General features: G+C 41.8%; 6 protein-coding genes and 2 pseudogenes across 7 annotated transcripts in view; 6 read left to right on the top strand and 2 right to left on the bottom strand.

The window, feature by feature from the left end:
• Positions 1–381, top strand: part of LOC100682085 (olfactory receptor 4C12-like) — a 942-nt gene extending 561 nt beyond the window's left edge. The window contains exon 1 of the mRNA XM_029059238.1: positions 1–381. This exon is cut by the window's left edge and continues 561 nt beyond it. Coding sequence (XP_028915071.1) covers positions 1–381 — 381 coding nt within the window.
• Positions 382–7,120: 6,739 nt separating this feature from the next.
• On the bottom strand, positions 7,121–8,046 carry LOC103170090 (annotated as a pseudogene).
• Positions 8,047–14,697: 6,651 nt separating this feature from the next.
• LOC100083006 (olfactory receptor 4C46-like) lies at positions 14,698–15,656 on the bottom strand. Its single transcript, XM_003430536.3, has one exon. It carries the CDS (start codon positions 15,625–15,627, stop codon positions 14,698–14,700), a length of 930 nt encoding a protein of 309 aa, XP_003430584.1. The 5' UTR covers positions 15,628–15,656.
• A 14,525-nt stretch (positions 15,657–30,181) lies between these two features.
• LOC100083024 (olfactory receptor 4A15-like) lies at positions 30,182–31,123 on the top strand. The gene has a single exon (XM_007666565.3). The coding sequence runs from the start codon at positions 30,194–30,196 to the stop codon at positions 31,121–31,123; it is 930 nt and encodes a 309-aa protein (XP_007664755.1). The 5' UTR covers positions 30,182–30,193.
• A 4,573-nt stretch (positions 31,124–35,696) lies between these two features.
• On the top strand, positions 35,697–38,222 carry LOC100083043 (olfactory receptor 4A15-like). Of its 2 annotated transcripts, XM_029059333.1 has the most exons (2): positions 35,697–35,732; positions 37,317–38,222. In XM_029059333.1, exon 2 carries the CDS (start codon positions 37,398–37,400, stop codon positions 38,220–38,222), a length of 825 nt encoding a protein of 274 aa, XP_028915166.1. In that variant the 5' UTR covers positions 35,697–35,732; positions 37,317–37,397. The 2 variants fall into 2 exon arrangements, with proteins under 2 accessions (XP_028915166.1, XP_001513642.3); XM_001513592.2 differs by lacking the exon at positions 35,697–35,732 and having other exon boundaries at positions 37,287–38,222.
• Positions 38,223–46,378: 8,156 nt separating this feature from the next.
• LOC100083064 (olfactory receptor 140-like) lies at positions 46,379–47,314 on the top strand. Its single transcript, XM_016227209.1, has one exon. The coding sequence runs from the start codon at positions 46,379–46,381 to the stop codon at positions 47,312–47,314; it is 936 nt and encodes a 311-aa protein (XP_016082695.1).
• A 6,635-nt stretch (positions 47,315–53,949) lies between these two features.
• On the top strand, positions 53,950–54,879 carry LOC100083090 (olfactory receptor 4C12-like). The gene has a single exon (XM_001513638.3). It carries the CDS (start codon positions 53,950–53,952, stop codon positions 54,877–54,879), a length of 930 nt encoding a protein of 309 aa, XP_001513688.2.
• Positions 54,880–61,425: 6,546 nt separating this feature from the next.
• LOC100681372 lies at positions 61,426–62,321 on the top strand (annotated as a pseudogene).
• The last annotated feature ends 845 nt before the right edge of the window (positions 62,322–63,166 follow it).

Raw genomic sequence — 63,166 nt, 5'->3', positions numbered from 1 at the left:
AGCGACACCCGAAACCTCGGTCTCTTTGTAGCGGCCAATAGCGGGTTGATCTGCTTGTTCAATTTCTTCCTGTTGACGCTTTCCTATGTCATCATCTTACGCTCCCTGAAAACTCACAGCTTGGAAGGGAGACGCAGAGCCCTCTCCACCTGCATCTCCCACATCACTGTTGTTGTCTTATCCTTTATTCCCTGCATATTTGTGTATATGCGACCCATGACCACTTTGCCTGTGGATAAAACCGTGGCTGTGTTTTATACCGTGGTAGCCCCCATGCTAAACCCCCTAATCTATACGCTGAGAAATGCAGAGGTGAAAAATGCCATGAGGAAACTATGCAGAAGAAAAGTGTCAAGCCACAAGATAAATGGTCCAAAATGAAACTCATGGTCACACAAATGAGAGAAGCAGCTGACTTTCTAAGAGAAAATTGATCAGGAGAGATGTGGTCATTGGTGTTCGTGGGCAGAAACTTTAATCGTGTATTCCCTTTCCTTATTTAGAAACTGCTCCAGATTTTAGGTGCTTCTTTCCAATCTTCTTCCAGGAGTGGGTAGTGTGTGTTCTTAGCTTTCTGGTATGGTATTTGTTAAGTGCTTACTTTGTGCCAGACACTATACTAAAGGCTGGGGGGGGGGGATACAAGGAAATTGGGTTGGGTGCAGTCTCTGTCCCACGTGGCGCTCACAGTCTTAATCCTCATTTTGCAGATGAAGAAACTAAGGCACAGAGAAGTGGAGTGACTTGCCCAAGGTCACACAGCAGACAAATGGCAGAGCTGGGATTAGAACCCTTTACCTTCTGACTCCCGGGCCATGCTCTATCCACTACACCATGCTGCTTCTCAATCCACCTGCTGCTAGAGTTTGGGGTCTGTTTCCTGGATGAACACTACTATCTACTCTAATTTACCAAAAAAACCCCAAACAAAAAAAAGCCACCCAAACAGTAGCATTATTCATGGTGTCTTTGTCTTAATGTTCTATTAGACCAGTTATGTCTGGCTATAATCAGTGGAGGGTATCTCTGTCCAGAGGGATAATATAATAATTAATTGCCTGAGATGGGCACAGAGAGGTTGTTCATGCCTGTTTTTAAGGTGTTTGTTAAGCACTTACTATGTGCCAAACACTGTTCTAAGCGCTGGGGTAGATACAAGGCAATCAGGTTGTCCCACATGGGGCTCACAGTCTTAATCCCCGTTTTACAGATGAGGTCACTAAGGCACAGAGAAGTTAAGTGACTTGCCTAAGGTCACACAGAGACAAGTGGCAGAGCTGGCAGTAGAACCCACATCCTCTGACTCTCCCAAGCCCCTGCTCTTTCCATTAAGCCACCTTACTTGAGGATAATTTCAAATGGAATCTTCTGCTGTTCACCAAGTCCAGGTGGGACTTGCAGTGGGTGGGATGGGTTGGAGAGGTCTAAAAAAGAGCAGTTCAGGCTGTTAGCATTTTGAGGGTCAATCACTCCATTTGCAAAATGGCACCCAGTTTCCCAGAGGCACAACTGCTGAGAGCATTGCTGAATTCTTCAGTTTCTCTGCACACTCTCTCCCACTGAGGGAAGCTTTGAGATGACAAATCAAAGTACTCTAACTGCAAGGAGAGGAAAAACATACAAACAAGAATGGTAGAAAACTATTTGCTTCCTATGTGCCAAGCATTGTTCTAAGCACTGGGGTAGATACAAGGTAATCAGGTTGTCCCACGTAGGGCTCACAGTCTTCATCCCCATTTTACAGATGAGGTAACTGAGGCACAGAGAAGTTAAGTGACTTGCCCAAGGTCACATAGCTGTTGAGTGGCGGAGCCGGTATTGGAACCCAGGACCACTAACTCCCAAGCCCGGCTCTTTCCACTAAGCCACGCTGCTTAGCGCTTACTGTGTGAGAGCACTGAACTAAACACTTGGGAGAGTACAGATAGGAACAGTGCTTGGCACATAGTAAGCGCTTAACAAATACCATCATTATTATATAACAGATCCCTTCCCAATGTGAGCTTACACCTAGAGGGACCGGTCCCCTTGTTATCATTTAAGGTGCTGAATAAATGTTCTTGAATAATCACTCCTTTCTCAGCTAGACTCAGTCCTTACTCACTTCTAACTAAGTGGCATCCCGTGATAATATGATAACAGAAAGTGGCGTGGCCTAGTGGAAAGAGCACAGGTCTGGGAGTCAGAGGACTTGGGTTCTACTCCCAGATTGCCACTTGTCTGCTGTGTGATCTTGGAAAAGTCACTTCACTTCTCTGCAGGTAGCTCAGTTGTAAAATGGGGATTCAATACCTGTTCTTCCTCCTGCTTAGACTGTGGGCCTCATGTGAGACAGGAACTGACCTGATTGATATCAGCACTTGGCACAGAGTAAGTGCTTAGCAAATACCATCGCAAATTAATCCTATTTTGTCCCTTCCTTTTTCTTGTTGACTCCTGAATGAAGCGACTCCTTTATCCTTAAAGTCCCTAGAGAATGGATGGAAAGAGATAAGGCAAATAATCAATAAATCATATTTAATGAGCACTTACTGTGTGTAGAGCCCTGTACAAATAACTTAGGAGAGTACAGTATAACAGAGTTGGGAGACACAATTTCTGCTCACAACAAGCTTACACTCTAGATGTGGAGAGAGTAGAATCATGTAGAACTATTATGGAATGAAGAAATTGCTATGAATTTTCTCCTCAAAATTATGGCCTAGAAGATAATGGTCACTGTTCTGGAGTTCAGTCATTCAATCATATTCCTATTGTGGTATTCTTGGTGTTCATGACTGAAATTCAACCTTCAGCTAGATGTTCCAAGTCTGAGCCTCAGAAGACCTGTACCTGTCATAGAGGATGACCGATTCAAGAAAACATCCAGAACCTTCCCTCTCATCTCCGGAGAAACAGACATTCATATAAAGCATATTCTGCAGTGAGTGATAAACCCCCTAAAGGACTAGCTCTGTCTGTTTTTCAAATATTGCTTGTCAGGAGATTTTTTGAAATAACTCGGCTTCCTCAGCAGAGAGAGATATTTAGTACTGTTGATGTAACAGTTGGGGATTTATTGAAAAATGAGTCACTTGGCAGGATTACTTAAGGACAATGTCAAAAGATTGTTTTTCATGTTGATCTAAATGCTTTATGTTTCTGAAGAGAACTCCATGTCCCCAGAATTGAATTACTGAGCAACAGTGATTAAAATTCATAATATAGATGCAAAACTGAATAAAGATAAATGTAATGTAGCTCAAAGGGAATTTCAGTTTGCTGAGTGATGGGGTTAAAATTAATCAAAATGGAATACAGGTGAGCAAGTCTCTCAAAAGAGAAATAAGAGTAACATGTAACAATGAAATATTTGGCTTTTCTGGCAAGTACATTTCATATCTGGCACAAGAAACAAGACATTTAAGACCTTTCAAAGAGGATAAAGAGGATAAATAAATAAATTTGACAAGAATCAAAAGGTATTGAGTAAAAACCACTGCCACTACAGTATTCCAAGAGAGAAACCAAAATATTAATGGGAGTCTGAAAGCCAAGACCCAGTACAACAATATCCATGTAATAATGTGGAGCCAAAAGATATCAGGAGCATAAGAACCTAAATCAGTCAGTGGTATTTATTGAGCACTTGCTATTTGCAGGGTACTGTACTAAGCACTTGGGGAGAGCACAATACAACAGATCCTAAGACTGTGACTAAGCTCAAAAGAAAACAGAGCTCCTCTTGTTTACAATTGGTCAAAAACCAGTCATAATAATTGTCTGAAACTGTAACATCACTCCACAATTACAAATGTTAAAATTTCAGTTATAGGTATAGGATATATTCTAGCAGCCTGGCCTAGTGGATAGAGCAATGACCCGGGAGTCAGAAGGTCATGGGTTCTCATCCCTGCTCTGCCACTTGTTTGCTGTGTGGCCTTGGGCAAGTCAATTAACTTCTCTGTGCCTCTGCTACCTCATCTGTAAAATGGGGATTGAGACTGTGAGTCTTATGTGGGACAAGGGACTGCATCCAACCTGGTTTGCTTGTACCTACCCTAGTGCTTAGTGCAGTGCCTGGCACATAGGAAGTGCTTAACTAATATGATTATTGTTATTATTATTATTATTTGAGAAATGTGTCAAAAATGTCAACAATGACTTTGGACTAGGAAATACTGAGAATTTGGTTAAAAGTGGTAATTGATATCTTTTAATATAAGGGAAATGTTTGCTTTAGTTATTAAAATTCCAATTTCCTAAATGGGAAATGCTGATTAGGATTATGGAGAGTGTAGTAGCTAGAATTAAGACTATTTAACAAGTCTTCATCATTGTTGTAGCACTGCATTCAAAAAAATTGAACTGGATTTCAGTTTCCTATGTATCACTGCCTGTCTGGATAATTCCTGGGTATAAATTTAGCAGAAAAAGGGGCAAAATAATTAAAAAAAGACTATTTGTCAAAGCTAAACATTAGGAGAGAGCTCCATTTGGCTTTAGGAAATTAACACCATGTTTGACAATAAGACCAATCACCACCAGAGTTTTCTTTCTGGAAACAAGTCACAGCTACATTTACAGTTAATTTGGAGGCAAAATAGGTGAAGAAGGGGACATTAAGTAGAGATAGGATTTCAAGAAAACTAAACAAGAAGCTCAAGGATGTGCTGCAGAATGGGTGAAGACATAAGGAATTTATATCTCATCTTTTGGGTTTAAGGATGCCACCATTGAGATTTTTACTGGGCTACGTAAGTGTGACTAACAATTACTTCCACACTGTGGGCATATAAAGATGCTCCCTTTCCCCCATTTTGGATATTTGTTAAGTGCTTACTGTGTCAGGCAATATTCTAAGCACTGGGGTAAATACAAAATGGTCAGGTTGGAGACAGTCCGTGTTCTACATGGGGCCCACAGCTTTAACCCCCATTTTATAGGAGAGATAACTGAGGCACAGAGAAGTCAAGTGATTTGTCCAAGGTCACACAGCAGACAAGTGGCAGATCTGGGATTAGAACCCAGATCCTCTGACTCCCAGCCCCGTGGTTTTTCCAGTAGACTATGAGGTTTCTCTCTTTTGTGTAATATAATTGCTCCACCCTCCTTCAGATTCATTTGGATCTGGATGCCATATAGGCTCCCACTCTCTAAAAGGAAGCATTAATGGTCTTGATTCTATTTTCTACTTCTTTTTCTATTTTTGCATCATTTAAGGATGTGAAGAATTGAGGGTCAGTATTTAGGTCTGGGTCATTGTTGGAGATTCTTGTTTGTATATAGGGTGGGAAAAAAAATCTTCGATTTTCAAATTAATTGCTAGTCCATAGCAATTTGCTGACAAGTGGTTCCTAGAGAAGTGGTTCCTAGAAAGAGCTCAAGCTTGAGAATCAGAGAACCTGGGTTATAATCTTGGATCTGCCATATGTCTGCTGTGTGACCTTGGGCAAGTCACTTAACTTCTCTATGCCTCAGTGACCTCATCTACAAATGTAATGTATGTCTCCCCTTATAGACTGTAAGGTCCTTGTGGGCAGGAATCATGTATACCTATTCTGTTGTACTGTCCTTTTCTAGGTTCTTAATTCAGTATTCTGCACACAGTAAGCATGCGGTAAATACTATTGATTTATCTTGAAACCTTCTCTGACCCATTATTCAGTAAAGTTATAGGGTAAAGCACCCTCTCAGGATCGCATCTGGAGAATTTCCAGTACTCTCCCAATCTTGGCTGTGGGAAGGAGAGTCAAGCAGAGGCCTGTCCATTCCATTCCTAGCTTGGCCAGTGGCTAGCGAGTGGAAGGCCACCTGCTATGAGTCAAAACTCACCTGTGCTGGGCAGCAGCAACATGGGAGAGAGTCGAGGATGGAGACTCATTTAGTGTGAGGAAGAATGCAATGGTAGACCACTTCCATATTTTACCAAGAAAACTCCATGGATACGTTACCAGAACGATTGCAGATGGAACTGGGGTGATCTGCTTGAGAGATGTCCTTGGGGTTGGTGTGGGTTGGAGATGACTCAACAACATAAGACAGTACAATAGGGTAAAGCCACCCCCAAATTAATGCGCATCTCTCATTGAATTAAAATGTATGCTACTAGTGGGCAGGGAAGGCTTCTTTACATTTTCCCATCCCAAGCAAGCAGTATGGCTTAGTGGAAAGAGCCCTGGCTTGGGAGTCAGGGGTCATGGGTTCTAATCCTGGCTCTGCCACTTGTCTGCTGTGTGACCTTGGGCAAGTCACTTAACTTCTCTGTGCCTCAGTTACCTCATCTGTAAAAATGGGGATTAAAAAACATGAGCCCCACGTGGGACAATCTGATTACCCTGTAACTACCCCAGTGCTTAGAACAGTGCTCAGCACATAGTAAATGCTTAACAAATGCCATAATTATTATTATTATTTATTACAGTGACCTGAATTTAGTAGAGTTCATAGTGGGTTTCAATAAATACTTTGTCAGAGTAGTTCTCACAGTGTCCATTATTATTATTTTTTTTTAAATGCTTACTATGAGTGAACTATTGTACTAAGTGCTGGAGTAGACACAAGCTAATCAGATAGGACTCGGTCCCTGTATCATGTGGGGTTCGCAGCCTAAGTAGGAGGGAGAACAGATATTTCATCCCCAATTTACAGAAGAGGCAACAGAGATGTTAAGCAACTTGCCCAAAGTCACACAACAGGCCACTGGCAGAGCTGGGATTAGAATCCACTTCCTCCAACTCCCAGGCTTATGATCTTTCTATTAGACCATGCTCCTCCTCATCCTTTAATTCATTCAATAGTATTTATTGAGCGCTTACTATGTGCAGAGCACTGTACTAAGCACTTAATGTACTAAGTGCTTTAATGACACTCCTTTCCTTTATTCTCTATGCTTGCGTTAGAAAAGGCTATAAATGAATGACAAGTAGCTGCAGGATGGTGGTAAAACAGCAACTGAAACTGGAAGATTTCCAAATTATCAAAGAAATGATGTTCATTTAACCTCTGATCTAAAATCGATGAAAACCATCGACCAAGTTTCCCTTGATCAATACAGTATGTGTTCTCCAAAAAAGAGGGGACGAGTACTCTGCAGCTCATTTCCTCATTTGTATTAATAACTCTTTTCCTAAGTTGCCATTTATTCGAAGCCAAGAGTCATTGTTTTGCTCACTGCCTTTCTAATGGCATTTCTCATCTCTGCATTTCTCAACGTGTAGATGAAGGGATTTAGCATGGGGGTTATCATAGTATAAAATACTGCAAGAGCCTTGTCAATGATGAGGTAGTTGAGTGCTGCACATATTTAAAAATACATGGGATAAAGAAGAAGATGACAACGGACGGTAAAGTGGGAGGCACAGGTGGAGAGAGCTCTGAGCCTACCCATGGCACTGTGGGTCTTCAGGGAGTGCAAGATGAAGACAGAGGAGCTCATCAACAGGACAAAGATTAACACACATGCCGCCACTGTTAACAGCAACCAGCAGGCGCAAGGTGTGAGTATCGGAGCAGACCAGTTTCAGCAAGGGGTGTAAATCGCACATGAAATGGTCAGTGACATTGGGGTCACAGAACGGTAAGTGCACCATGAAGAGAACTTGAACTGTGGCTTGAAGGAAGCTTCCGGCCCAGGTCACGGCCACCAGTGAGCTACAGGGACATCTGCTCACGATGGTCGTGTAATGCAACGGCTGACATATCACCACGTAACGATCATAGGCCATCACTGTGAGGAGAATGATCTCAGTCCCACCAAAAAAATGCTCTCCAAAGACCTGGGTCATACAGCCTTTGAAGTCGATGATTTTGTTCTCAGAGAGGGATTCGCCGATCAGTTTAGATTTGTTGACTGAGGAATAGCAGGCATCGATGAAGGACAAGTGAGCCAGAAAGAAATACACGGGGGAATCCAGAGTCTGACTGGAAGCTACGGTTAACACGATGATCAGGTTTCCCACCACAGTGATGATAAATTAAAAACACAACAGAGATAATTTTCTGCATCTTTGGATCCCGTGTGAGTCCCAGCAGAATGAATTTTGTCACATTGTTTTCATTCCCCATCAACTCGAGGTAGGTAATAAGTTCACAAGTGAGAGCAGCAGATTCGGTAAAGAGAACGATGATCCTTGCTAGGTTTGTCTTGAGATGATTAAATGATACTTCATAAAGGAGCTCAAAACACTTTCATTCATTCATTCATTCATTCGTATTTATTGAGCACTTACTGTGTGCAGAGTACTGTAATAATCGCTTGGTTTACAAGGGGGGAGACAGACATCAAAACAAGTAAGCAGGCATCAATATAAATAAATAGAATTATATCCACATCAAAATAAGTAAGCAGGCATCAATATAAATATAATTATAGATGTACACATATATACATATAAATGCTGTGGGGCGGGGAGTGGGAAGGGCAAAAAGAGCGACTCAGAGTGAGGTAGAAGGGAGGGGGACCTGAGGAAAAGGAAGGCTTAGCTTGGGAAGGCCTCTTGGAGGAGGTGAGCCTTCAGTAGGACTTTGAAGGGGGGAAGAGTTATTGGTGGATTTGAGGAGGGAGGGCATTCCCTGATCAGTTACCTCATCTGTAAAATGGGGATTAAGACTGTGAGGCTCTGGTGGAACAAGGACTGTGTCCTACCTGAGTAGCTTGCAAATACTCCAGCACTCATTACAGTGCCTGGCACAGAGTAAGCGTTTAATAAATACAATAAAAAAGCATGGCAAAGTCAGAACTAGAACACAGATCTCCTGACTCCCAGTGTCTTTCCATTAGGTCACATTGCTTCTCACCGCTCTTCTCCTTGGGGTTCACTAAATCCCCAACCCCAGGATGTGGGGAGAACCATCAAAGCACGAAGGTGCTAGTTTCAAGACAACTCAAAGGAAATGCTTCTTCATGCAGCAGTTGGTGAGCACCTGGTGAGCAAAGGAAGTTGTGCAGACACAGAGGGATGGGAGCTATAAGAAGGGTTTGAACCAATTTGTGGACAAATTCAGAATTGATTACACTAGAGGGAAAGTTATGGTTATATGAGGAAAAGAAAGGAATGTTACAAAGTCCCTAAACATTAGGATCAGATGAGGTAACTGAGGCATAGAGAAGCTAAGTGGCTTGCCCAAAGTCATAAAGCAGACAAGTGGTGGAGCCAGGCCCATGTTCTGTCCACTTCACCATGACAGCAGTGGGCAGAGATAAGGGGTTGGTGAATCGGGGGTTTCTAAGGAAGTGAGAGGAAACCTCCCAAAAGCCTCACACAGTCACTGAAAACACACACAAACAGGGAAGCAAAGGGAAAGAGAGTCACAAATGGAGTCACAGAGGGATTCAGAAAGGTAAAACCAGAATCCCAGATGGGGAGAGACAGGGTCAGAACCACAGAGCCATAAAGTACCAGAATTCAAAGACACGGAGAGAAGTTCAGAAAGAACAGAGAAAACAATATAATTAAATACAATATATTTTGTGGAGCTTTTGAAGCTTTTAAGACCAATAAAGCTAAGAGCTCAGCAAAATTTCTTGTGCGGTCAATAATTTAGCTTTAGCTTCAGGTTCAGAGTCGATCCAATTGCTGGTATTCTATGTCAGACTCTTTCATAAAGCTCTGTTATGAATTCCCCCTGCTTCTACACCCATTCTCTCTTGGTGGTTACCCATTTTCATAGTTTCAGCTACCAGCTCCTGTGGCTCGGGTGAAAGAGCCCGGGCTTGGGAGTCAGAGGTCATGGGTTCTAATCCCGGCTCTGCCACTTGTCAGCTGTGTGAATTTGGGCTAGTCACTTCACTGGACCTCAGTTACCTCATCTGTAAAATGGGAATTAAGACTGTGAGCCTCACGTAGGACAATCTGATTACCCTGTATTTACCCCAGTGCTTAGAACAGTGTTCTGCACACAGTAAGCACTTAACAAATACTAACATTACTATTATTAAATAAATAATTTATAATATATAATTTAAAGGTATGTACAGAAGTGTCATGTCTTTATTTTCTGTTTTCCAGGTGATAAGTACAGTCCTTTACTCCCAGTGGGTACTCAATAAATATTACTTCTCATTCAATAGTTTTTATTGAGTGCTTACTATGTGCAGAGCACTGTACTAAGCACTTCTTCTTCTCCCCTTTATTCTCCTCCCCTCTTCTTCCCCTCCTCCTCCTCCTCCTCCTCCTAATATTATTACTACTATTAATAGGGAGTCTGAGAAGACAGTGACCAGAACAGGTAGAATGATTTTATTTTCTTAAAGAATTGCATCCAACAGGAGGATTCTGGTGCTCATACCAGTGATGAGCACAAAGGAAATGGGAACTGGAAACGGTGTAGCAAACCTTTCTGAATATGTGCCAGACATCCTGCTAACCAATCAATCAACCAATCAATCAAGTGTATTGAACATTTACTGTGGGCATAACGTTGTACAAAGTGATTGGGAGAGTTTAATAAAACAGAATTGGTAGATATGTTTCCTGCCCATAATAAGCTTACAGTTGAGACGAGGAGAAAGACATTATCAGAAATAAATTAAGGATATGTACATAAATGCTGTGGGGCTGAGGGAGGAGAGAATAAAGGGTACAAATCCAAGTGCAGAAGGGATGCAAAAGGGAATGGGAGAAGAGGAAATGAGAGTTTAGTTGGGCAAGGCCTCTTGCAGATGTGCCTTCAAAAAGACTTTATCTGGGGGAAGGGGAGTTTGTGTAACTAGTCTGCAGCCAGCCCATCACTGAAAAATAACTCAAGTAGGAAAGTAATGTGATGTAAGTGAATGTCAGTTCTTGATAGTCTAACATGACTAACTCTCATAATCAGAGTTCGGTTGGAGCACGATTTCAACAAGTAAAATGAATTCTATCTCTTTGTTTTCACTTATATACTTTCACCCAACTTTCTATATCACCTCTTGGTTAGTGGATGATTTTAGGATACTGGATTGATCAATACATCACTTCAATCCTGTGTTCAAATGTTGGTTTCCAAACATTCTCTCCTCATCAGTGTGTAACAGTGAACGCCAATGTACATCTCTCACCTACAGGAATTCCTTCCAAACTATTATTCTCACAGTTCAGGGAGATGCCACAAGACTTCTTTAAAATTTTTGATCAAAGATGAATTCCTAGACAATAATATTGCTTAATAATATTGAGAAACTGTGTTTCCTAGTGGGTAAAGCACAGGCCTGGGAGTCAGAAGGACTTGAGTTTTAATCTGAGCTCCACCACTCTCTGCTGTTGTGACCTTGGGCAAGTCATGTAACCTCTCTGGGCCTCATTTACCTCATCTGTAAAGTGGGGATTAAGATTCTGACCTCCATGAGGGACATGGAATGTGTCCATCCTGATTAGCTTGTATCTGCCCCAGCCTTTAGAACAATGAACGGTGCATAATAAGTGCTTAACAAATACCATAAAAACAATAAAAACAAAATTTAGGTGAACTACTGACTATCTCTCCACAATCAGTTGTTTTGTGATGCCCCACATTTATATGACCTTTACAATAAGGTTATAAAAATCTGTGCAGAGTCATGGCATTATCATTAGAATTGACAAACATATTTTTGAGAATCGGGGACATTGCCAAAATATCACAGAAAATAGTAAAAAAGTTTTTTTTTAGTTAAATGACTTCAGATGAGATAAAGAAACTTAGGAATAAACTGTGAAAGCCAATGAGGCGGGAATCCTTACCTTGAGTTAGGATTAGAACTCAGATCCTCTGACTCCAACGCCTGTGTTCTTTCCGTTAGGGCACACAGCTTCCCTAATTTTTCTGATCAACTCTATGGGCAATAGGTAAGTTTGAAACTGTCAGTGAGGCCAGAAAGAGCCCACGCGCAAGACAGATTGCAGGGGAAACTGTGGGAGGGTCTGGGAAAGCGGAAACTGTTCTTGTCACAGCCTCAGTAGAAGCAATTAGTGCATTATTTGTGTTGACTGGGGATGGGCCTTTCTAACCACTACCCATCATTTTGAAATCCCTGGGGATGGTCAGTTCCTAACTTGGATAGGGCCTAGAAAGAGGGATAGAGTGCCTTATGATCCCAGGCCTACCATGCCTGTAAGGAATTCAACAGAGACACATTAGACAAAGGAGCCCTCTCTGCCTAGGGGGAATCCTTTCATTGTCAATGGTATTTACTGAGTGCTTACTAAGTGTAGAGCACTGTACTAAACACTTTAGAGAATGTAACAGTAATAGGTACGTTCCCTGCCCATAATGAGCTGACAGTTTGGAAGTCTCTTCTCCAATAGCTGACTCCTCCAAAGGGAAGGGCCATTTTGATGGCAGCCCAACAACCCATCTACACACCCGGGATCACCTAGCAGGACTCAGAGTTCCAGTGCAACTCCATCTTGCCAGTGACCCAGAACTGTCTTCCCATTGGCATGGTTTCCCCTGGAATTAAGGCAAAGACTCTGCCTCTTGCACCCTCCTGGCTTTTTCTTTTAAATGGTATTTGCTAAGTGCTATGTGCCAGACACTGTACTAAGCACTGAGGAAGATACAAGCTAGCAGTCTATGTCCCATAAAGAACTCACGGTCTTAATCCCCATTTAACCAAATGAGGTAATTGAGGCACAGAGCAGTGACTTGCCCAGGGTCACACAGCGGAGAAATGGCAGAACTGAGATTAGAACCCAGATCCTCTGATGCCCAAGACTGTGCTTAATCCACTAGGTCATGCTGTTTCTGAGCCGTTCCAAGTCTGCAAAACGATTGGCTGATGATACCAGCTTGGAGCATTCGTCCTAGTTTCATGGTGTCGGTTGGGGTAACTCATTCTTACTGACTCTCAATTATGTAGAATACTCTGTCATTGAGGATGAGACTTTGCACCAGGAGAGGCATTTTGTATTTTTGAGCAAGGCTGTGAAGCATGATGGAAAGTCTCAATGCCTTGGGCACCTCCTCCGGATAGAGCCACATCTTCCCTCTGAAGTACATCTAGGCCTGATTAATCAAATGCTTAATAACTTCTTGGGTCTTCTTCTGTGATGGCACTTGGAACCAATACATTCGCTATCAGGTAATAGCTTGTGTCCCTGAGAGTAAGGTAAAAACCAGCTGACAGATTTGTCCCTTTCCCTGCTCTTCCTTCCTCACCACAAGCACCTCTGTCTTTTCCTTTTCTCTTTTTTTGTAAATGGTATTTGTTAAGTGCTTACTATGTGCCAGGCACTGTCCCGCTTGTCAGCTGTATGACTTTGGGCAAGTCACTTAACTTCTCTGAGCCCCAGTTACCTCATCTGTAAAATGGGGATAAAGGCTGTGAGCCCCACGTGGGACAACCTGATCACCATGTATTCTCCCCAGCACTTAGAACAGTGCTTTGCACATAGTAAGTGCTTAAATACTAACATTATTATTAGTAGTAGTAGTAAGGCCTGAGGTTGATATGACATAATCAAGGTGGACACAGTCCCTACCCCTCATGGGGCTCAAAGCCTTAAACCCCATTTTACAAGTGGGGGAACTGAGGTACAGAGAAGTGAAGTGACTTGCCCAAGGTCACACAGCAGATAAGTGGAGGAGCCAGAATTAGAACCTTGATCCTCTGATTCCCAGGCCTGTGTTCTTTCCAGAGGGACATGCTGCTTCTCACAGTGGATCCAGAATGGTTCCTAACAGCTCTCATTTTCAGTAGCAGTTGCAGGCTTATGCAAACAATGATCCCTCAGATTGGACATGGACCTATTTTAGCAGTTTTTTTTGGGGGTGGAATAGTTTGACACCCAGTTCCAATGCTTCTGATTTGATCTTGGGCTCCTTCAAGTTGTTTTTGTTTTCTGATTTTATTAATCTAGTGCAGAATCAATGAATGAAACACACTTTGACTGCCTTCATAGCTAAGCATCATAATATGCATGTGGAATGTTATCAGGGATCATTCTTCCTAATAATGTCTCTCTCCAATTGTTGACTGGCAAAAGAGTTAGCATTGGTTTGTTTTGAAATTCTATGGAGTTCCCATCTTCTATGACCTGCTTTGCAGGAATCAAATTGGGAAACACTCCATTCTACTGTTAATATCTGGTATAATGTGATATTCAATGGAGCCATAGGAAAAAGACAACACTCTGTTGCTAAAGAAACATTTATTTTATTCTTTAAACTAGAACAGGTCTGACAGAGTGCTACTGAGCGGGCTCCTCTCATTTCTCCTCATTCAAGATGAGAGAAGGATAAAACGATAAATGAAAACCGCTTGTAGCAGGACCAAAATCAACCTCTTAACATGTAAAGGTTGCTAAGTAAGCTGAAATGAGAAGGAATACCTCCACAGCTAAGAAACTCTCTAGTAATTCATATAGTGGTATTTCTTGAGCACCTACTGAATGCAATATTCATTCATTTAATAGCATCTATTGAGCGCTTACTGTGTGCAGAGCAGTGTACTAAGCACTTGGAATGTACAATCCGGCAACAGATAGAGACAATCCTTACCCAACAATGGGCCCGCGGTCTAGAAGGGGGAGATAGACAACAAAACAAAACAAAACAAGTAGACAGGCATCAATACCATCAAAATAGCAATCAAATTAGCAATACACTGTAGCAAACTCTTGGGAAATACAACAGACATATAAGACATGTGCTCCACTGAGCTTTGAACACCCTATACATTTTTCCTAAAAAGGTTACCTGAAATCCATGCTTGTCACTTCCTACAATTGTGTAAATATCACTATTTTCCCAGGGTGATACCTATTTATCTTCAGAAGCCACTTTCCTGCTCCATAGTTTCCTGATGGCGTTTTTCATCTGGACGTTTCTCAGGGTGTAGATGAGGGGGTTTAGCATAGGGGTTATAATCGTGTAAAATACTGCAATAGCTTTATCCAAGGGGAAGGTGGAGGCAGGCCGCATATACACAAATATGCATGGAACGAAGAACAGGACGACAACGGTGATGTGGGAGACGCAGGTGGAGAGAGCCTTACGCCTACCCTCTTTACTGTGTGCTTTCAGGGAGCGCAGGATCACGATGTAGGAGATCATCAACATGACGAAGTTTAATAGACAGATCAACCCACTGTTGGCGGCTACGAAGAGGCCGAGGGTGTGCGTGTCCGTGCAGGCTAGGTTCAACAAAGGGTTCAGATCACACATGAAGTGATCGATGACGTTGGGGCCGCAGAAAGGTAAGTCGACCATGAAGAGAATCTGGATGGTTGCGTGCACCAGGCCTCCCATCCAGACCACCCCCACCAGCACACCACACACACGCCGGTTCATGATGGTCGAGTAATGCAGCGGCTTACATATCGCCACGTAACGGTCATAGGCCATTACCGTGAGGAGGATGCCTTCGGCCCCGCCAAAAAAATGCTCTCCAAAGACCTGAGTCATACAGCCTTTGAAATAGATGATTTTCTTCTCACGGAGAGAGTCAACGATCAGTTTAGGTGTGTTGACAGAAGAATAGCAGGCATCGATAAATGACAGATAGGCCAGAAAGAAATACATGGGGGAGTCCAGAGTCTGACTGGCGGTTATGGTTACCACAATGATCAGATTTCCAACCACGGTGATGATGTAGATGAATAAAAAGACAACAAAGATGACTTTCTGCATCTTTGGATTCGGTGTAAGTCCCAGTAGAATGAATTCTGTCACATTGTTTTCATTACCCATCAACTCAGGGTAGGCGATGAGGGCACGAGTGAGGGCTGCAGATTCTGTATCGAAAATGATGATCCTCGTTGGTTTTGCTTTGAAATGATCAAGTAACAGAACTCAAAGTACCACATCTCTATATCATCTTGTCAATTTTCTCCAAACCCCAGGGCGGGATGGGAAAGTATTTACTGTACTCAATTCACACATCCAGAAATTGAAGGAGATCAGGTTAACTTAACTCCTCATACCTGACAGACAATTACTCTCCCCCACTTTGAAGTCTTATTGAAGGTACATCTCCTCTAAGGGGTCTTCCCTAACCCCCCTTTTCTCTTCTCCCGCTCCCTTCTGCATCACCCTGACTTGCGCCCTTTATTTTAGCCCCCACAGCCCACAGGACTTACATACGTTTCTGAAATGTATTTCTTTATATTAATATCTGTCTCCCCATGTAGACTGTAAGCTCACTGTGGGCAGGGAATGTCTACTTATTGTTATATTGTACTCTCCCAAGTGATTAGAAGCAGTGTGGCTCAGTGGAAAGAGCATGGGCTTGGGAGTCAGAGGTCATGGGTTCGAATCCCAGCTCTGCCATTTGTCAGCTGTGTGACTGTGGGCAAGTCACTTAACTTCTCTGTGCCTCAGTTACCTCATCTGTAAAATGGGGATTAACTGTGAGCCTCACGTGGGACAACCTGATTACCCTGTATCTACCCCAGCACTTAGAACAGTGCTCTGCACATAGTAAGCGCTTAACAAGTACCAACATTATTATTATTAGTAAGTGCTAGGTACACAGTGAGTGTTCAATAAGTATGATCGAATGAATGAATGAACTTACCCAGAGGTAACCTAAATGGTCAGTGATGGAGTTGGGAACACAGTCAATATCTTCCCAGCCTTTTGGATGCAGTCATCCCTCGAGTACACTCTTTGATTTCCATGCCCTTTTCAATAGACAAGAAAGCTCAGTAATTCTGACTATTCCAGTCTCATAAATGCCAACTGATAAGCACATTCACATTCCCCTAAGAGAAAAGTGCATTAGGCTGCTGGATCAGGATCTTCTAAAATCCTACTGGGCAGAGGATGATAAACCAGATGTTTAGCAAGCAAGAAGCCCATAACCTTTTGTATTCCCCTGATGCTCTTCTGTGATTATTTCTCCTCTTATGGCAGCTTTAGGTTTCTTCCTCCTTCTTGTGGGATTGGTGCACATTTATTTTCCGGAGAAAGAAGAAAAGACAGTTCTGCTAAGGAAACAGATTGTAGATAACCCAGGAATCTCACATAGAAACATAAAACACAAAATAAACTCAGAATTTGGTATTCAACAATAGAAGATTCTCTTCCCGTTGATAGGAGTAGTAACTGCTATCTCTCCAACTTCTACTGGTGGTAGGGCCAAGCTTGAAGTCTTTGTTATAATTTCTAATGAGTGGATATTGGTACAAACAAAATATTGGAAGGTTGGTATCCAAACTTTCAAAAACAATCAAGCTCTGGGAAACGACTTGAACAGTGGTTGTGGGCAGGAAATGTGTCTGCCTTTTGTTATACTGTACTCTCCCAAGTGGTTAGTGCTCAATAAATATGATTGGTTAATAGTCCTTTTTATAAGGTATTTTTAAGTACTTACGATGTCCCTCACACAGTACTAAGTGCTGGGGTAGATACAAGTTGCGCAGGCTGGACTCAGTCCCTCTCCCTCATGGGGCTCAGTCTTAATACCCATTTTACAGGTGAGGTAACTGAGGCACGGAGAAGTTAAATGCCTTGCCCAAGGTCCCACAGCAGACAAGTGGCACAGCTAAGATTAGAACCCCGGTCCTTCTGATGTCCAGCCCGTGCTCTATCCACGAGGCTACGTTGCTTCTTAGGTACTTGGTGGCAAATCCACAGTAGCCCTATTAGAACAAAGAAACTCAGATAGGTCTCATTGTGGACAGTGAGTAGATGAGAATGGATTCTCGGTTGTGTGCTCAGCAAAGAAAGACCACCAAGATTAATAATAATAATAATAATAATAATAATAATAACGGTATTTGTTAAGCACTTACTCTGTGCTAAGCACTACACTAACGCTGGGGTGGATAGAAGCAAATTAGGTTGGACACAGTCCCTGTCCCACGTGAGGCTCACAGTCCGCTAAATGAGGCCCAAAGAAATGAAATGACTTGCCCAAGGTCACAAAACAGACTAGTGGCAGAGCTGGGATTAGAACCCAAAACCCATGACCTTGGTTGATGACAATAGCAGAGGTTTAAAGACTACGTATCACAAAACAGGAAATGCATCAACACCTCTGAGCTCCTGATGATCAAAACAAAACAACTGTCTACAAAATCCTGCCATGGGATTTATAGTTTAGGCTTGGTTATGCAGATAAGCAATGGCGGGATACCAGGGTAGAAGAGATCAAGATCATGCTGAATGCCATAGTCCAAGGGGAAGGGAGAACAACGAGGGAATTGCCATTTTACAGATGAAGAAACTGAGGTACAGAGTAGCGAAGTGACTTGTCCAAGGTCACACAGAAGACAAGTGGCAGAGTTAGGTTAGAACTCAGGTCCTTTGACTCTCAATCCCATACTCTTTTCACTAGGCCACACTGCTCCCAATTGCAATGTTTATAAAAGAATCATTTCAAAATGATATCAAGTGAATGTAAGTATAGACCTAGAAAGATACCTAGAAGTTTTCGTGAGCTATAGGAAGAGAATCTATTCGTAGACATCACCAAAAATATTAACGAGTAATGATGAAAACATATATTTTTGAATGTGAATGGAAAGTAAAAATCAGGAGGGATGGAAAACTTACATTAGTCAGATTTGTTGATGCTGAAAGGGTCTGAAGAATTGGAGCTTTATCCAATCTCTCCGCTTAACTCTTCACATGATAAAGTCCTTTACAGATGAAGACAAAATGGGCCCTTAAAGCAGAAAATTCAGATTGTCTAGCCACGAAGTCAGCGGTCAGAAATTCATTTTAGTAAATCTTCTCAGGGAAATGCATTTAGTGGTAGAAATTCACATCCTGTTCACAGAACCTCTTTGCTCATTAAGGAGACAGGACAATGAATAGACCAGGGAGAACATTCTGAACTTCCCCTTTTCAAATCTATAACCACAAAAAAGGAAAGAATTGTAGTTAATAGCTCTCCCTCCAGCCCTGCTCTCAAATTGCTCTTACTCAGATTTTTCTGTGGGTTACAGAATGACATTTAAAGTCGCCTCTAAAGGAGTGTGGGGACCTATTGTTATATCTAGGGCTCTGAGTCTCTGTAGAATTTCTTACCTCCCTTTCTGGTAGGGTCTTTATGCCAAAAAACAGCAGCTGAGCCTTACGTGACTTTGGCTAGTTATTTGGGAAAATACCTGTGTCCTTGACTAATTGATTCTTTTCATTACAAGCCTCATCTTGTAACAGGTTCTTGACTACATCCTTGAAAGCAGCACTGGTTATTATGTAGACACTGACATTAGCTCCCATCGTGGGGGGCGGTGAGTGGGCTCAACACCCTGTGGATATGTTTTGAACAATAACAGTCTACAGGTTGCATCATTTGAGTGGAATGTCCCTGTTGCTAAATCTATTCTGTGAATTCAGAGAGGATTTCTGCAGTCCCCCAGTGAATTACCACCTTCCATGTGAGCCTAACTGGGGTTCTGACTCTGAAGAGACTCTTGGGGATGAAAATATCAGCAAGGTGAATTCCTACTGTGGGCAAAACACCTGCCAGCAGTTCATCCAACACTAAAGTTCACAAAAGGGGTTCATTGACAGGAGCACTTCCCTTGAGAGCTTTTGATAGAATAGAGAGTCTCCCCATCTCCACCATTTGGAATGGCAAGGCCACTCCCGGTGATTGACAGCTGCTTCTGGGAAGTAGCTGTCACAAGGGAGTAGGGGAAAAAACCTCCCCTACCCTTAAACCTGGACTCAGAGATGCTGAGATGCTTTTAAGTCTCTCTACCTCCTTTTGGGGAGTGATTTGGGCTGGGAAATAGATAGGGAGGGTTAGAGCTGTGGTGATTACTAAAAGGAATTGCCGACTTTGTGGCTAGACAATCTGAATTTTCTGCTTTAAGGGCCCATTTTGTATTTCATCTGTAAAGGACTTTATCATGTGAAGAGGTAAGCGGGGAGATAGGATAAAGCCCCAGTTCTTCAGACCTTCTCAGCATCAACAAATCTGACTAATGTAAATTTTCCAGCCCTCCTGATTTTTACTTTGCATTCACATTCAAAAATACATATTTTCATCATTACTCTTTAGTATTTTTGGTGATGTCCTTAGCTCCCTAAAAATATCCCAGGCTTAGCCTTTCACCTCACTGATTTTTCGATATTTTGAGAGGCCTTACTTTGTCCATCAAGCAATCAGGACTCCTGGTTGTGAAGTGGCCAATCAATTCTCTGAAGTAACCAAATGCAAACCTCCTATAGAGATGGAAAGGATTAGAAGAAAGAGTTGAGATGTTCTTTCAAGCGAGAGGTGAAGAATCAAACTTTGCTTGTAAACTTTGATTTCAAAATTGGCTTACAAATGGGTTTTCCAAATTTTAGATCCTGCTGGACATGCCCCCTCTAGTTATTTGTAGCATGTTTCCTTATGTTGCCATAACCATCTCAAGAGCCCATTTCTTCCTTCCCGCTGATCCTGGTGCCAGGTCATACTTGTCGTTCCTGTACTCACTACCAAGTCCCGAAAAAGGGTGTGGCCTCCACAGTATCCTCCTCAGGATACATATGAAGTGGTAATAATAATGATAATTGTGATATTTGTTAAGTGCTTACTATGTGCCAAGTACTGTACTAAGTGCTTGGGTGGATATAAGCAAATCGGGTTGGACACTGTCCCTGTCCCATATGGGGCTCACAGTCTCAATCCCCATTTTACAGATAAGTTAACTGAGGCTCAGAGAAGTGAAGTGACTTGCCCAAAGTGCCACAGCAGAGAAGTGGTAGAATGTGATGAATTGTTGTTAGCTCTTTGACCAGCAGCAGGTACAGGATGGACAGAGGAGGGGGTCAGGGGTGGTGCTATTTGCCTAAGAGGTATTTGCTTGGAGTATGAATGTGCCTGGGCTCCCCTATCTGATTGACCTCCATCTTGTTAAAGGGGATGATTTACAACTTGCTAATGAGTTGGCGATTCCTTGGAAGATTTCCCAGGTCCAAAATGCAATCTGAAGCAACCTAGGAGGGGTTGGATTCTAAACCTGGCCCTACCACTTGTCTGCTTTGGGACCTTGGGTAAGTCACTTCTCTATGTCTCAGTTACCTCATTTATAAAATGGGGATTAAGTCTGTGAGCCCCATGTGGGACGTGGACTGTATCCAACCTGATTAGCTTGTACTTACCCTAGCACCTACTACAGTGCCTGTATATACTGATTTATTTATTTATTTATTTATTTATTTATTTATTTATTTATTTATTTATTTATTTATTTATTTATTTATTTATTTATATTAATGTCTGTCTCCTCCTCTGGACTGTGAGCTCGTTCTTGGCCAGGAATGTGTTCGTTGTTATATTTTACTCTCCCATGCACTTAGTTTAGTAACACAGTAAGCACTCAATAAATTCAATTGAATGAATGAATGAATTCCTGACATGCAGTAAGCACCTAATAAATACCATTAAAAAATAAAAATATTACAAATCAAAAGGAAAAACAAACTCTGCAGCCTCTTCCCTCTTTTGACCAAGACAGAGGGGAGCATATGGGATGTGGTGTCAGCTCTCAGTAAATTGTATTTATTGAGTGCTTACTGTGTGCAGAGCTCATACTAAGTGCTAGGGAGAGTACAGTATAACATTATAACAGACACATTTTCTGCCCACAGTGAGTTTACAGACTAGAGGGGGAGACAGACATTAATGTAAATCAAATTACAGATGTGCATGTAAGTTCTGTGGGGCTAGGAGGGAGGATGAATAAGGGGAGCAAGTCAAGGAGACACAAAATGGAGTGCAAGAGGAAAGGAGGATTTAGACAGGGAAGGCCTTTTGGAAGAGATGTAATTTCAATGAGACTTCAAAGAGGGGGAGAGTAATTGCCTGTTGGATATGAAGCGGAAGGGAATTCTAGGCCAGAGGCAAGATGTGGGCGAGAGGTTGATGGCGAGATACACGAGCTGGAGGTACAGTGAGAAACTTGGCATTAATAATAGGATAATGAAGTCTTCAGGAAGATCCCAAGTGAGCTGGAGCCTTGTGTGTTTTGAAAGGCCACTTTAATGCACACCATCTCTACTGCTGACTGATTCCCATTCTTAAGTGAATGTTATCTACATAGACTTTCAGTGTAGATGAGCTGGCATTTGTGGATAATATTTTCTTCCATGCATTCTGTCAGAATTAATGCATTAATTTTGGCTAAATCCTTGAAATACCTTTGAAGGAAGGTTCTATGTGGGTGTGAAGTATTCCTTCGCCACAAAATGTGGTCACTGGGGGCCAAGGCTTGGGTAGGTTTGGGAATGGAACAGGGAAAATCCAGGAAGAGGACTTGTGAATCTGGACAAATGTGTCCATCAAAAAGACTCTTGCCAATCAGGCAATCAGGAAGGCAAGGTTGGAACGCAAGCCCAGCTATTACCTGAATTTAAAGAGAAATCAGTTAAACTGAGAACAAAATAGAACATTCAGTAAAACGAAGCGAACTTACCATACATAATAAGACCAAATGTTAAATAAACCTGGAATGTATTAGTTTTAGTAGGACCTGTGCTCTCTTCATCTTTGTTTTTGTTTTCTGAACTGATAATTTTGCTTCCTGTTGCCAAGATGTAGCACTGGCTATTTCCTAAGGGAGCATTCTATTTGTCAGATTCAACTCTTTTGCTGTCTAGATTGTAAGCTTGTTGTGGGCAGTGAATTATTATTAATTGTGTTGGTATTTGTTAAGCACTTACTACGTGCCAAGCACTGTTCTAAGCCCTGGGGTAGATACAAGATAATCAGGTTGTCCCACGTGGGGCTCACAGTCTTCATCCCCATTTGACAGATGAGGTAACCGAGGCCCAGAGAAGGTAAGTGAGTTGCCCAAGGTCACACAGCTGAAAAGTGGTGGACTTCTGACTCCCAAACTTATGCTCTTTCCACTGAGCCGTGTCTACCATCTCTGTTATATTTTAATCTACCGAGCACTTAGTACAGTGCTCTGCTCTGAGGAAGTGCTCAATAAATACCATTGACTGATTTTGTCTATTAGCAACATTATCAACCTAAAGTGACCACTGATGCTCTCTCCACTTGACAAATGTGTGAAATCAGAGTTGCAAAAATCAGGCAAGCAAGGGAGCAATCTCTTCTGCTTGAAATACACAGACAAATGAGCTGGAAAATTTCCCTCCAAAATTATCTGAAAAATTTTCTCAGCTATCTTCTCCAAATCACCAGTGGACATTTGGTTGTATGGTTCTGGTGACTGGCAATTTGACAACAGTCATAAAAGAAAAAGAAATGATTTTTCTTTTGGGCTCAAAATCCAGTGAAAATGTGATTTTCCTTCTCAGAAGCAGCGTGGCTCAGTGGAAAGAGCCCAGGCTTGGGAGTCAGAGGTCATGAGTTCAAATCCCGGCTCTGCCGCTTGTCAGCTGTGTGACTGTGGGCAAGTCACTTAACTTCTGTGTGCCTCAGTTACCTCATCTGTAAGATGAGATTAACTGTGAGCCTCACGTGGAACAACCTGATTACCCTGTATCTCCCCCAGTGCTTGGAACAGTGCTCGGCACATAGTAAGCACTTAACAAATACCAACATTATTATTATTATTATTACCCGTTTTTCTAAAGCAAAATTCAGTTTGGCATCATCTTGAGCAAACCTTCCGCAAGGGGAAGACTGGTCATATTCCCATGAGGTTGATTGGACAGAATGTTTTGAGGTTCCTGAATATCTATAGAATTCAGTTTAAATGTGAGAGGAGAAGCAGTGTACCTAATGAATCTGCTTCAGGGCAGACCTAGAGCAAGGATGGACGGAGCGAGTCAGGTAGAGATGTTTGTCACAGTCTGGGCTAAATATATTCTTTCTGAGTGACCTGGAGAAGTCACTAAGTTTTTAGTGCACTTAAAAACTTAACTGCACTAAAGTTATGCAGTTTACATTAATTTCATGTTTGTAGTTATGCAGTTTATGCTGTTATGAGGCACAAAGAAGTAGAGTGACTTGCCCAGGGTCACACAGCAAGCTAAGGGCAGGGCAGGGATTATAAAGGATCATAAAGGATCTACATGTTCTGAGTGGAGGATCTTAAGCTAGTATTTCAGAGAAAGGCAACCAAAGGAAATTGAACTGAAATTCATTGCTGCTTTAAATCCGGACTTTACTCCAAGAAAAGAGACTTCAGGTCAAGTTTGGGTTTGTCCAGAAGCCATCGGGATCTTATGGAATCTCAGACCTGGTGCTTTTCTAATTTCTAGGATTTTGTATCTTTGGAGGGGGTGAGGAAACGAAGTTGGGAAACATGGTTGTGGCTGGAATGGAGTGGTCACCGATTCCTTTCACTTAACCATGTTAGGCTTGTGTCTGTTCTACCTCAAGGAGACTGTACCTGGAGTAAGCCATTGCTGGAGTTGGGTGAACAGGAAACAAAGGAAGAAATCCACATCTGCGAAGGCACAGAAAGTGAGTGTTTGGATGGGTCTTTAATCACTCCTCCAAAGCAAAAAAAGTCACACTTTGTTTTCGTTTTGGAGAAATCAGGATACTGTATAAATTGATCAATTTACTGAGCACCTACTGTGTGCAGAGTAGTGTACTAAGCAGTTGGGATAGTACAATCGAATTAGTAGACATGGTCCTTGCCCTTAAGAAGCTTGCAGTTTAGTAGGGGAAACAGATACTGAAATAGTGTAGAGAGAGGAGGAAAGAGTAAAAGGGGATATGTACATGAATTAATGCTTGAGTAATTGATTATATAAGGCATAGAATGGAATAGAATAGAATGGAATATTATGGAAGCTTGAGTTTTGTAAGTACTCAGATGGCACGGAAATGCTGAGATGACAATTGAAAAAATATAGCCCAAGTAGAGGAAATAATTAATCAGAGTAGATCTCTTTCTCGGAGATATGATTTCAGTAACACTTTGAAATTGGAGAGTTTGAGGAAGTGGGGGAGGGGGTTCTGTAGGATTTGCAGAGGGATGGAGTACCAGGCAGAGAGAAAAACGTGAGAAGGCAATCCTTAGCAGAAGAGACAATAATGAAGCACTGTCTGGGCGGAGCGAAGAGTGCTAGTTGGGTGTAGTGGGAAAAGAGAATGGCTAAGTAGGAAGAACAGAGGTTATTGAGTGTTTTAAAGTCAGTGATTAGGAGTTCCTACTTGATGTGGTGAGGTTTGGAAAACCACTGGAGGTTTTTGAGGAGTGTAGAGATGTGGCAGAATGACATATTAGAAATATCAACATTATGGCCTAATGGATAGATTATCCAGTATGGCCTAATGGATAGATCATGGGTCTGGGAGTCAGAAGGACCTGGATTCTAATCCCTGCCCTGTCCTTAGCTTGCTGTGTGACCTTGGGCAAGTCACTCCACTTCTTTGTACCTCAGTTACCTCATCTGTAAAAACGGGATTAAGACTGTGAGCCCACTGTGGGGCAAGAATTGTGTTCAACCTGATTAGCAAGTATCTACCCCCCACTTAGTATAGTAAGCACTTAACAAATGCAATAAAAAAAAATGCTGGGCTCAGAGTGGAATATACATAGGATGGGAGAGAGACTGATGCAGCTGTCAATTTATGAGTGTGTCTCTGAGAGGGAATATCTTATTAATAATAATAATAATAATAATGGTATTTGTTAAGTGCTTACTATGTGCCAAGCACTGTTCTAAACTCTGGTGTGGGGGAGTAGAAGGTAATCAGATTTTCCCACGTGGAGTCTTCATCCCCATTTTACAGATGAGGTAACTGAGGCCCAGAGATGTTAAGTGACTTACCCAAAGTCACACAGCTGACAAGTGGCAGAGTCGGGATTAGAACCCATGACTTCTGATTCCCAAGCCTGTGCTCTTTCTACTGAGCCATGCTGCTTCTCATTCTCATATCTTCGGAGATATTAGCTAAAGTAATATATCAAATGAGCTATTGAGGCTGGGAGACAATACTATAAATGTCACAGGTAATTATCCACATTAATATTACACATTTAACAAATATATCTTTTCTGGCTGATCATTACTTCAATGACTTTTTTTCATCTTATTGAAAGGAATTTTATTCTAACTCTTATTGGCCAGTGCGTGGCTCTGTGGAAAGAGCCCAGGCTTGGGAGTCAGAGGTCATGGGTTTGAATCCTGGCTCTGCTACTTGTCAGCTGTGTGACTATGGGCAAGTCACTTCACTTCTCTGGATCTCAGTTACCTCATCTGTAAAATGGGGATTAAGACTGTGAGCCTCACGTGGTGCAACCAGATGACCCTGTATCTACCCCAGCGGTTAGAACAGTGCTCTGCACCTAGTAAGCGCTTAACAAATACCAATGTTATTATTATGCCTGGAGACTGTAAAGTCCCATATTAATGTTTCTCTTTCATGTGCTCATATCAAAGCAGCTAATTGGAAAAGCACATATTTAGGGCACCAGTCAGCCCCATAAAACTGTGAATAAAATTAGTAATTGACCTAATTTGTCCCAAATCCAAAACCAGTTTTGTAACGACTCCAGGGAACAGTTATGTGTTTCTATTGGAAATCTCAGATATATACAGGTGCTCAGAAATGTCTTTTTCCCTGCATTTATATTGGGTACTTCAGAAATATTGCCCATATTTGTATTCTCCCAAGCACTCTGCGCAATGCTCTGCACACAGTAACCAATCAACCACATTTATTAAGTGTTTGCTATGTGTAGAATATTATACTAAGCACTTAGGGGAGTTCGATGTAACAGAGTTAATAGATATGTTCCCTACCCACAATGAGCTTACAGGCTAAAGGGAGAGACAGACAGTATAAATTAATAAATTACGGATATGTACATAAATTACGGATATGTACATAAGTGCTGTGAGGCTGAGGGAGTGATGCGAATCCAAATGCAAAGGAGATGCAGAAGGGTGTGGTAGAGTAGGAGATGAGGGCTTATTCAGGAAAATCCTCTTGGTGATGTGCCTTCGACGTGGCTTTGAAGATGGGGAGAGTGACTGTCTGTTGGATATGAAGAGGGAGGGCATCCAGGACAGAGGCAGAATATGGGCAAGAGGTCAGCAATGACATAGACTAGATCGAGGTAGAATGAGTAGGTTGGCATTAGGGGAGTGAAGTGTCTGGGCTGGGTTATAGTAGGGAGTAACTAGGTAAGGTAGGGGGGAGCAAGGTGATTAAGTGCTTTAAAGCTGATTGTAAGGAGTTTCTGTTTGATCTGGAGGTTCTTGAAGAGTGGCGAATCATGGGCTGAATATTTCTGTAGAAAAATAATTTGGGCAGCAGAATGAAGTGTGGATAATAATAATAATAATAATGTTGGTATTTGTTAAGCACTTACTATGTGACGAGCACTGTTCTAAGCGCTGGGGTAGACACATGGGGAATCAGGTTGTCCCACGTGGGGCTCACAGTCTTAATCCACATTTTACAGATGAGGTAACTGAGGCACCGAGAAGTTAAGTGACTTGCCCAAAGTCACACAGCTGACAAGTGGCCGAGCCAGGATTCGAACCCATGACCTCTGACTCCAAAGCCCGTGCTCTTTCCACTGAGGAGTGGGGAGAGATGGGAGGCAGGGAGGTTAGCAAGGAGGCGAATATAGTGATCAGGGTAGAATAGGATTGTGCTTGGATTCACGTGACAGCAGTTTGGATGGAGAGGAAAAGGCAGATTTTAGCGATCTTGTAAAGGTTGGACTGACAGGATTTAGTGACAGATTTAATATGTGAGTTGAATGAGAGAGTTGAGTTGAGGATAACACCAGGGTTATGAGCTTGTGAGGAAGGCTCATGAGTATGTCTCGTGAGTGTTGTGTGCAGCGATGGGAAAGTCACGGGGAGGACAAGGTTTGGGTGTGAAGATAAGAGAGAGCTGTTTAGGACATGTTACGTTTGAAGTGTCGGTGGTACATCTAAATAGAGATGTCTTGAAGTGGGGAGGAAATATGAGACTGCAGAGAAGAGAGATCTGGGTTGGAGATGTAGAATTTGGGAATCATTCCCATAGAGATGGTAGGTAGTTGGAGTCATGGGAGGGAATGAGTAGGAGTGGGTGTAGATGGAGAATAAAAGGGGACCCAGAACTGAACCTTGAGGGACCCCCATAGTTAGGGGATGTGAGGCAGAGGAGGAACCTGCGTTAGAGACTGAGGCTGAGTGGCCAGAGAGATAGGAGGAAAACCAGGACAACCAGGATAGTAGGCATTCAATATATTGATTGATTTATTGATGTAAAGAGTGGGTGGGCATTGAAAGTTTGAGAGAAAGGATGCAGGATATAGGATATAAGGAATCTAAGGAGTTGAGAGTTATTTGTTAAAGAGGGAGAGTAGGAAGTGGGGAGGGGCAAGGCCAGTGCCTTAAAGGAAGAGTCCTACACATTGCCATATATTTTCTTCTGGGAAGCAGAAGCCCAAGAGGGAATTTAGTAGAAATTTAGGCCTGGAAGGAAAGGAGTAAACTCCCAGGTATGTTTCTTGTTGTGACTGTCCTTGTTTCTGAGAGCACTACTCTCTTCATCTTCAAAGCCCTTCTAAAATCAGGTCTCCTCCACAAGGCTTTTCCTGACTATGCCCTCACTTCTCCTATTTTTCCTCTCTTCTGAATTACCTGCACTTGGTTCTCTACCCTTTAAACACTTTGAAATTCATCCCAGCCCTACAGCACTTATGTGCATATCCATCTATCATTTATTTTAATGTCTGCCTTCCCCTCCAGTCTGTAAGCTCCTTGTGGGCAGGGATCAGGTCTACTTACTCTAGTCAGGTAATCATATTTATTGAGCATTTACTATGTGCGGACACATTCCCTGCTCACAAAGAGTTTACAATCTCTATTGTATTGTATTCTCCCAGGAATTGAATACAGCACTCCAGGCATTCAATAAATACCATTGATTGAATGACTAATTGATAATAGGACAAGAAAGAAGATCCAATATCCTTAATTCAATAACTAAGCCCCTTATTTCGAGAATAAAAAAGCAGAGAGATTGTAGTTTTATGGATTATGAAGATTTTCAGGAATCTCTGTGGCCATTTGCTTCCTCTCACCAATAGAACCCATTACCTATAAGGGAGTCTCTCTGGAGTGGAATCACAGAAGCAGGACCATCTGAAAGAGGAACGTTTAGTCATCCTAACTGACGTCACTGGACGCATTCACACTGAAAGGAGGGAGTAAACCTAAGTCCACCTTGTCTACTAAAAAGAGGGAACAGTTTCTAAAGCAAACAATTCAGCAAACTGATTCGTGGCTTAGTGGAAAGAGCATGGGCTTGGGAGTCAAAAGTCATGGGTTCTAATCCCTGCTCCACCACTTGTCAGCTGTGTGACTTTGGGCAAGTCATTTAACTTCTCTGTGCTCACTTACCTAATCTGTAAAATGGGGATTAAGACTGTGAGCCTCACGTGGGACAACCTGATTACTTTGTATCTACGTCAGTGCTTAGAAAAGTACTTGGCATATAGTAAGCACTTAACAAATACCATTATTATTATTATTCTGATCATCCCTCAGTAAAGCAAATTGGCTTCTGTTGGGAGCTCCATTGTGCTGTGAAATCCATCAGTCAATCAATCACATTTACTGACCATTTACTGTGTGCAGAGCACTGATGATGATGATAATGGTATTTGTAACTATATGCCACGCACTGTTCTAAACATTGGGGTAGATACTAGGTAATCAGGTTGTCCCACATGGGGCTAACAGCCTTCATCCCCATTTTACAGATGGGGAAACTGAGGCACAGAGGACTTAAGTGACTTGCCCAAGGTCACACAGCTGACAAGTGGCGGAGCCGGGATGAGAACCCACGACCTCTAACTCCCAAGCCCATGCTCTTTCCACTAGGCCATGTTGCTCCTAAAACATTCTAGTAAGTGCTTAGGAAAATACAATACAACAGAGTTGGTAGACAGGTTCCCTGCTCACAGTGAGCTTACAGTCAAGAGGGGGAGACAAATATTAATTAAATAAATTATAGGTAGGTACATAAGTTTTGGGGGGCTGAGGGAGGGGTGAATAAAAGGTGAAAATCCAAGTGAAATCCTCCCAATGGTCCTAGCCACGCTGGTTGACAAGCTCTGAACTAAGTGGAAGAATACTGGATTCAGCATGTCTAAGCACTTAGTACAACACTCTGCACAGAGTACGCACTCAGTAAATACCACTGATTGATTGATGACCTTGGGCTGAAGGTGGGGTATAATGCAAGTCACTTGGCTTGATTTTTCTTTCTGTCAAATGGGACCAAAGTGTTTAAAGAATGAGTGAAATGTTTAGTAGAAATACAGTATCCATGGAAAAAAACGGTGCTAAAGAAATTCAATTATCCTTATCTTTTAGGTAAACCCGTTCTCTGTTGTGCATGTTCACCGGTATGTTCATCACCAGCACCGAAGTGATGGAAAAGAGGAGCAATGTGACCGAATTCATTCTCTTGGGACTTGCCCAGAATCCAGAGTCACAGAAACTTTTATTTGTTTTGTTCCTGATCATCTACCTGGTAACTCTTTTGGGAAACCTGCTTGTGGCCATAACCATCGAGGCCAGCCAGAACCTCAGCTCCCCTATGTACTACTTCCTCTCATACTTATCTTTCATAGATGCCTTCTACTCCTCTTCCACTACTCCCAAAATGATTGTAGACAGCCTGTCGGCCAGGAAAGTCATCTCCTATGATGGTTGTATGGTCCAGCTCTTTGTATCACACTTCTTTGGAGGGACAGAGGTCATCCTTCTCATTGTGATGGCCTATGACCGTTACGTGGCCATCTGCAAACCCCTGCACTATTTGATCATCATGAACCGGAAGGTGTGTGCCCTACTGGTGGGGGTGGCCTGGGTAGTGGGCTTCTTTCATTCAGTAATTCAGGTTCTCTTCCTCTTCCGGCTGCCCTTCTGTGGTCCCAATGTCATTAATCATTTTCTCTGTGACATGTACCCTTTGTTGGAACTCGCCTGCACAGACACCTACATTGTGGGCCTGTCGGTGGCCGCCAATGGCGGCCTGATCTGCACAATCTGTTTCCTCATGTTGGTCGTCTCTTACATGGTCATCTTGAACTCCCTAAAAAGTTATACTTTGAAGATAAGGCAAAAAGCCCTCTCCACATGTGGCTCTCACGTCACGGTCGTCTTGCTGTTCTTCATTCCCTGTATCTTCATCTACATGAGACCTGCCTCCACCTTCTCCATAGATAAAGCAGTGGCCGTATTCTATGTTTTCATTACTCCCATGTTAAACCCCTTGATCTACACCGTGAGAAATGCGGAGGTGAAAAATGCCATGAGGAAGTTATGGAGCCAAATAATGACTTCAGGAGAGAAGTGAATCACTTTCTGAGAATTATGTTGGTGTGTTTTTCAGTGGGAGAAGGAAGGAACCAGCGGGTTCTTTAGGTGCTTTAAGGAAAATCACTGTGGTGTAATCTCCTCTGAAAGAACCGTACTTGAAGGTTTTAATGTATTCTGAACTGTTGGAGCAATGAATGCCATTTCCTGTACGTGTTTAAGTCTTCCTTCTCATTATGCATATTGATTAAAAGACTGCCTTCAGTATATTCTAGTGGTAATTGGAATCCTCTTAAGGGAAAAATAGAAGGGAAAACAGATAATTTTGGTAAATGGGAGAACTCTCAGGACTATATACTCAATAAGAGAAATCAAGGTGTCCAGGGTGACATAGTAATGACTATCCATGAAGGATAAGAGAGATTTTTTTATTGGGATTTGGATGGACTGGACTTGCAGCGAAGCCAGCATTCTGTGATGAAGAGAGAGGAAAACCATAGAAACCACCTGGACTTGGGAAAATCAGTAAGAATGGCCCAAGCCTGCTCATGAGGGCTCTGAATCAGCATTTTAATCACCAAAATAGCCACCCACTTTCAGATGAAACAAAACCTCTCCTGGATATACTCCAACACAAACATAGCTCCTGATGGACAGTATTACTCTGACAGTGAAACCTGAAAACTATTCAGATTATTTTTGTTATACATGATGTAGAATGCTTAACTGACCATAACTAAGCACAATAATAATAATTAGAAGAATAATGAAAATAATGAAAATTGTGGTATTTGTTAAGCACTTACTATGCACCGATTGCTGTACTGAGCCCTGGAGTAGACACAAGATAATTTGATTGGACAGTTTCTGTCCCATATAGGGCTCACAGTCCAAGTAGGAGAGAGAGCACGTATTTAACCCCCACTTTACAGTTGAGGAAACTGAGACACCATGAAGTTAAGCAACTTGCCCAAGGACACACAGCAAACAAGCAACAGAGCAGGATTAGAATTCATGTCTTCCGACTCCCAGGCCTGTGGTCTTTCTCCTACACTATGTTACTTCTCCAAATCCAATCCAAATTTAGTTAAGCAATATCATAAGGTACCAAAAATGTTAGTTAAATTGTCCAGATAGTTTGATGTCCATCTTCTGGAGAATTAAAATACCTGCAAGAGCCTTAATGATGACCTTGGGTAACCCTATCAGAGCAAGGGATACCGTGTGTCACTGACAACGTTGGTATCACTTATTTTTCCATGTGAGATATTACCTAGGGAAGCATCTCAAATCTTACATACTCTATTACTTGGTCTCATCTGTAATTTAAACTGTGAACTCCTTTGTGGGCAGGGATCATGTATTTTCATTTTATATGAGAAGGAGCATGCATGACCTACGAGGAAAGAGTACTGGTCTGGGAGTCAAGCGACCAGAGGTTAAAACCCCTCTTCCACTTACTGTGTTACCTTGGGCAAATCACTATTTCTGTGGTACTTATTAAGCACTTACTGTGTGCCAAGTGCTGTACTAAGCACTGGGGTGGGTACAGGATTTTTAATAATTATGGTATTTGTTAAGTGCTTACTATGTGCCAGGCACTGTACTAAGTGCTGAGCACTGTACAAAGCTCTGGGCACTATATTGAACAGTAGACTCAGTCCATATCCCATATAAGGCTCATAGTCTAAGTAGGAGGGGGTAGTGTTTGATCCCATTTTCAGATGGGGTAACTGAGGTACAGAGAAGTTCAATGACTTATCCAAGGTTATACAGCAGACAAGTGGCAAAGCCAGGATTAAACCCCAGTTCATCTGCCTCTCAGGCCCATTCTCTTTCCTCTAGGCCATGTCGCTTTCCACTTAACTTCTCTGTGCTTCAATTTCCTCATCTGTAAAAATGGGAATAAGATCCCTGTCCTCCTTCTTTCTTGGACTGGGAGCCTCATGGGGGACTGGAATTGTGTCCGATCTGCTTACACTGTGGTAATGTAAAGCAGAAGCTCCTTACCATTGGCTTTAAAGCACACAGTCCCCTTGACCCTTCCTACCTCATCTTGCCACTCTTCTACTACAACCCAGCCCACACACTTCACTCCTCTATTGTCAACCTTCTCTTTCTACCTCTATCTCATCTATCTCGCTGCCAACCCCTCACCCATGTCCTCGCCATGGCAAGCCACTTAACTTCTCTGTGTCTCAGTTACCTCCTCTGTCAAATGGGGATTAAGACTGTGAGCCCCATGTGGGACAACCTGGTTACCTTGTATCTACCCCAGCACTTAGAACAGTGCTTGGCACATAGTAAATGCCTAAAAAAAAACATTATCCTCATCGTCATGTCCTGCCTCTGGCCTGGAATGCCCTCCCGATTCCTATAGTAATAATGTTGGTATTTGTTAAGCGCTTACTATGTGCAGAGCACTGTTCTAAGCGCTGGGGTAGACACAGGGGAATCAGGTTGTCCCACATGGGGCTCACAGTCAATCCCCATTTTACAGATGAGGTAACTGAGGCACAGAGAAGTTAAGTGACTTGCCCACAGTCACACAGATGACAAGTGGCAGATCCTGGATTCGAACTCATGACCTCTGACTCCAAAGCCCGTGCTCTTTCCACTGAGCCACGTTGCTCCTCCAACAGACATTTACTCTCCCCACTTTCAAAGCCTTATTGAAGGTACATCTCCTCCAAGAGGCCTTCCCTGATTAAGTTCTCATTTCCCTCTTGACTTGCTCCCCTCCTTCATCCCCTGACCCAGCCCCACAGCACTTACGTACACATCCGTAATTTATTTAAATATTTATTTATATTAATGTCTGTCTCCCCCTTTAGACATTAAACTCAGTGTTCACAGGGAATGTGTCTGTTATATTGTTGTGTTGTACTCTCCCAATCACTTAGTACAGTGTCCTGTACACAGTTAGCGCTCAATAAATACTTCTGATTGGTTGATTGCATCCACTCCAGTTTTTAGTACAATGCTTGGCACCCTAGTAAGTATCATTTTTATAATTATTTTTACGAGCCCAAGTGCTTAGTACAGTGCTTTGTACTTACACATCCGTGCCACATGTATATAGATCCTTATACTCAGTTGCTTCCCTTACCTGTCACTTGTTTTAACATTTGTCTCCCCCACTCTATTGCAAATTCCTTGAGGTCAGGATCATCTCAACCAACTGTATTGTACTGTCCTAGGGCTTAGCACAGTGTGCTGTCCAAAGTACATGCTCAATAAATATGATTGATTGATTGCTCTGTAGACAGCAGGCACTCAAGAAATGCTATTAATGAATTGATTGAAGAAACACTGGGCTTCACTGCTGTGGAGATATCAAAGCTAATCCATTGGTTCCCTCTAGACTGTGAACTTGCTATGGGCAGGGAATGTGGCTGTTGTTGTATTGTACTCTCCTAAATGCTTAATACAGTGCTTTGCACACAGTAAGTGCTGAATAAATACCATTGAATGAAGTAGTGAAAGTTCAGCTGCTGTTGCTTTATCAGGGCAAGTTTAGGAAATGCCTAAATGCCTAGTTAGGAAATACGAAATATTTTGACCAATCAGAACTCCTGCAAGGAAATCGGGCTTGTGTCCACTAGGCAATTAACTTGTTGCATATTTCACATCTGCTTGGCCTATGGATGCATTCATCCTTGAGGAAGCTCTGCAGATGTTACACAGCATAGCAGGATGACAGAGAAGGTAGCAAATTCCCTGGACACTGAAAAACTCCTCAGTGAATTCAGCCAGTGGAGAAATAGCACTTAGAGAATGATGAAACTCTGTTGTTGTTATTGTTCAGAATGGATTAAGGTCATTCATATCATGGCGTTTACCTCCTGGTGAACATTTTCTATAAAGTGCTCTTCAAGGAAACAGAAGTGAAACTTCCCAAGGTCAGTTCAAATTCCCCAAATGGGGACATGCATGTTTGTTCCAAGTAAAATCCAATTTAGTCATTTTTTTTTTGGCAAACCTTCTTCAGAAAGTAGATTTGGTGCCTTTAGAGATCCGGTCTTCATCAGACCCTTGGATGTGTTTGGAGTTCGTCCTAGAGGTGATAAGAATTTTCTGAAAGCTTCTCAGGAATGGAAGACAGGATTTCTAACACTAGAGATTGAAAATGTGCTTTTCTGCTGTTTATGGTTTCCTAGAGCTATGGTTGAGAGGTGTTCCCTAAATCATCACCATTGCACAAAAAGGTATTAGGTAAAATGTAAAAGTTTTTCCTGTATTAGGTCTGGTAGCGTGGTATCCAAGACAGAACCAAAAATTGAGGTCACAGGGAAAGATATGTACCTTAAGAAGGAATTATTAAAATAGTTCTCTTTAAACAGGGTGTAGCTTGACTTTCCATTTGCAAGAAATTTTTTGCTTATCTATCAAAAGTAATTTGCCACCTAAGCTACTCAAAGCTAGAGAAATAACATCCTCATCTTTGGAAGTAGCAAGGATACGTTTTCCTAGTTTGACTTTCTTTTTGAGTTTTCGTCTTCCAAATAATTTGTCACATGTTTCTCTTCTCAGTGAAACTAATTGAACAAAAACTCTTGAATCTGTTTAGTGGTGTATGGCTATTTAAAATATGTTGATATGAATTCTTTTTTTTCAGCCTCTCTGTGAAGTCACAACTACAAAACTTCATGGTTGTCATGGCAGGTCCCAAGGAAATTAAAAATTGAGCTCAAGTATTCTGATGGAGTTTCATAGTAATAGACTTCAAGTTATGCTGTATGAGAAAATTTTTCAGTTACATTATGGACAATTCATATGTTTGTTGAATCTAACAGAGACATTCTTCACTTTTCGGTAAGGTCACTGTGCGCAGGGTAATAATAATAATAATAGTGTTGGTATTTGTTAAGCGCTTACTATGTGCCGAGCACTTTCTAAGCACTGGGGTAGATACAGGGTAATCAGATTGTCCCACGTGAGGCTCACAGTTAATCCCCATTTTACAGATGAGGTAACTGAGGCACCGAGAAGTCAAGTGACTTGCCCACAGTCACACAGCTAAGTGGCAGAGCTGGGATTCAAACTCATGACCTCTGACTCCCAAGCCCATGCGCTTTCCACTGAGCCACGCTGCTTCTCTATGCATCACCTGGTTGTTATATACTTCCTAAGTTTTTGAACAGGAAAGCTGTGTGTTCTAGTGGAAAGAGCCTGGGCTCGAGAATCAGAAGGTCTGGGTTCTAATCCCAACTTCACAATTTACCTTCTGTGTGACTGGACAAGTCACCTAACTTCTCTGTGCATCAGTTATCTCATCTGTAAAATGGGACTTGAGACGGTGAGCCCTGTGTGGGACAGGGACTGTGTCCAATCCAATTATCTTGTATCTATCCCAGCACTTAGTACACAGCCTGACACATAGTAAGTGCTTAACAAATTACATAAAAAACATAAAGCCCAAAACAGGGCATTACACCCACGCTATTCTACTTTCTTATCACTATTTAATTCACTTGCAAAATGAAGAAATGAACAAAAATATTTTAAAAGCTTAAAAATTAAGTTTGGCAAGGAGTGTATATTCTAAAACATTTGGACAATATCAGCATTCAGGAATTGTTTGATGACAATACTAGAGCAACATAACAAGGAATATTTTTACCTCAGGTACAAATATCTCATTTTCCATATTTATAATTCAATCAATCGTATTTATTGAGTGCTTTCTGAATCCTGTCACTGTACTAAGCATATGGGAGACTACAACATAACAGAATCAGTAGACAACTTCCCTGTCCACAAGGTGTAGACATTCAAATAGCATTGTAGATAATCTGTCAAAATTTCATGGATTATCTTTTGGAAATTTTTTCTTGCTCTTAATCAGAGACAGGAAACTTATTGTTTTGACTGAGCTAGCTATCTGAATGTGAATTCAATGATTATGCAAGGAGATTAAACTAGGTCCTGGCTTTAATCTGGTTTTTATTTGCCCTCTAATTCCAATTCAACCAATGAGTTGCTATTGTGCCTCACTAAAGCTCATTTTCCCCTTTGTAAAATGAAGATGCTAAATTGAGTTCCAACTAATTTACAAGAGTTTGCAGGGAAGAAACGAGATAATAGAAATGGAAGCTTTGAAGTCCTACAAAGAGCGGCTCTGCTTGTATCCAAGACTTCCTCATTTGTAATTTACATTACATTTGCAGGTAAACAGGCTCTCATTTAGGAGCTGAACTCCTCTCCAGGAAGAGATGGACTATAAAAACAACGTGACTGAATTCATTCTCCTGGGACTTTCCCAGAATCCTGAGGTGCAGAAAGTGTTATTTGTGGTTTTTTTCATCATCTACATGGTGACTATAGTGGGGAACCTGCTCATTGTGGTAACAGTAATCGCTAGCCAGAATCTACGCTCCCCCATGTACTTCTTTCTTGCCTATTTGTCCTTGATGGATGCCTTCTACTCTACCGCTACAGCCCCCAAGATGATTGTAGATTTACTCTATGAGAAGAAAACCATCTCCTTCAAAGGTTGCATGACCCAGCTCTTTGTGGAACACTTATTTGGAGGTGCCGAGGTGTTCGTCCTGGTGGTCATGGCCTATGACCGCTACGTGGCCATTTGTAAACCTCTGTATTATATGACCACCATGAATCGGCGGGCTTGTGGACTGATGGTGGGGTTGGCCTGGGTGGGAGGCTTTCTGCACTCCATGGCACAACTTCTCTTTATGTTCCGGTTGCCTTTCTGCGGCCCCAATGTCATCGACCACTTTATCTGTGACACGTATCCTCTGTTGGAACTCGCCTGCACCGATACCTACCTCCTTGGCCTATCAGTGGCTGCCAATGGCGGGGCCATCTGTGTGATCATCTTTCTCTTGCTACTTCTCTCCTATGTAGTTATCCTGCGCTCCCTGAAATCCCTCAGTTTGGAAAAGAGGCACAAAGCCCTCTCCACCTGCAGCTCCCACCTCACTGTGGTTGTCTTATTCTTTGTTCCCTGCATTTTCATGTACATGAGGCCTGTGTGCACCTTCCCCATAGACAAATCAGTGACTGTCTTCTTTACTATTATCACCCCCATGCTGAATCCCTTAATCTACACTCTGAGAAATGCAGAGGTAAAAAATGCTATGAAGAAGCTCTGGAGGAAGAAAGCCATTTTAAATTGACATAATAATAATAATGATAATGGTATTCATTAAGTGTTTACTCTGTGCAAGGCACTATTCTAGGCTCTGGCGTGGATACAAGCAAATAGGGTTGTGAAGAACCCAGAGTGAAAATAAATTTATTCATACAGAGGAAAAAAAAGTCACAGAATCATTCATTCGATCGTACTTATTGAGCGCTTACTGAGTGCAGAGCATTGTACTTAAGCACTGGGGAAGTACAGTTCAGCAACAGAGACAATCCCTGCCCACAATGGGCTCACAGTTTAGAAGGGGGGGAGATAGACATCAAAACTAGTAAACAGACATCAGTAGCATCATTATAAGTAAATAGAATTGTCAGTATATATACATGATTAATAAAAATAAAAAGAATTATATCTATAAATATGTACATATCTACACGATTGCTGTGGGGTAGGGAGAGGGGTAGAGAAAAGGGAGTGAGACGGGGCAATGGGGTAGGAAGGCGAGGAAGAGTAGGGCTTAGTCTGGGAAGGCCTCTTCTAATGCTTACTCTGTGTTCAAAGGACACCTGAGCAAAGTGCAGATGTTTTTGATTTTGTAGCAATTTCTTCTGTTCGGATATCTCACCACCTGTCATTCCTGTTCCTGAATTTGGTTTGCAAGTCACAGCACAGGTTTCTGAAAGCTTTATTCCTGTCCGACTTCTCTGATCCCGCAAGATGCTGCTAGGGCCATCGATGTCTCATACCAAGCTGCATGTAGCTCTTTCATTTCTGTATCACTTGCATTCTACCACTCTTGATGATTTCTCTTGACCTTGTCCAAGGTTGAAACAGTTGCCTGCAACAGCTTCACCGAGTTATTTCCATTAACTGTACATATTGGTGTTTGTGGTTTGATTTATTTTTGCAGCAGGGTTCCTAACAGGGTTCCTAGCTAGCACCTGCTAGAGTTCCTGGCTGCTGTCTTCTTCCTCTTGGAGTTTAGTGGTTTGGAGAACAGGTTTTGGCCAGTGTGAGTGTGGAGCACTTGAGTCGATGGTCCATCCAACGTTCTTCTCCATACATGGTGACTCCTGTGATCTGGACATCTTTGAGGTCCTTCTCCTGCACTATAATGGAGAAAGTACAAAGTGGCCTACAGGAATCTGGCCAATAATGTGAACTGTTTCTGAATATATCTGAAGAAGAGACATTTTTCTGTGGATTTAAGAATCTTTCTTGCTCTTCATAGACTCAGAGAGTTCAACTTGGGCAAGTCACTTCTAGATGACTCAGTTTCCTCAACTGGAGAATCAATATCTGTTCTCCCTCCTGCTTTTACTGTCAGCCCCATATGGGTTAGAGACTGTGTCTGACTGATTAACTTATATCTACCCTAGTGCTTGGAACAGTGCCTGACACATTCATTCAATTGTACTTACTGAGCACTTTCTTTTTGCAAAGCACTGTATTAAGTACTTGGGAGAGTACAATAGTAAACACATAATACAGCGTGGCTCAGTGGAAAGAGCACGGGCTTTGAAGTCAGAGGTCATGGGTTCAAATCCCTGCTCGGCCACATGTCAGCTGTGTGACTTTGGGCAAGTCACTTAACTTCTCGGTGCCTCAGTTACCTCATCTGTCAAATGGGGATGAAGATTGTGAGCCCCACGTGGGACAACCTGATTCCCCTGTGTCTACCCCAGCGCTTAGAACCGTGCTCGGCACATAGTAAGCGCTTAACAAATACCAACATAATAAGTACTTAACAAATATCATAAAAATATAGTATTTCCCCCTGCCTATATACATTATCAAAATGCACTGGGGATAAAAATAATAATAATAATGACGATATTTGTTAACCGCTTACTATGTCCAAAGTACTGTTCTAAGCGCTGGGGTAGTTGCAAAGTAATTAGGTTGTCCCACGTAGGGCTCACAGTCTTAATCCCCATTTTACAAATGAGGTAACTGAGGCACAGAGGAGTTAAATGACTTGCCCAAAGTCACACAGCTGACAAATAACGGAGCTGGGATTAGACCTCTGACTTCCAGGCCCATGTTTTTCATTCATTCGATAGTATTTATTGAGCGCTTACTATGTGCAGAGCACTGTACTAAGTGCTTGGAATTTCCACTAAGCCATGGGATCTTTGCCTCTCTGGAAAATATTAAGGAATAATTCTCACTCAGTACACCATTATGCTGTCTAGTGGCTCTCGCTGTCAGGAAATTCTTTTTCAAAAGCAATTTAAATTTCTTAGGATGTCTTTGAGGCCCATTATCTTATTCGTTCCTCAGTGGCTATCAAGAACAATTAATCACCAAACTGCGTGTAAAAGCCATTCACATATTTGAAGAGTTATAATTAACACACCTTAGTCTTCTCCAGTCTGAATAATACCAGCTCCTTAGTCTTTCCTCATGGGCGTTCTGGTTCCTAAAGCTATGACTTTATGCTACTCTTCTCAACTTTTCAAGTTCTCCACATCCCCTTTCAAATGTGGAGGCCAAAGGTATATTTGAATTAATCAATCAATCAATCAATGATACATTTTGAGTGCTATTGTGTGCAGAGCACTAAGCGGTTGGGAGAGTACAATACCATAGATTTGGAAGAAGTATTCCCTGCCCATAAGGAGTTTACAGCCTGGGCGGAGGGAGACAGATATTAAAATAATTTATCAATACCTACATAAGTATTGTGGGCTGAGGATTGCTTAGTACAGTTCTCTGCACATATTAAGTGCTCAATAAATACCATCATTAATGATGATGATGATGGTCGACGAAGGCCAGCATATATTTTGGGAAATTTGTTTAGATGAAGGCAATATGACACTGGACTTCAGACCAAAGTGAAAATTTGCAACGACTGCAAAGACATGTCTGTTTCCTTGAGCTCTTCCATCAGCATCACTTCTTGGAGCAAAGTGGATAATAACCAAGATATCCTGATTAACTTGTATTTACCTCAGCACGTAGAACAGAGCTTGGCATATAGTAAGTCAGTGATTTCCTAGTTATATTTGCTAGTAAGCTAAGTAAATTAAGTTCAAGCTAGCAAGAGATGGATATAATTCATTAATTGTGTTTTTGTCAAAGTCACTGCTGTTGGGTAGGTTCCAAGAAGGAGCAATGACCCTGCTATTTGGCCAAATCCTGCAAGGAAGCTTGTAGATCAATCATTTGTAGTTTAGCTCCTTTATCCTGCACACCCTCGGAAGGGCATAGGGAAGACATTGTTATACTGTGCTCTCCCAAGTGCTTAGTAAGGTGCTCTGCACACAGTAAGTGCTCAATAAATACAAATGAATGAATGAATGACTTTCTCCTCCACTCCCCTTATGCATGGACATGAGAACATTCTTGGCCATTTTTGTCCTTTGTGTTTATTTGGCCATCACTGTCAATTGAATATTGATCCCAGCCATATCCCATCAGAGGTTAAGTCATCAGCTGTAAAGCTGCCGGGATTCTGCCATCCCAATTGTGATTCTGTCGTGTATTTCTCTAGTCAGTGGAGTTACACACTTGAAAAATGGTTGGAGCAATTCCTCTCTCACTTCCAGGAGCTGTGTGAACTGACTACTAATAATCATCGTAATCATAATGGCTTTTGAGTATGAATGACAACTGTATATATATATGTAAAATATGTAGTTAGATTTTCTCAAATGTGAAAGAGCACAGAAAGAAGGATCATTTATGTGAAAGAAACTTTTCTTTCATGGGACTATCATGGAACTAGTGTCAGAATCTTGCTCAAGTTACTTGTAAAATGGAGATAGCGGTGACCCATCTCTGCCTCTCCAAAAAGTATCAAGAATAAGTGTCCTGAGCTAATTAAAGCTAGATGTTAAAAGCATTCAAATATTCATTTTCATAATAACTGCCTTTTTTAACAGAATTTTCCAAATGACTAAATATGTTATTTTGGGTCAATCAACAATATTTATTGAGTGTTTACTCTTTGCAGAACACTGTACTAAGCTCTTGGAAAAGTACAGTACAACAGAGTTGGAAGACACAAATTTCCGGTCTAGAAGATCTGCTCTTCTGCAGGCACTTCTGAGCATGAATTATGCCTATAAGAGTCCATCATTCCCATCCCTCTCCACCTGAACCCCAGGCCCTGCCTCCTCTTAGGTTGCTGCTTCCACAAAGGGAGAAGTTTTGGCATTCAGTGCTTCAGTTCTCCTCCTGGGACAAATTAAGCCCTAACTAGCAAGTAATAAAAGGGACAGATTCAGGAGGGACATAAACGTTTCCTCAAACACTTGACCAAACCAAAGCCCAGCGTAGATACACTTTGGCAGATGTTCTTAAAAGGGGAGATGTCATTCCTCTGAGAGAGTGCAAATTGGTACTTAATTAGGTCTCTTAACTTCGATCAAGATGAAATGTCTGTTGTGAGGAGATGGTTAGAGAGCTGATGGTGACAAAAAGAAGATTGAGCTTGCCACATTAGCAGAGTTTTGACTCCAAATGGTGGGGCAACTTCCTCCTGTTTTCTGAGGACAGGGAGATGTACCAACTTCTGATCAGACCTGCAGGAAACAACTGGATACAGGTGACACTTAGGTCCACTTAGGACACAGCGTTCTTCGACGTCAGTGTCTGAACTGAGTGCTGATCTTGACTTTCTATCCTGAAGGTGGACTGGTGTTTTGCAATCTGAAGTTGTGCAGTACCTGAGAGAATCAGAGCTGGAAAGAAAAACCAACTCAGACCCAGGACATAATCTCAGAATGCAGCAAATGTAAGATTTGAATATTGGCTTGTTTGGTTTTTATTTCTCAAAAACAACTCACAGTTCTTTTCTTTGTCTTAAATCAATGCAATACAAATGCCATCAACTTTATTCTTGTCATCTATTGGTAAAGTCTGAATATTATTACTAATTGTCTGAATAGACATACCCGGGGCTGGCTCTAACATACAGTTCCCTCACCTGTAAATTGGGGATTGAGACTGTGAGCCACACTTGGGACAGGGACTCTGTCCAAGCCGATTTGCTTGTACCTTCCCCAATGCTTAGAACAGTGCTTGGCATGTAGTAAGCACTCAACATAGTCCCTCTCCCACATGTGCTCACAGTTTCAATCCCCATTTTACCTATGAGGTATCTGAGGCCCAGAGATGTTAAGTGACTAGCCTAAGGTCACCCAGCAGACAAGTGGCAGATCCAGGATTAGAACCCATGACCTCTGACTCCCAGGCCTGTGCTCTATCCACTACGCCATGCTGCTCCTTATCCCACCTTTAGCCCCCAGCACTTATGTACATATCCTTAATTTATTTACCTGTTTTTAAGTCTGTTTCCCCGAATAGACTGTAAGCTTTACCAACTGTGTTGTATTGTGTTCTCCTAAGCATTTAGTACAGTGCTCTGCTCATAGTGTAAGTGCTCAATTAATATGATTGATTGATTGATTATTACTTCCTTACATTCCTAATATTCCCCTTCAACATCCCTCTGTCCCTCTAGTAAATCATTCTGATCTGTTCATCCACACATTAATCTGAACCTCCTGAACCTACTAATATTTTCTACCAGCATTTCTTCCTGTTAAGTGAACAGTTAGAGAAAAGTAGCTTGGCCTATGGACAGGGCACGGTCCTGGGAGTAAGAGGACCTGGGTTCTTATCCCGACTCTGCCACTTGTCTGCTGTGTGACCTGGGGCAAATAGCTTCACTTGTCTGGGCTTGAGTTACCTCATCCGTAAAATGGGGATTAAGACTGAGCCCCATGTGGGACATGGATGGTAGCCAAGCTGATTAGATTGTACTTAGCCCAGTGCTCAATACAGGGTCTGGAACATGGTAAGTGCTTAAACAAATACCATTAAACGAAACAAAGTACAGTGCAGCGTGGCTTAGCCGAAAGAGCACGGGCTTGAGAATCAGAGGTCATGGGTTCTAATCCCGGCTCCACCACTGATCAGCTGTGTGACTTTGGGCAAGTCACTTGACTTCTCTGTGTCTCAGTTACCTCATCTGCCAAATGGGGATTAAGATTGTGAGCCCCATGTGGGACAACCTGATTACCTTGTATCTACCCTGTATCTTGTATCTATCTTGGAGAAGCAGCGTGGCTCAGTGGAAAGAGCACGGGCTTTGGAGTCAGGGCTCATGAGTTCGAATCCCAGCTCTGCCATTTGTCGGCTGTGTGACTGTGGGCAGGTCACTTAACTTCTCCGTGCCTCAGTTCCCTCATCTGTAAAATGGGGATTAAGACTGTGAGCCCCACGTGGGACAACCTGATTCCCCTATGTCTATCCCAGCGCTTAGAACAGTGCTCGGCACATAGTAAGCGCTTAACAAATACCAACATTATTATTATTATTACCCCAGTGCTTAGAACAGTGCTTGGCACATAGTAAGCACTTAACAAATGCCATTATTATTATTATTATTATTATTATTATCATTATCACTACTATTATTATTATTATTACTACTACAGGGTGAAGTGTTTTCTTTGGTTTAAACCGTCCTCCCAAAGCCTTGAAAGTGTCACCCTCTCTTCATGTGGTGTTAATCGCTCCCCCTCCTTTCTAGAATGTTAGCCTGGTGTCGGCAGGGACTGTCTCTCTTTATTGCTGAATTGTACTTTTCAAGTGTTTAGTACACTGCTCTGCACAAAATTAGCACTCAATAAATGTGATTGAATGAATGAATGATTGACTACCAATTCCAGACTCGTAGGTTTATTGACTTTAATCACACCACCTCTCAGATTTGAACCTCAGTGCTTTAATTCTCTCTTCACAAGGAAGCTTCGTCATGCTCCCATCATCTCTGTTTTCTTCTCTGGTTCTTCTCCAGCTTCACTTTATCTTTCTTAAAATGGAGTAACCAGATCACAAATCAACAGTTACTTTGAGATCTCTTCATGCTGGATGATTCTGAGTCCATTATCATGTAACTGTAATTTGGATTATTTCTCCCTAGGTGGATCACATTTTCCTTGATCATGTGAGATTGCTCTCTCCCTTTTAAACATCAACGATTCTATAGACTAGTAAAATGTCTGCCACTTTCTTCCTCTCCTCTGTTGCAGTAAAAACAAGGCTAAGAATATTTCTGACAGAAATACTACTCTGGTACACCTTTACTTAAACAACCTAGTGTCTTTGAGGACCTTAAAAATGGTTCATTGTCTTTTCAAATATGCATATATCCTCTAGAAAGTGAGCTTGCTGTGGGAAGAAGCATGTCTACCAACTCTGTTGTGTTATAATCTCCCAAAAGCTTAGTATTGTGCTCTGCACACGGTAAGCACTCAGTAAATATGACCTGATTGATTGATGTCCATTTTTTCTTTCTCTTATTTTTCTATGTTCTTTGCATCTGACCCCCCACTAGGCTATGAGTTCCTTGAGAGTGAAGATTATGTTTTAGAAATCTGTTATACTGTTCCAAACATTTAGCAGCGTGATCTGCACAAAGAAGGTGCTCAACAAATACTTTTGATTGATTGATTGATTAACTACCATCAGATAGTGATGGGAATGCCTGTTAGGTCTAGCCCATCTAGATTACTGATTATCTGGATTTTTATCGATCTGAATTGTTTTTAGTTCTGAATGATCAGTGACGCAGCATGGCCTAGTAGATAGAACACATGTATGGGAGTCAGAAAGACCTGAGTTTTAATACTGGTTCCACCACTTGCCTGCTATGTGACTTTGGGTAAGTCATTTCACTTCTCTGTATCTCAGTTACCCACCTATAAAATGAGGATTAAGACTGTGAGCCACTTTGGGGACATGAACTGTGTCTAAACTGATTAGTTTGTATCTATCTCAAAACTTAGTACAGTGCTTGGAACATAGTAAGTACTTAACAAGTTCCATAAAAAGGATCCAGTTTATGTGAAGTGGTATTGCATTGCATATTTATAGTTTTTTATATCTGTGGTACCTCCTTGTTATCTGGAAAACATTTCAAGGACAGAAAGTGAGTTTTATTCTCCCTTGTCTTCTGAACATAGCTGATGCGTAGATACTCAATCAGTGCTGCAACGTGACTGTGCAATTAGAAGAGATGAAACCTGGAGATCCCTTTTAGCCTAATTATTTTAGGAATCTGTCAAATATTCAACAATAGAGAACGTTCAAATGTCTTCTTATTTGTTCATTATGATTCTGATATGGATTAGATTTTTATTCTCTTTCCAGATAAACCAACTCTTACCCATGTTCTTCACGGAAAACATGGAGAAAAAAAATAATGTGACCGAATTTGTCCTCCTGGGTTTTACGCAAAGTCCGGAGATCCAGAGAACATTCTTTGTCATTTTTCTCTTATCCTATCTTGTCACCGTGATGGGGAATCTGCTCATTGTCATAGCCATAAAGGCCAGTAAAACTTTGGGCACCCCCATGTACTTTTTTCTGGCCTATTTATCATTCATAGATACCTGCTATACATCCTGTGTGGCTCCCAAGATGATTACAGATTTGCTTCAGGAGAGGAAAACGATCTCCTTCAATGGCTGCATGTCGCAGCTGTTTGCAGAACATTTGTTCGCCGGGGCTGAGATCATCCTCCTCATGGTGATGGCCTATGACCGCTATGTGGCCATCTGTAAGCCCCTGCACTACATGGCCATCATGAGTCAGCGCATGTGCGGCCTGCTGGTGGGAACGGCCTGGATGGGAGGCTTCTTTCACGCAAGCATCCAGGTCCTCTTCACGGTTCAGTTACCATTCTGTGGCCCCAATGTGATCGATCACTTCATCTGTGATTTGTTCCCTCTGTTGAGGCTCGCTTGCACTGACACCCAGGTCCGTGGCCTGTTGGTTGTGGCCAACAGTGGGGCGATGTGTACTTTAAGTTTTCTCCTACTGGTCTTTTCTTATGTCATCATCTGGAGCTCCTTGAGGACTCACAGTTCTGCAGGGAGACGGAAAGCCCTCTCTACCTGTGTCTCCCACATTGTCGTGGTCATTTTGTTCTTCTTTCCATGTATTTTCATGTACATGAGGCCCGTGTACACTCTTCCTATGGACAAGTCGGTGGCCATATTTTATACTATTGTCACCCCCATGTTGAACCCCGTCATCTACACCGTGAGAAACGCAGAGGTGAAAAATGCCATGAAGAAGCTGTGGAGCAGGAAAGTGAAATGAATTCTTTCATTATGCAAGCAGTAGGGTGATGAGGCGGTTGACCTGGTTGATTGAGAAAGGAGAGAAATTGTCTGTTGGGTTCAGATCATCTGGGGCATGAACATAAAAGTCTGTGGCTCATTCTGGACACAGATACAGGAGGAAGAATAAATAAACCCAAATCACTGAATAGAGGCTGGGTTGTCTTGTGACAAGCCACTTATCTCTTCTCCTTTCGTTGTAGTTAGGAACACTACCAAGACAACTGTTTCTTTTTGGGGCCCAGTTCATTTCCTCCTCTCTTCTCCACCCCCAAGTTGTCCCCAGGCACCTAGCTAGAGCCAGCAGATTGGAAGCTGGAATAGTAATGCTCTTAGTCTTTGTAAGGAGAGTGCCAGGCACTCCCTTACAAAATGGAACCACACTGAAGGCTCCTTTAATACTACCAAAGTTTTACTGGCAAGACATGTAGGCTCAAACCTCTGTAAGATCCAACCAGACCGTCCTATGCCCTATAGCCTAAGTAGCTCAGTATGAGCTAAACACTATATGAAACAGTGGAGTAGGTACAAGATCATCAGATTGGATACAGTCTAGTGCCAGGTTATTCGCTGTGTCCTTATCTTGTCTAACTCACCTCCATCCCCTTTCCCATGTCCCCTCCTGCCCCCCAGTTTGGAACTCTCTTCCTCCTCCAAATTTTCCAGACCATCACTCTCTTCACCTTCAAAGCATTATTAAGGTCACATTTCATCCAAGAAGCCTTAGCTGGTTAAGTCCAATATTCCCCAACTCTCTCTCCCTTCTGCATTGTCTAAGCATTTGGACCTGAGACCTTTAGGCATTTGATATTCACCCCAATCCCAGCCCCAAAACATTGTATACATGTCTATAAATTGTAGATTATAAACTATTTATATTAATATCTTGCTCCCTCTCATAGACTGTAAGCTCGTAATGGGCAGGTACTGTTGCTACTCTATTGTGTCTGAAGTATTGTACTTGCCCAAGCACTTAGAACAGTGCTCTGCGCACAGTAAGCACTCAATAAATACTACTGATGATGATGCTGGTTACGATGATGCTGGGGCTTCTCTCCTGACCTGCCCTGGGCCAGTCGGGCCAGGAAAGACTCACACACGGGCAGCAATTCTTCCACAAATTTTAGAATGTCGGGAAGGCTATGGAGGTTGCTGTGGTTGTGACTGTTGGTCTCTGAGCCATGAGGAGTTGGTTACTCTTCTTCTCAAGGTACAGTACTTCTCTTGGGAAACTCCATGTGAGGTTGAGGTGATGGGCTGGAAAATTCAGCAAACCAGAACAATAACAACTATCCCTTATGCTTGACTTAACCAGATCATGCAGTTTCTGAATTTTCTCAACTGTCTCAATGCTTTGGCCACAAAGACTAGGACTCAATTATGAGAGAACTTGCATATTATTTGGACATGATCACAAATACATGGGAAACTATTTAGCTGTTAGGATCAAAGCATTCAATTGTACAGCATGAAAAAAGCTAGGACTCCCTGTGCATCACACAATGAGTTTGCATTGCATTTTGGTTCCCCCAGCAGAGACCGAAGCAGTCACTCAAATCCCTTTCACCCAACGTTGTGGGCAGGGACTACCAACTCCGTTATATTGTATGCTCCCAAGTGCTCTGCGCTCTTGATTGATTGATTAATTTATTGACAGTATCTCCCACCCACATCTCCTACAGCATCAATATGTAAAGGGTGCAGTTTATAAAGAAGCAAAGCACCATTAATACAGAAATCACAAACCAAAAATGCCCCAGAGCAGAACCATGAATTTTTTTTTCACACTTTTGGTATTTAATGTTTTTTTTTTTCCATCTCCCTTATATCGGCCACTGAACCACTGGGGGAAGTATCATACATTTTCAAAAAAGTAGTTTGAATACAATTCTAATACATTAGAGCTAAATGGGTAGGGATATGGATTTTACCTCAATTGGTTGACCAGGGGAAAACACAGTGTGACTGCTTTTTTTTTTTTGCAAACTTTACTCATGGGGGACACAAGGCTAGTCTTGAGAGAGGCTGAGGGCTCAGGAGGCTGAGGGCTTGATTCATCATTAGTTGCCTGAACTTTAAAAGGAATCCCCTTTAAATAGCTCTTGTAATGGGAGGAGAAATATGCCCAACTATTCCACAGAATGACAGATGCTACAGAAGGGTGAATCTGGTGTTTGTATAGAGGAATCTCTTCCTTATGTTAGAACACCTAATGTGCAGAGATAGGCTGAAGGTGAAGCTCCTGAACCATCAGCTGGACACTCAATAGAACTATTTCCAAAGAGATCATGGGGTTTTTGAGAGCAAAATCTTGAGCCACTGCTGCAGAGAGAGATTGGTAATCCAGGAAAAATATACCAAAATCTGCGAGAGGTTTCTGAAAATCTGTGCTTCTAACTCGGAGGTTTTTTTTTTCCCCCAAGGACAGCTTCTAGAAAAATCAGGACAGAGTACTTTGTTTTCCAAACCTCAGTTAGATTCCCACCCAGAAACTGGAAAGGAGGGACTGGGGAGTGCCCCTGGACTGGTATCAGGAAGGGGCAGCTGGAATTCTTTTCTTTCTAGATTATATCTTGGGTTTTTCCAGGCCTCATTGAAGGACCTCTTCAATTTAGCCAGGCCAGCAGCGTGGACTTGGAGAAAGACCATCGGGCTGGGAGTCAAAAAACCTGAACTCTAATCATTGCTCTGTCACTTGCCTACTGTGTGACCTTGAGCAAGTCACTTAACTTCTCTGTGCCCTAGTATTCTCAACTCTAAAATGGGGATTCAATACCTGTCCTCATTTCTTCTTAGATTTTAATCTCCATATGGGACAAGACCATGTCTATCATCTTGCATCTACCCCAGTGCTTAGTACAAAAATGCACTTTACAAGTACTATTGTTCTTCTTATTGGTCATGTAATCAGCCTTTCATCTGATATGAGCACCCTAACTGAGTTAATCTGTAGTTTTTTAACCTTCAACAAAGAAAGTTTTTTTTTCCATTCCTATTTCACTGAAAGAAATTAAAATAAAACACTTGGTTCTTAGTTATCTATTGTGTAATGTATATTTAGATTCTCTATAAGAAGGAAGAACAGAACTGCTACTTGTGAGGGAGGTGAAAATCTCACAGTTGGTACTCAAAAAATATCAACAGTTTTATAGGGGAAGAACAAACACCTGGACTAGCGAAAGCTCTCTGGAAGGAGGGGGTTGAATAAAGAGCCACCAATCTTTTTTGTCCCCAGGAAGCTGTTTAGAGATTTCCCTAGATGCTCTCTGGATCAAGATTTTCAAAGACTCTTATCCCAGTCCTAATCTCACACCTATGCTTGCAACTAGAAGACAGTTCTGGGATTTTATTGAAGAAAAAAGAGAAAAAAATCATAAAGCGTAAGTGAAATTGATGTACGTTTTTGCTGGTTCTCTTATGAATTCATACATGCAACTATCAACAATTGATCATATTTATTGAGTGCTTACTTTGTGCAGAGGACTGTATCAAGCGCTTAGGAGATACAGTGCAACAGAGTTGGTAGACATGTGTCCTGTATCTTTGTACAGCATGAAAATAATAAAGATAGGAATTCAGAGAAGATAGGGAAGCATTTTAAGAGCATTAGTCTGGGAACCGAACTAATCTGGGAATGTTGAGGTGTAAAGTGTGTGCCTTGCTAATGCACAACTCACCACAAGAAATGATTGTTGCTGGGGCCTTCCCCTTATTGAGCATAAAGTCATATTTGCTTTCAGGTATCATGTTGAGTACAGTGGAAGCATGTTTCAAATTAATGCCGGTGGCTTCAGTGGAAAAACAGGCTGATGTGCCAAAGGAATTCTTCGTGGCAATAAGGTTTTGCTCTTGAGAAACCACAGGATTCTACTGACCCTTTCTGTTGGCTGCCCCCTTCCTTGCATGGTCCCCAAGGATGCACAGCTTCTCCTCTTCATAGATAAGGTGGGGGTGAGAGTGGAAGGGGCTAATGGTGATGGAATTTGGTCACTGAAGCTAAAGGAAAGTGGAGGGAACAGAGCTGGCAGAAGATTGCTCGTTAAAGGGGAAGGGAAGAGGCAAATGTAATTTTGAAAGAGAAGGATTATTTTTTATTGTTGAACTGGAAGTGATCACCGGCGGTCTCCCCCTGCTTCCCGAAAGGTTCATCCTTTCATTTCAGATGGATAGGTATCAATTAAAGCATGAGAAGTAGCTTGACTTAGTGGAAAGAACATGGGCCTGGGAGTCAGAGGACTTGTGTTCTAAACCCAGCTCCTCCACTTGCCTGCTGTCTGACCTTGGGCAAGTCACTTAACTTTTCCCTGACTCAGTTCATCTGTTCTCCCTCCTACTTAAACTGTGAGCCCCATGTGGGATAGGGACTGTGTCCAACATAATCCACTTGCATCTACCCCAGGGTTCAGAACGGTGTTTAACACGTAATAGACAGCTAACGAATACCATAAAAATAATTGCATTCTTCCCAGGGTCCAAGGTGGAAATGCAAGTTCTGTGCTTTAAGATATGCTCTGAAGTTCTTTCTGATATCGTGCATAAGCCCCTAGCTACTACAATTTTACTCTATTTTCTTTTATTTTTTGTCAGAGGGGAAGTGGTGAATTGCTGGTCTCCATCCCCTTGCTATATTTCATATATTTGAAGAAAATTTTTCTTATATAGGTGACTCTCCCCAGTTCCTATAAAGTGGATTCTCTTCAGCTGTAATTCCCATTTAACTAACTTAAATTCCATTGTAGTTACTGGATCTAGCAGTTGAGAGTGAAACTGTCAGTGAAGAGTCTTCACATTTTCTAAAGTTAAAAAATGCTTCGGGGTAGATGAGAGTGGTGTTCATGCTAATTAAATTAAATCAATTGTTGTCACCTAGCTGGTGTCTATCTCTTTATATTAGCAGAATATCACTTGTTGAACAAGTGGATATAACTATTAAAAGAATCCAGATTTAGAAGGAATGGAAAATATTTCAATTGGAAATTAAATAATCAAACTCCTGGTTCAGCCCAGTTGCTTTTTTAATGCCAATAACCTTTATTCTCCCTCAACTAGAGGGTAAAGCTGCCTGTCTTGCATTAATAATGTGGTACTTTTAAGGACTTGGGTGTGGGAGTTTTCTCTGCTTCAAGTTCAGGATAGAGTAGAGCATCCTTGGTTCATTATTCTGTTTGGAAACACACCTGGGAGAGGCCCAAGGGGCAGTTTATGTTCCCTCCTCTGTGACATCTTCTGAGTCAAGTTAAAGAGTTGGGTGGGGAGGGAGTGGAGTGGATGGAAGAGAAATTACTGTTGCTTGGATAGAGATTCTCCTCTTGGAGAATCTACAAGGGGGAAAATGGAGTGGTGGAGGAAGAGAGCTTCTCTCATGCTCTTGGCAGTGCATGGCTGGCCTCCAGAGAGTGGTGGACAGGTGAGTGGAGTTCAACAAAAATGATAATGTTGCCACCAATATGGACCACCCAAAGTCACTTTTCTGTGGAGCCAGAGGATATCCTGGCCTCATAGTTTTGAAGAATTTGCAAAGATTTCAGTAGGCCACTAAGAGGAATCGCCAGCCAGCATAGATGCTCAGGAACTTCTGCTATGAGATGTTTCAGCTCAACTTCTAAACCCTGTTGGTGTAATTCATTCCAATTGCTTAGGAACTCTGATCAAAAGTATGAGGGATTAGCTCACTGATGTAGCTGTGTCTTCAGCTGACAATGCCCAAAAAATGATATTTGGGAACTATTTGAACCTTGACCTGTACACAAAACTGGAAAATGTTTGAGTAATACTCTTTGGTATCTTAGTAGAACATTTGGCAAGGGTGCTTTAATTTAGAGTTCTTTTGTTGGTTCTTTGATCATTTTGATTAGTCTCTTTGGGGTATTTTGAGATCATGTAATTCCAAACTGGAAGCCGTATTTGCACACTTCTCATATTATGATTTATCTATCCTCTATCTTTCAACTTTATAGATTTTTACTTAGTTTTCTTCCACAGTGACTTGTCCATGCCATGAAAAAGATTATGGTAGGTTATTAATTACCCAGAACATTATCTAATGATTATGGTATTTGTTAAGTGCTTACTATGTGTTAAGGACTGTTCCAAGTGCTGGGATAGATACAGGGTAATCAGGTTGTCCCATGTGGGGCTCAAAGTCTTCATCTCCATTTTACATATGAGGTAACTGAGGCACAGAGAAGTTAAGTGTCTTGTCCAAGGTTACGCAGCAGACAAGTGGCAGAGCCGGGATTAGAAGCCATGTTCTCTGACGCCCAAGCATGTGCTCATTCCACTAATCCACGCTATATATCTTTGTGTGGGTGTATACGTATATATCTATAGTGAAGTATTTGATGGAAGGCATACTGAATTGGATTGGTCAGTATGACTTATAAGTGCTGCTGATAAAACTGGCAGGATTTTGGACACGTCAATCAAATTGTCTGAATCTCAGGGTCCACACCTGCCAAAATGGGAGAAGTGATGCTTGTCCTTCTTCTATTTCACAGCCCTGTTAGTTCTACTGATGGATTACAAATAGTTGGAGATTATAGTGCATTTCGATGTGGTATTTATAACTGTCATTCTCTTTGCAGGTAAACTAGATCTCATCCTTACCCTGAAGAGATGGAAAATCGAAAGAACGTGACTGAATTCATTTTAGTGGGTCTCACACAGAGCCCCGATATGCAGAAGTTATTCTTCGTTGTGTTTTTCAGTGTGTACATTGCAACTCTGGTGGGGAATCTTCTTGTTGTGGTAACTATAATCTCCAGCTCGACTCTGGGGTCCCCTATGTATTTCTTCCTTGCCTACCTGTCCTTAATCGATACCTGCTACTCCACCTCCATCACCCCCAAAATGCTCGTAGATCTGCTGTCCATGAGGAAAACCATTTCCTTCAACCGATGTATGGCTCAACTCTTTATCGAACATTTGTGTGCTGGGGCTGAGATAGTCCTTCTCTTGGCCATGGCCTATGACCGGTACGTGGCCATCTGTAACCCCCTGCACTACATAACCATTATGAGGCAGACCGTGTGCAGCCTGTTGGTGGGGGTGGCTTGGGGCGGGGGCTTTCTTCACGCAACCCTGCAGATTCTCTTCATGTCGCCTTTACCATACTGTGGTCCCAATGTGATCGATCACTTCATGTGCGATCTGTTCCCTTTGCTGAAACTCGCCTGCACCGACACCCACATCTTCGGTCTGCTAGCCGTGGCCAACAGCGGGGCGATGTGCACTTTGAGTTTTTTTCTTTTGGTCATTTCTTACGTCGTCATCTTCCGTTCCCTGAAAAATCAGAGTTCTCCAGGGAGACGCAAAGCTCTTTCCACTTGCGTCTCCCACGTCATCGTTGTGATCTTCTTCTTTTTCCCCTGCATTTTCACATACATGAGACCCGTGTCCACCTTCCCAATAGATAAGTCGGTGGCTGTATTTTTTACCATCATCACCCCTATATTAAATCCCATAGTTTACACTGTGAGAAATGCAGAGGTGAAAAGTGCCATGAGGAAGTTATGGAGCCCCAAAGCGACTTCAGGTTGCAAATAGATGGCCTGGGTGAAAGTGATTGTACTTATTCAAGTTGTAAAATTTCTGTTGATATTTTTAGGAAAATGGCAAATATTGCTCAAGGGTAATTTGCCTTTAGGTGCTAACAAAATTTTGGGCTACAGTGGTTCCCAGAATCAGAGCACCAGGGGTCTTCTCAGGTTTGCTTTGGCGAGAAGCAGCGCAGCTTAATGGAAAAAGCGTCGGCTTGGTAGTCAGAGGTTGTGTGTTCTAATCCTGGCTCTGCTATTTATCAGCTGTGTGACTTGGGGCAAGTCACTTGACTTCTCTGTGCCTTAGTTACCTCATCTGTAAAATGGGGATTAAGACTGTGAGCCCCACATGGGACAACCTGATTACCTTGTGTCTACCCCAGTGCTTAGAACAGTCCTTAGCATATAGTAAGTGCTTAACAAATACCATCATTATTATTATTATTCTCATGCTGTTAGCTAATAGATCCCCTAACATCACAACTCTCTCCACAAAGCTGTACTAAAATCACATCTCCTCCACATCTTTTCCCTAGTCAAACCCTCTTTTCTACTACTCTCTCTCCCTTCTGTATCCCCCATGCACTTGGCTCTGTACCTTTTAAACACTTGATATTCACCTCACCCTCTGCTCCACAGCACTTATGCATATATTCGTAATTTAATTTCATGTCCACCTCCCCATCTAGACTGTAAGTTCCTTGTGGGAAGGGAATGTCACTTCCATGTTGCACACAGAAAGTGTTCAGTAAATGCTATTGATCGATACCAAGCAAGACCAGATAGAAAAAACGAGTGTCTGCCACTGAGATCATATTCCTGCATTGACTGATCAGTCAATAACACTTATTGAATGTCTATTGTGTGCAGATCCCTGTACTAAACACTTGGGGGTGGGAAGTTATATTCATGAAAATAAATTACAGGTATGAGAAAGAAGGAAAAGAGGTATAGGTACACGAGTTAATGTTTAAATAATAGGGCATGTGTAAATAAGTACAATGAGAAATTGAGATGAAGTACTAAAGTGGACCAGGAGTGCTGAAGTGGCTTTTTGGAGGGGATATAAAAATGGGAGGTTAGAAAAGAATCAGGAAAGGCATCCTGGAGGAAATGGGAATTCAGAAGACCTTGGAAGAATGAGAGAGTTGTGGATAAAAGGAGGGAGTTCCAGACAGGGAGCAAGCTGTGAACAAGAGGTTGGAGATGAAAAAGCAGACTAACTGAATAGATAGCTATCCAGCAAGACACACATTAAAAAGAAATAGAGCACCACTGCTATCAAGCTTTGGCATATTGAATTTAGGAGGGTTTGATTTTCCCCAATAAGAGGAATTATTCAGAGGTGAATTATTCATTTTGTAGATTGTCCAGTGCACTTTCTTCTTCCTGCTTTATCCTACTTGAGGCAATTTTGCTATTCCTTTCACACCTGTCAAAGAAACATCAAACAGAAGAAGCTCAATATGAATCTGAAAAAACAGTACCACTCCACTCCACTCTTATCCTGAAGTGTTGTTTGCAGCCAGGAGAAACTCCTCTTTAGACTGTCAGTTATGTGTTTTGTATTTTACAGTAATTGCTGTGTTTTCTCCCTATATTGTGATTTTGAGAAATCACTTATTCCAAGAGATCATCTCAACTAATATGTCAAATAAAAATTGTTTTCAACATTCTGAATGAACTCTTAGGTAAAGTTTCGGGTCACTTTGATGGTTTTCCTCCTTTGTTTCCTGTTCTTCAAAATGATATTTCTCTGGCTGGGCTCTTAACTGCTTCATCTGGACTGTGAGCTTGTTGTGTGCAGGGATCGTCACTGTTTACTGTTATATTGTACTTTCCCAAGAGTTTAGTACAGAGCTCTGCACCCAGTAAGTGCTTAATAAATGTGATTGAATGAATGAACTGCACCTCTTCAGAATTATACAACTTTCTGGTATTTGAATTAAACCCTTTCTTTTCGCAATAAATTCACCCTCCGTGAATTTCTTCTGTTAATCAATGCCTCTGAAAGAAGCTTGTCAAACCCAGAGTAGGCATTTTTGGATACCTATTATAAGAATTTAGAATATCCCCCTTGTCTGCTCTATAGCCAGGGAAAATAACGGAGGAAAACAAGAAAAAGCCTGATTAGATTTAACTCTGCATAGGATATTGGTTCTTCTTCTGAGATGAGAGATCCACAAAAGACGTTTAGCCAGACTGGAGAAGCACAAATTCAATTTCTGAGAGTGCTCTGTTGTTTTGGGAAGGAATGAATTCCTTTTTCTCATCACATGAACTTTTTGTCCGTTGCCCAAGTGAGCAAAGGTATGTTGATTACTAACTGGAGAGCTGGAAAAAAAGATCTGAGTGGAGGTAATTGACAAGAGTGAAAGAGTGAGGGCCAGGAAATAATTGACAAGAGTGAAAGGATGAGGGCCAGGAGTCAAATTGGTTTGAGAAGAGATCTAGGAGCAGTCAGAAAGAGGACTGGTTCATTCATTTATTCATTCAATCGCATTTATTGAGCACTTACTGTGTGCAGAGCACTGTACTAAGCACTTGTAAAGTAAAATTGAGCAACAAATAGAGACAAACCCTACTGGTTTCCAAGGACAACTCTGTCGGTCAACTTGAAGGCCGGAATCAGCCTTTTTTAAATGATATTTGTTTACCACTTACTATGTGCCGGGCACTGTATTAAGTGCTGGGGTAGATAGAAGACATCAGGTTGGATGCAGTCTGTGTCTCTCAAGGGGCTCACAGTCTTAATCCTGAGGTAACTGAGGCACAGAGAAGTGAAGTGACTTGCCCAAGGTAATCCAGCAGACAAGTGGGGGAGTCAGAATTAGAACTAAGGTCCTTCTGACTCCTAGGATTGTGCTCTATCCACTAGACCACACTGCTTCTTTTCTGACTTTGACTTCTATAGTTCTTCTCCAAGTGCCTAGTACAGGGTTCTGCACATAATAAGCTCAGCAGACACTCTTGACCGTTCCAGCTTTCAACCAATTATATGGCATTTAGAAAAGTCAAGGTAAAAGCCCAAACATTTTCCCAGCCTTCATGGTTTATCCATTAAGAAATCCTGTTGCATATCTACTGGCTTTTTAATTTATTCAGGAAACTGAATAGTTCATTTCAAGAGACCCAGGGATAATGTTAGGAACATTTGTAAGGCAATATCCTATTTTTCAGATTCAATTGTTTTTTTTTTTAATATTACTCAGATAAGTGCTTATTATGTGTCAAGCACTGTTCCAAGCAATGGGGTAGGTTTAAGTTAATTAGGTTGGACACAGTCCCTGTCCTCTATGGGCTTGCAGACTAAAGTAGGAGAGAGAATGGGTATTGAATCCTCATTTTATAGCTGAAGAAGAGAGAAGTTAAGTGACTTGCCCAAGGTCACAGAGCAAACAGTTGTACAGATTCCCATTTTACATATGAGGTAACCAAGGTACAGAGAAATGATGTGACTTGCCCAAGGTCACACAGCAGACATGTGGCAGAGCCGGGATTAGAACCCAAGTCCTCTGATTCCCAGGCCTGGGCTCTTTCCACTAGACCATGAGGCTTCTCATTTGTTGGCTATGGCATGTCACGTTTCCACTTCCGATGGGCCATGCCTTCTTAGAAAATCAAGTGTGGCATTTATGCAGAATGTTCAGCCTAAAGTGTTTTTCTTTTCTTTCCAATTATCCAGAAAGTTGCCTTTGTTCACTCCTTTTCATCTCCATCATTTAAAGTGGTTATGATGCATAAGATGCCTCACATGAGGGAATTTGTTTCAATTTGAATGTTATTATAAATAGAAAGGAAATTGTGTTTGGTTTTTTTTTAAATTAGTGAAAAAACTAAATGTACAGGAATCTTGATAAGTGTTGGGGCATTTTTACCAGAGTAAAAACAGTTGTTGTCCTCCTCAGACCTTTTTGGTCCTTAGGCAGGGGACCGTTAATTGCCCTGAGAGGCTGTGAATTGAATGCAAGGGGGGTGGTCCCTGAGCTATGTTGACATGAGTTTTAAATACCAGAGGAGAAAGAGCATACCTAAGGAGTCTTGCTGAGGGACACATGTTGAAGGCAGGATGTGTTGAAGGCTAGGCTGGGAGGTGATGCTTTTCTCCCCTTCCTGGTAGAATATGTTCTTTTTGACTTTCTGCTGTCATGGAGGAATAGTGTGTGATTCATTAGTTCTCAAAAGAACAGGGAAAGGCTATCTTTTCAGAGAGATCAGAGGATTTCCGAGAGTGGGATCTCAAGAGAGTGATTTAGGGAGAGATTCGTAACCCGTGGAAAGCAGGCTAAATCCATAGCAGATATTGGATAATTTTTGGATTTGTCCTCTGGGAAGGTTCTCTCCAGTGCATTTTCTCCATGGCTCGTGGCCCTTGGGTCTTTTAGATTTTCAGATTTAATATTTGGTTTTGATGGATGAGGGAAAAAGAACTGCCGAATGCATCTGGATCTGCTTTTTCATCCATTGAAGGCCCACATTTGTACTTTTTCCAGGAGTCTTTGTCATGGAAGAAGTCAGTGCTACAAAGTCGTGATTGGACTACGCTGAACAAGGGAAGGTTATCTACATTCAAGAGAACGCTGAACATGAGGGTCTAGGGAAGCGGATCTTTAATCTTCATTTCTGCAGCAAGAAAATCATCCTTTTTTCATCTCGAGAACAATTGAAGTAGAAGAATCATTAGCCAGAATTGTCCTGTGTGACATAGTTATTGACATGTACAGTCTTTGAGAACAGAAAATCTAATACGTTTAGCGAAGGTCTAATTTCTTTCTGATCTTTAATAATACATCCTAGAAACCATTAAAACCTTCTAAAAGCAGGGCAACACAGAAGATATGGAGGTAAAGGTGAAATATTGTCTTGCCATGGTGACGTTAATTGCAGTCAAAATGCAAAACAAACTAGTTATCATTGGTGTGTTGAATTATCATATTGTTGAATTAGGTGGAAAACCTAAGATTGCTAGATTAATTGGTGGTATTTATCGAGTGCCTACTGTATGCAGAGCACTGTGCTGAGCACTTGGGGGAGTAGAAAGGGTAGATAGACATGACCTCTGTCCTCTAGGAACTATTACTTTAGCAGGGAGTGCAGAAGCTAAAATAATTTACAGTAAGGAGGGAGAAGGAGGAAAGAGGGACAAATAATCCAATGTGTGAGTTGTCTAGAGTCTTTATGTCTTCCCTTTCTTTAGAAATTTCCTTTTCCTGCTGTTGTCAGCCCTTGTCATTTCCCTGTTCAGAAGCAGGAAAGGAAGAGGTGTTAAATAAGCCAAAATCTGCACTCTGTAGAAGCAACTTAAATCATGGTTTGTTAGAGGAGAAGGACAGGGATCATGTCTACCAACTCCATGTTGTTGCAGTCTCCCAAGTGCTTAGAGCAGCATTTTGCACACTGTAAGTGCTCAGTAAATATCATTATTTGATTGATTAGGTAAATTGCTAATTAAATAAGGAATTAGCCAACATTTTTTTTCTCTTTCCAAGAACAAAGGAGTGGTTTTGTATTGAGAGGTGGAATCCAGGAGGAAAGCATCAGTGATGGGCAACTGCTCCTTTTTATGATTTTCATTCTCTTAAACTGACAGTCTTTGAGCAAAGTAGGGACTCTGACTGGGGAAAACTCACCCTAATTTCTCCTATGAAAGTGTATGAACTTAAATGGGATAGTTTTCTAGTTTTATTTATAATTACTTAGCAATAACATGTGCATTGAACAAAAATGGACCTAAACTGAAGAAGTTTAGTAGCCTTGTACTGGGACAATTTACACTTTATTTCTAATGATATCTTGTTCTCAGAGTTTGTTTTTTTTTCAGGATTTGGACCTTTGGGACTGGTGCTGTCTGGGCTGCCAACTCTTTGTCAAAATAGAATCCAGAGGTGTTTCCGGCAAACTCGTCAAATGTCAGAAAGCTGTGGAGTGAAAAGGTTTATGGAATTGCTTGGTTGGTGGAGAGTTTTCATCATTTGGAGATTAAGAATGCAAAACTTTATTAGCTTTTTTGAAGGGAGGGAGTGGTATTGTTGTATGGAAAAGGTGCTGGATTATTAGTCCATTAACTTGGATCCCAGTCCTGGCAGGGATTTAGGCTGGTCCTCTTCCTGTGAAATGGGCACAGTAACATCTGGCGATTTATATTTCACCCAGAAAAAAACAAAATATGAATACCAGTCAAGTGTTTTAGTGTTCATTCAAAGTAATAATAATAATAATGTTGGTATTTGTTAAGCACCTACTATGTGCAGAGCACTGTTCTAAGCGCTGGGGTAGACACAAGGGAATCAGGTTGCCCCATGTGGGGCTCACAGTCTTAATCCCCATTTTACAGATGAGGTAACTGAGGCACAGAAAAGTGAAGTGACTTGCCCATAGTCACACAGCTAACAAGTGGCGGAGCCGGGATTCGAACTCATGACCTCTGACTCCAAAGCCCGGGCTCTTTCCACTGAGCACGCATACCTCATAAATTGAAGCTGTTGTCATTCATAGCTGTTATTATGTTTTCAGGTAATCCAGGATTTCGGAGTTCATTCCCTATCCAGTGAAGATGGAAAATAGAAATTTGACTGAATTTATTTTACTGGGACTTACACAGAATTTGGAGTCACAGAAGATACTCTTTATCACCTTTTTGAGCATATATATTGCGACTGTAGTAGGCAACCTTCTCATCGTGGTAACATAATGGCCAGTCCCACACTGGATTCTCCCATGTATTTCTTCCTTGCCATCTTGGCTTTAATTGATGCCAGTTATTCCTCTTCTATTGCCCCCAAAATGCTTGTAGACTTTCTCCATGACAGGAAAACCATCTCTTTCAACGACTGCATAACCCAGCTCTTTGTTGTACACTTCCTGGGGTGTTCCGAGGTCATCATCCTCATAGCGACGGCGTATGACTGCTACGTGGCCATCTGTAAACCCCTTCACTACTTGACCATTATGAATCGCCATTTGTGTTGTTTATTGGTGGTGTTGGCTTGGACGAGTGGTTTTCTCCATTCGATATTACAGATTGTTGTCACATTCCACTTGCCGTTCTGCGGCCCCAACGTCATGGACCATTTTATGTATGACATGATTCCTCTGATCAAACTCACCTGTTCAGAGACCTACATTTTTGGAATTTTAGTTGTATCCAATGGAGGGCTGATTGCCATGTTAAGTTTTGTTATATTCGTTAGTTCTTATGTTGTCATCTTGCACTCGATGAGAAATCACAGCTCTGCAGGGAAGCGCAAAGCTCTCTCCACCTGTACCTCCCACATCACCGTTGTCATCTTCTTCTTTGTCCTCTGTATATTCATGTATGCCCGACCTGTAGCCACCTACCCCATGGATAAGGCAGTGTCTGTGTTTTATACTAGCACCACCCCCATGTTAAACCCTTTAATTTATACTGTGAGAAATGCAGAGGTGAAAAATGCTATGGGCAAGTTATGAGGCCGAAGAGTGATTTTATGTGGTAAGTAAAAGATATTATTTTTTGCAAACGAAGGAGGCCGCAACATTAGAGCCTCACTCTAATTCTTCCTGATTTAAAGTTTTATTGCTTTTCTCTTTACTAGGACTTTAAAAAAGTCTTTTCTTCAAAGTCCAGTTAGGGTGGGATTCATCCAATTTAAATCAGACAGTCCAGTTTTGGGCTGCTCTGTCCCATTGATGCCTTTATATCTGGTACACTTAGGAGAAGCAGCGTGGCTCAGTGGAAAGAGCATGGGCTTTGGAGTCAGGGCTCATGAGTTCGAATCCCAGCTCTGCCACTTGTCGGCTGTGTGACTGTGGGCAAGTCACTTAACTTCTCTGTGCCTCAGTTCCCTCATCTGTAAAATGGGGATTAAGACTGTGAGCCCCACGTGGGACAACCTGATTCCCCTATGTCTACCCCAGCGCTTAGAATAGTGCTCGGCACATAGTAAGCGCTTAACAAATACCAACATTATTATTATTATTATTACACTTGAAATTTTTAGTTTTAGCCCCCAATGCTTGCTGACTCCTACAATTCAGAAGTGGAGTAGCCTAGTGGAAAGACTATGATTCTATGAGCTGGAGGATCTGGGTTCTAACCCTGGCTCTGTCGTTTACCTGCTGTGACATCTTGGACAAGTCATAACTTCTCTGGGCCTCTGTTTTCCCCCTCTGTAAAATCGGTATTCAATACCCGTTCTCCCTCCTACTTAGATGGTGCGCCTCATGGAGGACTATAGCCAATCTGATTACCTTGCATCTTCCCCAGTGATTAGTATTCATTCATTCATTCATTCATTCATTCATTCAATAGTATT

The sequence above is a fragment of the Ornithorhynchus anatinus genome, chromosome 3 (genome assembly GCF_004115215.2).
Source record: "Ornithorhynchus anatinus isolate Pmale09 chromosome 3, mOrnAna1.pri.v4, whole genome shotgun sequence".
NCBI classification, from domain to species: Eukaryota; Metazoa; Chordata; class Mammalia; order Monotremata; family Ornithorhynchidae; genus Ornithorhynchus; species Ornithorhynchus anatinus.
The sequence above is the reverse complement of the archived record's forward strand: the minus strand, read 5'-3'. Positions and strand labels throughout refer to the sequence as shown.

What these genes read in the sequence shown, in the direction of transcription:
- LOC100083090 (XM_001513638.3), top strand. Translation starts at nt 53,950, where the DNA reads ATGGAAAATCGAAAGAACGTGACTGAATTCATTTTAGTGGGTCTCACA.
- LOC100083043 (XM_001513592.2), top strand. Translation starts at nt 37,299, where the DNA reads ATGGACTATAAAAACAACGTGACTGAATTCATTCTCCTGGGACTTTCC.
- LOC100083006 (XM_003430536.3), bottom strand. Translation starts at nt 15,627, where the DNA reads ATGGGTAATGAAAACAATGTGACAGAATTCATTCTACTGGGACTTACA.
- LOC100083064 (XM_016227209.1), top strand. Translation starts at nt 46,379, where the DNA reads ATGTTCTTCACGGAAAACATGGAGAAAAAAAATAATGTGACCGAATTT.
- LOC100083024 (XM_007666565.3), top strand. Translation starts at nt 30,194, where the DNA reads ATGGAAAAGAGGAGCAATGTGACCGAATTCATTCTCTTGGGACTTGCC.